At 44.5% G+C, this 72,089-nt stretch overlaps 3 protein-coding genes across 4 annotated transcripts in view; 2 read left to right on the forward strand and 1 right to left on the reverse strand.

The window, feature by feature from the left end:
• Positions 1–4,201, forward strand: part of LOC106611169 (26S proteasome regulatory subunit 4) — a 5,091-nt gene extending 890 nt beyond the window's left edge. Inside the window, exons 4-11 of the mRNA XM_014211088.3 lie at positions 18–142; positions 560–745; positions 1,118–1,246; positions 1,612–1,708; positions 1,944–2,133; positions 2,872–3,023; positions 3,185–3,339; positions 3,800–4,201. Of these exons, the coding sequence (XP_014066563.1) occupies positions 18–142; positions 560–745; positions 1,118–1,246; positions 1,612–1,708; positions 1,944–2,133; positions 2,872–3,023; positions 3,185–3,339; positions 3,800–3,934 (1,169 nt within the window). The 3' untranslated portion in view covers positions 3,935–4,201. The remainder of the gene's footprint in view (positions 1–17; positions 143–559; positions 746–1,117; positions 1,247–1,611; positions 1,709–1,943; positions 2,134–2,871; positions 3,024–3,184; positions 3,340–3,799) is intronic.
• Positions 4,202–10,254: 6,053 nt separating this feature from the next.
• nrde2 (NRDE-2, necessary for RNA interference, domain containing) lies at positions 10,255–28,826 on the reverse strand. 2 transcript variants are annotated; one of them, XM_082955709.1, is made up of 14 exons: positions 28,134–28,826; positions 27,433–27,535; positions 26,921–27,115; positions 25,832–25,975; positions 20,580–21,066; positions 19,986–20,394; positions 16,543–16,676; positions 15,197–15,320; positions 14,850–15,022; positions 14,337–14,726; positions 13,122–14,098; positions 12,815–12,956; positions 10,838–10,909; positions 10,255–10,712 (listed from the first exon to the last, which is right to left on the reverse strand). In XM_082955709.1, exons 1-14 carry the CDS (start codon positions 28,237–28,239, stop codon positions 10,587–10,589), a joined length of 3,582 nt encoding a protein of 1,193 aa, XP_082811835.1. In that variant the 5' UTR covers positions 28,240–28,826; the 3' UTR covers positions 10,255–10,586. The 2 variants fall into 2 exon arrangements, with proteins under 2 accessions (XP_082811835.1, XP_082811834.1); XM_082955708.1 differs by having other exon boundaries at positions 26,921–27,118; positions 28,134–28,824.
• Positions 28,827–31,186: 2,360 nt separating this feature from the next.
• On the forward strand, positions 31,187–48,845 carry calm1a (calmodulin 1a). The gene is made up of 6 exons (XM_014211091.3): positions 31,187–31,401; positions 37,687–37,717; positions 41,640–41,783; positions 46,668–46,774; positions 47,009–47,144; positions 47,672–48,845. Exons 1-6 carry the CDS (start codon positions 31,399–31,401, stop codon positions 47,698–47,700), a joined length of 450 nt encoding a protein of 149 aa, XP_014066566.1. The 5' UTR covers positions 31,187–31,398; the 3' UTR covers positions 47,701–48,845.
• The last annotated feature ends 23,244 nt before the right edge of the window (positions 48,846–72,089 follow it).

A 72,089-nucleotide genomic window follows, 5' to 3' on the forward strand; every position in this document is an offset into this window, starting at 1 on the left:
CTCTCTTTCTCTCTCAGTAACTCCGCACACACACTGCAGGCTGAAACTGCTGAAGCAGGAGAGGATCAAAGACTACTTGCTGATGGAGGAGGAGTTTATCAGGAACCAGGAACAGATGAAACCCCTGGAGGAGAAACAGGAGGTATTCATCACGTGACAGAAAAGAAAATCAATTCAAATGCCTAGATATTTATTGTTTCCCAAAGGACACTTCATGTGCAGGCAGCGTAAGTCCTGTGTGGCACAGTCGGTAGAGCATGGCGCTTGCAACGCCAGGGTTGTGGGTTCGCTTCCCAGTACGGAAAAAGTATGAAAAATATACCCGCTCACTACTGTAAGTCGCTCTGGGTAAGAGCGTCTGCTAAATGACTCAAATGTAAATGTAAGGAAACATAAAAATAAACACAGGACCATAGGCTATATGAACAGTTTGTATCCTATCAGTATAATATAATATATCAGTCGATCTCTTTGCATCACTATAAAACCTTCACACTGCATCTTTTCATCTAAATATTAATTAATTCACCCATCCACTCTGCCTTCTGTTGTCCTGCAGGAGGAGAGGTCTAAGGTAGATGACCTGAGAGGGACTCCCATGTCAGTGGGGAACCTGGAGGAGATCATTGATGACAACCACGCCATCGTTTCCACGTCTGTGGGCTCTGAGCACTATGTCAGCATCCTCTCCTTCGTAGACAAAGATCTGCTGGAGCCGGGCTGCTCCGTCCTTCTCAACCACAAAGTACTGACTGAGTCTGCCCTTAAGTGAATTGAATCCTAAATTCATTGACCGATCGTGTTTCAGTCGAGTGAATTTGCTGTGTTTAGTTGTTGCCTTACTGTCATTAGCATTAATTGAAGAGCTCATCTTTACTGTGCAATGTCATTGAGTGACGTGTGCATGCGTGGTTTGGTTCTAAAATCTCCAAAAGTCCCCACAAGGAAAATTCTCCCTCGTGGGGACATTTCCCACATCCCCATGAGGACAAAGGCTATTTTAGGCATAGGGGTTACGGTTACAATTATGGTTAGGTTCGGGAAAATAGGATTTTTAATGGGAATACATTTTAGGTCCACACAAGGATAAAAGAATGTAACGTGCGTGTGTTCACAGGTCCATGCCGTCATTGGGGTCCTGATGGATGACACCGATCCTCTGGTGACCGTGATGAAGGTGGAGAAGGCTCCACAGGAAACATACGCTGACATTGGTGGACTGGACCAGCAGATCCAGGAAATTAAGGTGACATTTTCAGACATAGAGATCGTAGAGAAGATGAATACACGGCAAACTTTATTGTTAATGCTCTACTTAAGCACATCGTTTTATTGCGTGAGACTCCCAAGATCTTTCCAAACGAACTGTTCTGTATGCACAATGTTCATGTAAATATTTACAGCTGTGTCAGTGGAGGCTGGTGTCACTGAGTGAGAGAGATTTTGCTAGCTGCTCCTGTAGACTTCCAGTCATAGCACTAATGCTAGTTAATTGACAAAATCTCGAACTATCCCTTTAAATCGGAAGACTGGAATGGAACGATATCAAACGCATGGTAACCATTTCTACTGATTGACAACTGTACTTGTGGTTCCCTATGTTTCTCTCAGGAGTCTGTGGAGCTCCCTCTGACCCATCCAGAGTACTATGAAGAGATGGGCATCAAGCCTCCTAAAGGAGTCATTCTGTATGGAGCACCAGGGACAGGTAAGACAACTGAAACAATGATGGACAAAAATAAAGACAGAACAGAATTTGGATGTCTTTATTTTCTCTGGTAAATCTCAAAGGGGTGGTTTCCCATGCACAGATTAAGCTTAATCCTGGACTGAAAAGCATTTCAATGGAGATTTTCCATTGAGCTTGCTTTGTAGTCCAAAACTAATTAGAGAAACCGCCTCTAAAGGTGCCATAGATTGACACTGTTCCTATGGTGTGTTAGGGAAGACCCTACTGGCCAAAGCAGTGGCTAACCAGACGTCGGCGACCTTCCTGCGTGTGGTGGGCTCTGAGCTGATTCAGAAGTACCTAGGGGATGGGCCTAAGCTGGTCCGAGAGCTGTTCAGGGTGGCTGAGGAACACGCACCCTCCATCGTCTTCATCGACGAGATCGACGCTATCGGGACTAAGAGGCAAGGCTAGCTGTTCTTTAGTCAGGCCGTGGTCATGTGCAGAGTGTGTGTAATTTGTTGATGAGGAGTAAATTAGTTATAGTGAAAAAAATACAGTAGGCTCATTTCATGGAAAAAAACATCTATAGACTACTTTGCTACATTATTGCACATAGGGAGAAAGTGCGAACAAGTACACACTAACCCACTTTCCAACCGCCATGCCATCCCTCCCAATACAACAGTTGTCAGTAAGTGTTTTACATTATCTTGAGGTTATGGCTGCGTTTACAGGCAGCCCAATTCTGATTTTTTTTTCACTAAAAGATCTAATGTGATTGGTCAAAAGACCAGTTTAGTGGAAAATATCAGAATTTTGTCTTCCTGTCTAAATGCAACCTATGTCAAAATAAGAAAACAATGCTATTGCACAAACTCAGTGGCCTTATTAGAGTGTCCGCCTTGATATTGGCAGGTTGGGGGTTCAATCCCCGGTCGAGTCATACCAAAGACTCCAATGCCTCTCTGTATGGCACTCAGCATTGTTGGATTGGGGGGTAAGCGTCCTGTCCAGGGGGTGTACTGGTAGGCTGAAATCACGTCGCCTATCTCTACAGAAACAGGAGACAGTACAGTGAACACTGTGATTACAGTACGTTTTGTATACTTCGATGAACTTCCATGTATAGGAGGTCATCTCTACAATAGTATGGTGTGTCTCAGTGGTTGAGGCTGTGCTGAGTGCCGTGTCCTCTGCAGATATGACTCTAACTCAGGAGGGGAGCGAGAGATCCAAAGAACTTTGCTGGAGCTTCTCAACCAGCTGGATGGCTTTGACTCCAGAGGAGATGTTAAGGTCATTATGGCCACCAACAGGATAGAGACCCTGGACCCTGCACTCATCAGACCAGGTACACAATAACATGATCATATGGCTATGAATCATTAACAGAAAATACAATACTGGCTTTGCCCACCTAAATGAAGTAATGATAGGAGAGATCTTATGTGATTGCCCCATGTTGCATCTCCTCTGATTTGATATATCTTTGTGTGCGTCCCCACTCCTCAGGCCGTATTGACCGAAAGATAGAGTTCCCCCTGCCGGATGAGAAGACCAAGCGAAGGATCTTCCAGATCCACACCAGCAGGATGACTGTGGCAGACGATGTGATCCTGGACGACCTGATCCTAGCCAAGGATGACCTCTCCGGAGCTGACATCAAGGTGCAATACTGACATTACAGCAACCAGCTGGGGCATAGTAATTAGACTAACTGTAAAAATGCAGCCTACTGTATATAGCTCTTTCTGGAAATTGTAAGAATATTTTAAGATAATACACAACGCAGATGACTAGGGGTCAATAGGGAATTAATGATCAATGGAAATAGTTGTTTTTCAGTTCCAACATCTGGTTAGAATCTGTGTAGGGGCCTCCTGAGTGGCGCAGTGGTCTAAGGCACTGCATTGGGGGTTATAAATTACATCCTGTCTCTTTGTTCTGTGGAGAATCACTGATGACAGGGAAGAATGAACATCTACCATCTACTTCTCAGCATAACTATGATTTGAATAAACCTATTTTTATTTTACTTTCACCTTCTGGTTTTGCTGTCATCCTGTGGCACCTCAATGCATTTTCACTGTTAGTGTTTGTAACTTTCTCTCTCACTCTCTCTCTCAGGCCATTTGTACAGAGGCAGGGCTGATGGCTCTGAGAGAGCGCAGGATGAAGGTGACTAATGAGGACTTTAAGAAGTCAAAGGAGAACGTGCTGTACAAGAAACAGGAAGGGACACCAGAGGGCTTGTACCTCTAAACATGGACAGAACTCACCTCGGCAACATTCTAGTCTTTCACTTACTGCTTCGAAACTGTTATTAACGCCTAGTAAAACTTTCCATATGTGTTCATTGTATTGTTGGGTCTAGATGTAGCCAGCTGTTTGGTAGTCAATTCTGCAGCTATTAAATAAAAGTTGGATTTCTGAACAAATGAACGAACTGTATTCTGGTCTGTTACCATAACCGTCTTAAGTATTACCTCTTGAAGTACAATAATAACAAATAAACCATTTGGGAAGCTGTTTGTTCTGTATTTCAGATTTTTATTGTAAGTAAAGTATATATATTGATCTTTTTTTAGTTAACCATGGTAAATTCTTGTTTTACTATTTGATTAAAGGAAAAAGTTAGAATTCATGTTAAAAAAAAACAATTAGAATATTTCCATAATGTGCAGCTGACAGCTGTTGTTTCAATCAGGGAGGAAGGAGATAAGTGGATAACAACTTTGCATGTAAATAAACTGAGTGATAACTAATAAACACTTAAAGACAATTAACAAATTGCAGCCAACAAAACTATTAAAGTACAATGCCACAAAGTGTGTCATGGTAGCTTCTTGCTGCTCCAGGTGGTTGTCCTTCCCTTGAACCTGCATTTAAAAAATGAGAGTACCATAGAGGGCATTACATCATAAGAGGTCAGATTTACTGTATCAGTCAGTTTCTTCCCACCAACTGCCTCAATGACTTCAAACTGGAATCTCCTTTTCTCCAGCTGAGCTTTCTTTCATACCACCACCTAGCAATAGTGATGGACCAAGAGATAGGGAAAAGTTATGAGAGGGTAGCAGTGATATTGTACTGAATCTAGTGTAAAAGGAGTTTTGCTTTAATGCATTTAGACACACAGAAACACCAATAATAACGGCCAGAGAGGATGAGGGCAACAAAGCCTGGATTGATGGTCTTCATGTCCATGTGTGGGTGCTCATAGTGAAAGATCAGCACCTTAATGGAGTCCCTCACCACCTCTAGTCTCTGACCATCCATCTCGAGCCCAAATGTTTTGCTTTTCAACTAGATGGGATGGTAACATGGTTACATTTCACAGCGTAGTTAAAGGAAAATATCACCAGCCCTAACCAGACCTATGTACAAAAAAACATTACTTTGAATTATTTCTTAAAAATATGAAGCCCTTGAATAGAACACTACAAAGAGATATTCAATTACTTTACAATCAAACAGAGAACCTTTTTGAAGGGTCTGAAAGCAGATAAAGCTCTTACAATAAAATGTCTCACATCTCTCTCAATTTAGTAGGCCACAGTTGCTATGTTCAACAGCTCTTTGTCTGTCCCGTTGTCAGTCAGGCGGAAGGACACGTCCTGGTACAGCTCCTGCACTTGAGGGGGCCGACCGGCACACATTCATAAAGACATCTCTCACACATACACATGCAATCCCAAACAATAATGTATTAGAAAACGTCCCTGCTTACTCACACATACACTACCGGTCAAAAGATTTAGAACACCTACTCATTCAAGGGTTTTTCTTTATTTGTACTATTTTCTACATTGTAGAATAATAGTGAAGACATCAAAAATATGAAATAACAGATATGGAATCATGTACAGTTGAAGTCGTAAGTTTACATACACTTAGGTTGGAGTCATTAAAACTCATTTTTCAACCACTCCACAAATTTCTTGTTAAACTATAGTTTTGGCAAGTTGGTTAGGACATCTACTTTGTGCATGACACAAGTAACTTTTCCAAGAATTGTTTAGTTTACATACACTAAGTTGACTGTGCCTTTAAACAGCTTGGAAAATTCCAGAAAATGATGTCATGGCTTTAGAAGCTTCTGATAGGCTAATTGACATCATTTGAGTCAATTGGAGGTGTAGCTGTGGATGTATTTCAAGGCCTAGCTTCAAACTACGTGCCTCTTTGCTTGACATCATGGAAAAATCAAAAGAATTCAGCCAAGACCTCAGAAAAAACATTGTAGACCTCCACAAGTCTAGTTCATCCTTGGGAGCAATTTCCAAACGCCTGAAAGTACCAAGTTCATCTGTACAAACAATAGTACGCAAGTATAAACAACATGGGACCACGCAGCCGTCATACTGCTCCGGAAGGAGACGCGTTCTGTCTCCTAGAGATGAACGTACTTTGGTGCGAAAACTGCAAATCAATCCCAGAACAACAGCAAAGGACCTTGTGAAGATGCTGGAGGAAACAGGTACAAATGTATCTATATCCACAGTAAGACGTGTCCTATATCGACATAACCTGAAAAGCCGCTCAGCAAGGAAGAAGCCACTGCTCCAAAACCGTCATAAAAAAGCCAGACTACGGTTTGCAACTGCACATGGGGACAAAGAACATACTTTTTGGAGAAACGTCCTCTGGTCTGATGAAACAAAAATGGAACTGTTTGGCCATAATGACCATTGTTATGTTTGGAGGAAAAAGGGGGAGGCTTGCACGCCGAAGAACACCATGAAGCACGGGGGTGGCAGCATCATGTTGTGGATGTGCTTTGCTGCAGGAGGGACTGGTGCACTTCACAAAATAGATGGCATCCTGAGAGAGGGAAAATGATGTGAATTTATTGAAGAAACATCTCAAGACATCAGTCAGGAAGTTAAAGCTTGGTCGCAAATGGGTCTTCCAAATGGACAATGACCCCCAAGCATACTTCCAAAGTTGTGGCAAAATGGCTTAAGGACAACAAAGTCAAGGTATTGGAGTGGCCATCACAAAGCCCTGACCTCAGTCCTATAGAAAATTTGTGGGCAGAACTGAAAAAGTGTTTGTGAGCAAGGAGGCCTACAAACCTGACTCAGTTACACTAGCTCTGTCAAGACGAATGGGCCAAAATTCATCCAACTTGTTGTGGGAAGCTTGTGGAAGGCTACCCAAAACGTTTGACCCAAGTTAAACAATTTAAGGGCAATGCTACAAAATACTAATTGAGTGTATGTAAACTTCTGACCCACTGGGAATGTGATGAAAGAAATAAAAGCTGAAATAAATCATTCTCTCAACTATTATTCTAAAATGTCACATTCTTAAAATAAAGTGGTGATCCTTCTTGACCTGAGACAGGGAAATTTTACTAGGATTAAATGTCAGGAATTGTGAAAAACTGAGTTTAAATGTATTTGGCTAAGGTGTATGTAAACTTCTGACTTCAACTGTAGTAACAAAAAAAGTGTTAAACAAATCTAAATATTTTATTTTTGAGATTCTTCAAAGTACCCAACCTTTGCCTTGATGACAGCTTTCCAAACTCTTGGCATTCTCTCAACCAGCTTCATGACGTAGTCACGTGGAATGTAGTTCAATTAGGTGTGCCTTAAAAGTTAATTTGTGGAGTTTCTTTCCTTCTTAATGCGTTTGAGCCAATCGGTTGCTTTGTGACAAGGTAGGGGTGGTATACAGAAGACAGCTCTATTTGGTAAAAATCCATATTATGGCAAGAACAGTTCAAATTAGCAAAGAGAAATGACAGTCCATCATTACTTTAAGACATGAAGGTCAGTCAATGAAGAACATTTCAAGAACTTTTAAAGTTTCAAGTGCAGTCGCAAAACCATCAAGCGTTATGATGAAACTGGCTCTCATGAGGACTGCCACAGGAAAGGAAGACCCAGAGTTACCTCTGCTGCAGAGGATAAGTTCATTAGAGTTACCGGCCTCAGAAATTGCAGCCCAAATAAATGCTTCACAGAGTTCAAGTAACAGACACATCTCAACATCAACTGTTCAGAGGAGACTGCATGAATCAGGCCTTCATGGTTGAATTGCTGCAAAGAAACCACTACTAAAGGACACCAATAAGAAGAAGAGACTAGCTTGGGCCTAGAAACATGAGCAATGGACATTAGACCGGTGTAAATCTGTCCTTTGGTCTAATGAGTTCAAACTTGAGATTTGTTGTTCCAACCGCGACGCAGAGTTGGTGAACGGATGATCTCCGCATGTGTGGTTCCCACCGTGAAGCATTGATGAGGAGGTGCGATGGTGCTTTGCTGGTGACACTGTCTGTGATTTATTTCGAATTAAACGCACACTTAAACGGCATGGCTACCATAGCATTCTGCAGCAATACGCCATCCCATCTGTTTGGCGATTAGTGGGACTATCATTTGATTTTCAACAGGACAATGACCCAACACACATCCAGGCTGTGTAAGGGCTATTTGATCAAGAAGGAGAGTGATGCATCAAATGACCTCGCCTCCACAATCACCCGACCTCAACCCAATTGAGATGGTTTGGGATGTGTTTGACCGCAGAGTGAAGGAAAAGCAGCCAACAAGAGCTTACCATATTTGGGAACTCTTTCAAGACTGTTGGAAAAGCATTCCAGGTGAAGCTGGTTGAGAGAATGCCAAGTGTGTGCAAAGCTGTCATCAAGGCAAAGGGTGGCTACTTTGAAGAATCTCAAATATGAAATATGTTTTATACTTTTTTGGTTACTACATGATTCCATGTGTTATTTCATAGTTATGTCTTCACTATTATTCTACAATGTAGAAAATAGTAAAAATTAAATTAAAGCCCTTGAATGAGTAGGTTTTCTAAAACTTTTGACTGGTACTGTAAGTATTCAGACCCATTGCTATGAGATTCGAAAATGAGCTCAGGTGCATCCTGTTTCCATTGATTTTCCTTGAGCTGTTCTACAACTTGATTGGAGTCCACCTGTGGTAAATTCAATTGATTGGACATGATTTGGAAAGGCACACACCTGTCTATATAAGGTCCCACAGTTGACAGTGCATGTCAGAGCCAAAACCAAGCAATGAGGTCGAAGGTATTGTCCGTAGAGTTCCAAGACAAGATTGTGCAGCATTGAAGGTCCCCAACAACACAGTGGCCTCCATCATTCTTAAATGGAAGAAGTTTGGAACCACCAAGACTCTTCCGAGAGCTGGCTTCCCGGCCAAACTCAGCAGTCGGGGAAGAAGAGCCTTGGTCAGGGAGGTGCCCAGAACCCAATGGTCACTCTGACAGAGCACTAGAGTTCCTCTGTGGAGATGGGAGAACCTTCCAGAAGGACAACCATCTCTGCAGCACTCTACCAATCAGGCCTTTATGGTAGAATGGCCAGATGGAAGCCACTCCTCAGTAAAAGGCACATGACAGCCCGCTTGGAGTTTGCCAAAAGGCATCTAAAGGACTCTCAGACCATGAGAAACAAGATTGTCTGGTCTGATGAAACCAAGATTGAACTCTTTGGCCTGAATGCCAAGCGTCAGTTCTGGAGTAACCTGGCACCATCCCTACGGTGTAGCATGGTTGTGGCAGCATCATGCTGTGGGGATGTTTTTCAGCGGCAGGGACTGGGAGACAAGTCAAGATGGAGGCAAAGATGAACGGAACAAAGCACAGAGCTCCTTGATGAAAACCTGCTCAGGACCTCAGACTGAGGTGAAGGTTCACCTTCCAACAGGACAACAACCCTAAGCACACAGCCAATGCAGGAGTGGCTTCGGGACAAGTCTCTGAATGCCCTTGAGTGGCCCAGCCAGAGCCTGTACTTGAACCCGATCGAACATCTCTGTAGAGACCTGAAAATAGCTGTGCAGCAACACTCCCCATCCGACCAGACAGAGTTTGAGAGGATCTGCAGAGAAGAATGGGAGAAACTCCCCAAATACAGGTGTGCCAAGCTTGTAGCGTCATACCTAAGAAGACTCGAGGCTGTAATCGCAGCCAAAGGTGCTTCAACAAAGTACTGAGTAAAGGGTCTGAATACTTATGTAAATGTGATTTCCGTTTTTCATTTTAAATGCAAAAATTTATCAAATCCAGTTTTTGATTTGTCATTATGGGATATTGTGTGTAAATTGATGAAAAAAACAACAATTTAATCCATTTTAGAATAAGATTGTAACCGAACAAAATGTGGAAAAATTCAAGGGGTCTTAATACTTTCCGAAGGGGTTGTATATTTCACTAATGAAATATTACATCATCATAGCCTGAGTAGTATGTAGTAGATAGTTTACTGGATTGGCCTCTGACAGAGGAACATCATCATAGGTTAAAGGTCATCAGAAGCATCACTCACCCAAGACAGCCAGAGTAGATGCTCTACTACTCTGAAGGACAAGCATTAAAAAGACTATACAAAGCTTCTCTACCCTCGTGTGTGTTTCCTCTCTTCTTCCTGGCGCTGAAGTGTACACTCAGGTGTGCTCCTTTCCACACTGTTAATTAAGCTGTGATGATGTCGTTATCCACGCAGGAAATGCACACAAGCATCCCTCAGGGTTCACATTGGCTGAAAGCTCAGAGCTCATTCTTAAATAAAGGTTGATAGGCCAGCATTAGGAAACAAAGCGTTTATTTCAGTTCTCTTTTTTAATCCGTTTCAAAACAAATCTTTGACATAAAAATAGGATATTATATCCATCAAAATATGGATTAAGAATCCATAAAAAGCTGGAAATATAAAAATATGGATATGCAATACATCAAAATATTGAATTAACACTAATTAGTGTAACATCATTTATTCACACGTCTGTTTGAAAAGTAAAATGCTCTTCTTCATGAGGACACTTGGTTGTTCTATTGGTCAGTGCACAACTTTGGGTATCCACAGTGGAGTGTATGAGGAAGCCAGGCCCCAGTGCACTGTGGGAAGGGTTTTAGAGCATCAGTCCTCCAGCAGTATGTCCACCTCCTCCATGGGAACCCTCAGTCTGAGCTCCTTCTCTGTCATCAGGTCCAGGAACTCCTGCACGTGCTCAGGGAAGAGTTGCACCGCGTCCATGTATAAACCCTTTGGATGGACACGCGTGAGCACACACACACACGTCAGAAACCATGTCATATATTTTGACCAAAACACACCAAAGAGCTAACTAATTATCACCGTTTCATAATTTCATCGGTCACTGTGCTCACCTTGGCCCATGGGACGTCCTGTAGAGCCTTGTAGAAGATCCCTCTTCCCTTCTCCACCTTCCCCTCTGACACCTACAGCACACAACAAAACACCAGACGTCAGCGACAACACACAACAAAACACCAGACGTCAGCGACAACACGCAACAAAACACCAGACGTCAGCTACAACACACAACAAAACACCAGACGTCAGCTACAACATGCAACAAAACACCAGACGTCAGCTACAACACACAACAAACCACCAGACGTCAGCTACAACACACAACAACACACCAGACGTCAGCTACAACACACAACAACACACCAGACGTCAGCTACAACACACAACAAAACACCAGACGTTAGCTACAGCACACAACAAAACACCAGACGTCAGCTACAACACACAACAAAACACCAGACGTCAGCTACAACACGCAACAAAACACCAGACGTCAGCTACAACACACAACAAAACACCAGACGTCAGCTACAACACACAACAAAACACCAGACGTCAGCTACAACACGCAACAAAACACCAGACGTCAGCTACAACACGCAACAAAACACCAGACGTCAGCTACAACACACAACAAAACACCAGACGTCAGCTACAGCACACAACAAACCACCAGACGTCAGCTACAACACACAACAAACCACCAGACGTCAGCTACAACACACAACAAACCACCAGACGTCAGCTACAACACACAACAAACCACCAGACGTCAGCTACAACACACAACAAACCACCAGACGTCAGCTACAACACACAACAAAACACCAGACGTCAGCTACAACACACAACAAAACACCAGACGTCAGCTACAACACACAACAACACACCAGACGTCAGCGACAACACACAACAAAACACCAGACGTCAGCTACAGCACACAACAAAACACCAGACGTCAGCTACAACACACAACAACACACCAGACGTCAGCTACAACACACAACAACACACCAGACGTCAGCTACAACACACAACAAAACACCAGACGTTAGCTACAGCACACAACAAAACACCAGACGTCAGCTACAACACACAACAAAACACCAGACGTCAGCTACAACACGCAACAAACCACCAGACGTCAGCTACAACACACAACAACACACCAGACGTCAGCTACAACACACAACAACACACCAGACGTCAGCTACAACACACAACAAAACACCAGACGTTAGCTACAGCACACAACAAAACACCAGACGTCAGCTACAACACACAACAAAACACCAGACGTCAGCTACAACACGCAACAAAACACCAGACGTCAGCTACAACACACAACAAAACACCAGACGTCAGCTACAACACACAACAAAACACCAGACGTCAGCTACAACACGCAACAAAACACCAGACGTCAGCTACAACACGCAACAAAACACCAGACGTCAGCTACAACACACAACAAAACACCAGACGTCAGCTACAGCACACAACAAACCACCAGACGTCAGCTACAACACACAACAAACCACCAGACGTCAGCTACAACACACAACAAACCACCAGACGTCAGCTACAACACACAACAAACCACCAGACGTCAGCTACAACACACAACAAACCACCAGACGTCAGCTACAACACACAACAAAACACCAGACGTCAGCTACAACACACAACAAAACACCAGACGTCAGCTACAACACACAACAACACACCAGACGTCAGCGACAACACACAACAAAACACCAGACGTCAGCTACAGCACACAACAAAACACCAGACGTCAGCTACAACACAACAAAACACCAGACGCCAGCGACAACACACAACAAAACACCAGACGCCAGCGACAACACACAACAAAACACCAGACGCCAGCTTCAGCTATACTTCCAAGTCTCCTTCATCCCTCGGCTGTTGGAACAAACCTGAGGTTCTGATAACTGCAATGATTTAAAGGGTGTTTTAAAGAGGCGTCTTAACAGGAAGTTCATGTTTTAAAGAGGCGTCTTTTTTACCAGGAAGTTCATGTACATCCTCCACAGCAACGGACAGTGGACCCCGTGCTCTGTTGCTATGGCATTCTCAAATAGCGAGCGGATACGGTTGCTCAGGCCGTTCTCTGGCAGGGTGGAGAGGGTGTCGCCATAGCAATCAGACCTGCCAAGAAGAAAACAATAACAACTCATGGAAAAACATCCACGAAATGAATCTAAATGTGAGCTACTACAGTAGTTCTATTCCTTTTTTGTGTTTGTGTGTCCTGTTATTGACATTATTAGATTAAGTGATACTGATTAGAGCCTTCATCTTTAGTGTTCTCACCTCTGAACAGAGTCCACTAGCTGCTTCCTTTGCTGCTCTGCGCTGATGGCGAACAGGCGTGGCACGACACTGGTACTAGCCTTGGTCACGCTGTGGAAGAAGCGGCGAGCCCTGCCGGCGCTGTGGTAGCGGTTCTCCACCTGCACATACAACTGCCACAGAGAAGTGCTGGAGGCAAAGTGGGCCAGGGCCGAGGTCAGCGCCAGTCTGATATGGCTAAGCGGGTACACGTTGGTGCTGGTGTGGTAGCGCAGCAGCGCCACCTGCTGGACAGCCAGGGCCTCACACTCTGAGACAGAGCTCAGTGTCTGTATGTCACACATAACTTCACTGCTAGCTGACTCCTGGGCTGACATACTGGAGTGTTGCTCCAGCCTCTTCCTGGCTAGGTTGTAGACTGCATCAGCAGCATCGACCCCCACAGTCAGGTACTGGAATAGGGCGTAACACCCCACCAGACCTTTGACCCGCCTGGACTTCTTGGATTGCCCCTGCCCCGCGGCCCCCTCGTCCAGCCCAGGCAGGGAGCTCACCACAGCCTGCTCATAGGCCTTCCTGGCCTTCAGCACAGCCACTGGAGCCAACTGTCCCAAGAAGGGGGCATACGAACTACCCTCTGCTAGCTTGGTGAGGATATAGACCGCTGGTGAAGACATAGCGGTCGTAACAGTCGTCCCTGCTCCGCCCTTATCCCTTCGCCAGGCCTCCTCCACCTCCAGCTGGGCGTAGAGCAGGCAGAGGTCACACAGGGCAGGGTCTGCCAGCCCTCCTGCCACGCCCAGTCCCAGGGCCGTGTCGAACACCTTGTGGGCCTCGTCCAAATTCCCTAGCAGCCACTCCAGGTGGGCGTACTCCCTCCACAGGCTGAGGCGGCCCCGGTTCTCTGGCTCTTTCAGCAGGCGCTTGGCCAGGCGCTTGCTCCTCTTCCCCTGGGATTTCACACGCTTCTTGTTCCTGCCGCGCACGCACCTCAGCACCTTAATGTTACATACAGAGTGGAAGGACAGGAGAGACATGAGCATTAGTGGGAGAATCTCAATGGAGAATGAAATGGGAAGGACACAAAGTTCAGCATTAAAATGGAATGAAAATATGTACATTTCATCCTGACTACAATTAACTTAAAATTCCTTCACGATTACCAAAGTAATTGAACTTGGCTGAGCATATGCTTGCCTGGCTCTAAAGCTTATAGCTGGGGTAACCTGGATTTACCTTGAGCTTCTCATACTGTATCCAGTGTAGTGAGAGGACAGCTCTCTCCTGAGCAGAGAACAGAGGCAGAACCATCTGGAACACGTTGTCTACAAACTCCTCCCCCTGCTTACACAGCCCCGCCCCCCTCCTGGTACCCTGCAGGGAGGTCATGTGACCCACGGGGCTGACCCCAGGAACAGGGAGGTCATAGGAGGTCAGTGGTGAGTCAGGGTGGTGAACATCCCCCAGTAGAGCCTGATCATCCAGCAGCAGGCTACAGGAGGGGGCGCTGTAACAGGAAGTGTCAGCAGGCAGACCCAGGAAGTGCAGGAAGGACAGAAGAAGACATAGCTGGAGGTCTGGGCGGACCAGCCGGATCATAGACGGCCCAATGTCATCAAACAGCACCTACATAGAACACACACATGCAGGCAAGTGGTAAGACATAAATAGCAACAGTAAGAACCCATTTTTTAATGGTAGATATGTCCCAGTTTTGGCACCACTATCACCAGTAATCACAGCCAATACCTGTCGGTCCGGGTCCTCACAGTCCTCCACCGATTGGCCCTTGGTTTTGTCCGGCCTCCACGGCAGCCAATGGATGGCCTCGCGTGATGTCTCCACATCCAACCAGATCCTCCACTTGGGCCAGGTTTTATCCTTCACCTCCAATTCCTCCTGATCTTCTTCATCTCCATCATCTGTCACACAGAGGTTCCAAAGGTTAACATTACAACACTATGACTTACGTCGCCAAAACGTCCTAATATTATGCTGCTACTAGTGCAATTAAAGTGTTATAACACAGAAATAAGAGCAACCATGTAAAGTGTTAGTACAGGTTTTAGTACAGGCAAGGCTATAAAGTTGCTAACCTTGTTCACTGGGTTGGAGCCAGCCCCCTCTCTCCTGCTGGGTCATCCAGGCTCTCCATCCACTGGCCCCTCTCTCCCCGACACGGGGCTCCCCACTGTCCCAGAATGGCTCAAAGAACTCCACCTGGAGGACCACAAAGGGCAAAGGCCAAAGGGATGATTTAATACAACACAGATATGTATATCAATCCCTCAATACTACAGTAATTAATACTGTACAATCACACAGAGGGTGGAGGAGAGGGAATGTTGGGTATTTCAACAATGTAATAATTCGTAAACATATCATGTTTCATGGGTTGATGGTCAGTTGTCTCCATCTGCGCTGAGGTCAGCAGTTCTCCTGACAGGAAGAACAACAGACTGAACTGCAGGACAGCCTGCAGGACAATAACTAGATGGAATTAATTAGCCCCTCCACGGTAGTGCATGTCTCTCTCTGCCGTCAACACAGTGCTGCAGCGATCAGCAGACCAGACCTCCATGAAGAACAGCAGAAACTCAGAGTGTGGAATAAAAGGTAGTCCTGTTTAATACTGCATTTGTTTCTGGAGGACACATTGCTTGAGACAAAAGACAGACAGGCTCTGAACATGGAGCTTTGGGCATGAGTACTTCCAAATTCGGTAGAGACATCCTATATGGTGTCTTAACAATATCTTAACAATACAAAGCTCAATTGACCTAGACTATTTTCCAATAGCCACACCACTTGAAATGCATAGCCAATACATATTGCTTCATTTTAGTGCTACGCTAGTATAGGCCTTGGAACAGAGACGTAGTGTTAAGGGATGATCTCTCATCAACAAATACAACCCTGATCAATTAAAACAGTTCATGAAAGCTAATGCTGTGTTTACCCTGCGGACACACACATAGCAACATGCCCTTGCTTCATTTGAGGTATTATACATTCAGAATTATGTCTCCATTATGTAATGTTGCTGGTGCTGGGGGGACAGTGAGCTGTGAGCCACTACAGCAGTTCTGACAGAAGAGCAAACAGGCAATTTCTCTCGAATTAGAATGCCCCACTGCTGGAAAAAGGTCTCTATTAAAACCTGGTCATGCATTTTAAAACGACCCCCTTAGCATAGCAAAGTTTCCATGTAGTGTGTAAAGTGACAAAGCCCAGACCAGTCTGAAGGGCACTCTCTGGAAAGGGCCCCAGCACTGCTTTAACGCCAGTGACAAAAAACAAACAGCATTGGTGCATTGGCTTTGGATAAACAGCCAATTCATCATCAGTCTATTCTGGAGGGAGCTACCAGCTGTATATGAGTACATGTGTTGGAACATGTGTGTTCTTTGCAGAGGAACTTGGGGAATGACTGTGTGTGTACCTGTTGTCTGGTGGGTAGGTCCTTGACAGTGTCTGGCTTGAAGAAGGTGAAGTCCAGTAGGCCCTGGAACAGACACACAGCTTTCTCTGAGTGGCCAGCCTGCCTGAGGAAATGACACTGCTGGACGAAGATGGCTGCAGAGAGGAGACAGCATACAATACCACATCAGGAATTATAATTCTTCACACAGAGCACCCAGTTCACTTCCACCTATTAGAACCAGCATGTGTGCATTTGTTTAGTATGAGCTCTTAAAGATGAATCCATTGAAAAATCCTCAGACTTTCAGAGAAAAAAAAATAGTATGATCAGGAAAAAAGTGAGAGATGTTTATTTATTTTTAAAGTAATAACAGATGGATAATCTTCCCTGAATGAAAAACTCAGCAGGCGAATTAAAGCTGCACATCCCTAAGGTCACATGATATGTCAGCTTCTCAAAAGCTTTTTATTGCCCCTCACAGTAGTCTTTATTATTCGGAATAATTATCAAGTTATAATTAATGCAACCGTCTCCTGCAGATGTTCCCTTTAAGTTGGGGTTACATTGTAACCTGGTCCCAGATCTGTTTGTGCTGTCAATGGTCATAGGAGTTGGCAAGACAGCACAAACAGATCTGGGACCAGGCTACCTGCCTTGTACTGCCAGTACAGAGACCGTCTGCATTTTCTAAAAGGAACCAAACAGTCAAAAAGACCAACAGTCTCCCTCAGAGGTCAGGTGGAGATATATGCCCAACACTGCTATGTAAGCAGAGGCTATGGTTGAATTTTAGTACATACAGCATACATCTCCCACACGGTTTGATCCGTCCACAGTGCAGCTTCAGATATGCTAGAAATATGTACTATTCAACCACAAGAGGGAGTCTGGGACCATCATCTTATAACAGTAAAATCACACAAAAATTGAAGAGCTTCTGTATCTATTAGGTAGAGTTGAGAATACCAAAGATGCCATGAGTGATGACATACATTGGTTGAACCTGAAACAGCTAGCCTATTTTCTATGAGTTGCAGTAGGTGATCTATAAACCTAAATAGTTCCAGTATGTTCAATAAAATTCTAGGTGATTTCAATAAGCGAAGCATCACTGGATACCATCAAATTTTTCTACCCTTACATAACAGTTAGCTGTGGTCAACAGATAAGACTGTTTGAGTGGGCTAAAGCATGGGAAACCCTGGGCTAAAGAATGTGAGGCACTCACTTCTGTTTCTGATTGTTTAAACCTTATCAATACCTTACCATTCTTTTTCATTAAATTAAGGCTGTACTTGAAATGCTCCTGGAGTGCGTCCCATCCTTATCATTGTTCAGTAGGCTAAAGCCCTGACAAGACAGTTCCATGTCCAGCCCAGCAGCAGTCCAGCCCAGACTGACCACTGGTCAGCTAGTCTAACTAGATGATAGTTTCATTAGGCTAATTGAGGGGCAGATGCCAGAGGGCCAGGAGAATAGACCAGGACTGTAGTACTCATATCATAACTCAGCAGCATGGACACTGGAGTGGACATCCATGATCCTCTCTCCCTTTCTCACCCTCCTTTTCCCTCTCCCCTAGTCCATCTGTTCCTCATCTCCTGTCAGTGGTCAGAAGCATTACGCAGCACAACCCTGTTTGGGGGTCTGTTCAGGAGAATGAAAGATGTTATAGAACATTGCAGATAGATATGTACTGTGTAAAACAGATATAATTGTCAGTCATTGGGAAAAAGGAATCTTGTCAGTTCTATTTAGGACATTTCTAGCTGCAAAATTCTACATTTGCCTACTGAACGAGGCCCTGTGCCACACCCACAAACATCTGGCAATGACATCATGATACACATAACCAGTTAGCTAGCCAGCTAATTAAATTTAGTCTGTCACGACAGATTATAACCACATCAAATCCATACCAAAGACTTCTGAAAGGAGTTTAAAGGAGATACAGTGCCGTGAAAAAGTATTGTCCCCTTTCTGATTCACTATACTGAATGCTATCTTCAACCAAAACCTAATATTAGATAAAGGGAACCGAGTTTACAAATAACGCCAAAAAAAAGGTATACTTATTTTATTTATTTAATTAACAATATTATGCAACACTCAATTCCCCTGTGTGAAAAGGTAATTGCCACCTTACACTCAATAACTGGTTGTGCCATCTTTAACTCCAATGACTGCAACCAAATGCTTTCTGTAGTTGTTGATCAGTCTCTCGCATGGCTGTGGAGGAATTTTGGCCCATTCTTGCATGCAGAACTGCTTTAACTCAGCAACATTTGTGAGTTTTCAAGCATGAACTACTCGTTTCAAATCCTGACACATCTCAATTTGGATTAGTTCGGGACTTTGACTAGGCCATTCCAAAACTTCAAATGTGTTGCTTTTTAACCATTTTCATGTAGACTTAATTTTGTGTTTTGGATCATTGTCTTGCTGCATCACCCAGCTGCGCTTCAGCTCACAGACGGATTGCCTGACATTCTTCTGTAGAATTCTCTGATACAGAGCAGAATTCATGGTTCCTTCTATTAAGGCAAGTCGATCAGGTCCTGAGGCAGCAAAGCATCCCCAAACCATCACACTACCACCACCATGCTTGACCGTTGGTATGAGGTTCTTACTGTGGAATGCAGTGTTTGGTTTTCGTCAGACTTAATGGGACCCATCTCATCCAAAAAGTTGACTCAAGTTTGACAAAAAACACCTGGAAGCACCTGAATAATCATCAAGAATCTTGGAAGAATGTTCTATGGACAGATGATTCAATAGTGTAACTTTTTGGGTGTATGGGGGCAATTACTTTTTCACACAGGGAATTGGGTGTTGCATAACTTTGTTAATTGAATACATAAAATAAGTAGCACTTTTTTTGTTATTTGCAAACTCAGGTTCCCTTTATCTAATATTAGGTTTTGGTTAAAGATCTGATAATTCAGTTTGAAAAATATGCAAAAATAGGGAAAATCAGAAATGGGGCAAATACTTTTTCACAACACTGTACATAAACACACACACTCCGGCAGAGACAACAGCACCTTTCACTTCCAATAGAATGACAACTAATCCACTCTTCTCTTCAACTTTCATGGTCACAGACACAGTCCAAACATGCACAATGAACCACATACAGTTCAATACAGCAGCAGGACAGGACACAATGACAAGGGGAAACCTGAACCATAATACTCGCCTCTACAAATATTTACATTGGCTAATGCTTCTCAAGTTTCAGCCCCTCTGCAGTACAGCCTTGTGCCAGTGAATAAAAGACGAGAAAGCAAAAAGCAATGACTTTCCATCACAACCAAACAGAACAAGTTTGTGAGTTAGTGCACATTTCAGTAATCCTCTGTCTATAATGTAGAAGCTATCGCGAGGGAAATGTCCTTTATAAGTTATTCATACAAACATTATTATATATAAAGTATATATTATGTGGCTTGGACCATTACCCAGCATGTGTTCATCAGTGCCCGGTAGCACCTGGTGAGAAACCATGCTCCCATCCTGCACCGCCGCCAGCGTGCTCAGACACTTCCCGTATACCGTGTTGACCTTTGACACGGAGAAGGTACTGAAGTGGCTCTGCATGAACAGCAGGTACTTCCTCCACAGTGGGGCACTGTTGGGGTGCAGGAACACCAGCTTTTTCCACTCCTTCAGCAGGGCTGCCGGCTCCCACAGCTCCCTACAGAGCCGCAGTCGCTCCAGCTTCAGTTCCACGCAGCTCGGGTTATTTTCCACTGCTCGATCCAAAATGGCTACCTTCTTCTCCAGCGTGGCCCGCACTGACCTCTTCCGCCGCTCGGTCTCGTTCTCAGAGATGTCACCAAACACTCCAGGCGCCCCAGCTACCTCGTCCTGTAATATAGTTCTGGAAGTTATTATGTGATTTGTTGTATCAAGAAACAGGCCAGGGACTGGAATTTTTCCTGACACGTTGAAATGTCCCGGAAAAACTCTTGGCCCTAGTAAAATTTCATGTGATTTGAAGGGACTGATTGGTGTGGTGTGTAATTATGGGGTTTTGACATTGAGTAGTGTACCTGGAAGAGGACAAACTGAAACCAGGTGTGTGTGTCTGTGGGGGTTTCCCTCAGCCTCCTGTTGAAGTTCTCCACCCGTTCAGCCAGCATGACGGCAGCATTGTCCCTGGGAGTAGAAGGTTGTTCCTCTGTCTTACCATGCTCCGCCTTCCCCTTCCCCTGGAGCCACAGGGAGGTGGAGGAGTCATACACCCCCAGGGGGTTGACCCAGGAGCCCTGACCTTTGGCAGAGCCACCCCCCTCTGCCTCACCTTCCAGACAGGAGGGCACAGGGATGAAGGGTAAGGTGGTGGTGGTGCCCTCTGGTGGAGGTCTGGGCAGCGTGGGTTTGCCATCAGACATCAGCAGCTGGCGGACGGTGGGGGAGAAGTAGCGGTTGGGTCTCTGTCTCCTGTCCACTCTCTTCTTCTCTGGGCCAGACTCAGCCCAGCTCACGGCCTGAGACCGCAGGTCCAAACCCAGAGAGGAAGAGCCTTTCCTTTTGTACCTTTAAAGACATTAAAATCATTACAGTCATATGTAGAATCCCTGTAAAGAGAAACAGCAATGTATTGAGAGCGTTTTGAACTGGTGTGCAGCTCAGTAAGGGAGGGCAGGGTGAGAAAGAGAGAAAAAAGGAGAAATAAACAGAATTGTCTGCGTCACCTGACCTCCTCCAAAAAGGAAGTCCCTCTGCAGCAATACACCAAGCACCAGTCCAATCATGGCTATATTGATCACATATCACTTAACTTGCTGTGGTGTGTGTGTGTACTGACTACACATTAAACCCGATATCATCTGGAACTCAAGTTGTTGCCCTTGTGCAGTTAATAAAAAGATCAGTGGGTCTTACTACACCGCTTCTGTGGACATGCATACGTACAGTGAGGGAAAAAACTATTTGATCCCCTGCTGATTTTGTACGTTTGCCCACTGACAAAGAAATGATCAGTCTATAATTTTAATGGTAGGTTTATTTGAACAGTGAGAGACAGAATAAGAACAACAAAAAATCCAGAAAAACGCATGTCAAAAATGTTATAAATTGATTTGCATTTTAATGAGGGAAATAAGTATTTGACCCCTCTGCTAAACATGACTTAGTACTTGGTGGCAAAACCCTTGTTGGCAATCACAGAGGTCAGATGCTTCTTGTAGTTGGCCACCAGGTTTGCACACATCTCAGGAGGGATTTTGTCCCACTCCTCTTTGCAGATCTTCTCCAAGTCATTAAGGTTTCGAGGCTGACGTTTGGCAACTCGAACCTTCAGCTCCCTCCACAGATTTTCTATGGGATTAAGGACTGGAGACTGGCTAGGCCACTCCAGGACGTTAATGTGCTTCTTCTTGAGCCACTCCTTTGTTGCCTTGGCTGTGTGTTTTGGGTCATTGTCATGCTGGAATACCCATCCACGACCCATTTTGAATGCCCTGGCTGAGGGAAGGAGGTTCTCACCCAAGATTTGACGGTACATGGCCCCGTCCATCGTCCCTTTGATGCGGTGAAGTTGTCCTGTCCTCTTAGCAGAAAAACACCCCCAAAGCATAATGTTTCCACCTCCATGTTTGATGGTGGGGATGGTGTTCCTCCACCTCCAAACACGGCGAGTTGAGTTGATGCCAAAGAGCTCCATTTTGGTCTCATCTGACCACAACACTTTCACCCAGTTGTCCTCTGAATCATTCAGATGTTCATTGGCAAACTTCAGACGGGCATGTATATGTGCTTTCTTGAGCAGGGGGACCTTGCGGGCGCTGCAGGATTTCAGTCCTTCACGGCGTAGTGTGTTACCAATTGTTTTCTTGGTGACTATGGTCACAGCTGCCTTGAGATCATTGACAAGATCCTCCCGTGTAGTTCTGGGCTGATTCCTCACCGTTCTCATGATCATTGCAACTCCACAAGGTGAGATCTTGCATGGAGCCCCCCAGGCCGAGGGAGATTGACAGTTCGTTTGTGTTTCTTCCATTTGCGAATAATCGCACCAACTGTTGTCACCTTCTCACCAAGCTGCTTGGCGATGGTCTTGTAGCCCATTCCAGCCTTGTGTAGGTCTACAATCTTGCCCCTGACATCCTTGGAGAGCTCTTTGGTCTTGGCCATGGTGGAGAGTTTGGAATCTGTTTGATTGATTGCTTCTGTGGACAGGTGTCTTTTATACAGGTAACAAACTGAGATTCGGCCCACTCCCTTTAAGAGTGTGCTCCTAATCTCAGCTCGTTACCTGTATAAAAGACACTTGGGAGCCAGAAATCTTTCTGATTGAGAGGGGGTCAAATACTTATTTCCCTCATTAAAATGCAAATCAATTTATAACATTTTTGACGTGCGTTTTTCTGGATTTTTGTTTTGTTATTCTGTCTCTCACTGTTCAAATAAACCTACCATTAAAATTATAGACTGATCATTTCTTTGTCAGTGGGCAAACATACAAAATCAGCAGGGGATCAAATACTTTTTTTCCCCTCACTGTATATAGACACAAACTTTGAAATATGCTAATGAAGACAACTATAGTCAGAAGCAAACTGAGTTAAAAGAAGTCACTACATGACCAAAAGTATGTGGACACCTCCTCGTTGAACATTTCATTCCAAACTCATGGGTGTTAATATGGAGTTGGTCCCCATATGCTGCTATAACAGCCTCCACTCTTCTGGGAAGGCTTTCCACTTGATGTTGGAACATTGCTGCAGGGACTTGCTTCCTATCAGCCACAAGAGCAATAGGGAGGTCGGGCACTGATATTGGGCGATTAGGCCTGGCTCGATGTCGGCATTCCAATTTATCCCAAAGGTGTAAGATTGGCTTGAGGTCAGGGTTCTATGCAGGCCAGTCAAGTTCTTCCACACCGATCTCGACAAACCTTCTCTGTATGATCCTCGCTTTGTGCACAGGGCATTGTCATGCTGAAACAGGAAAGGGCATTTCCCCAACTATTGCCACAAAATTGAAAGCACAGAATTGTCAAGAATGTCATGTATGCTGAAGAGTCAAAATTTCCTTTCACTTGGAACTAAGGGGCCTAGTCCGCACTATGAAAAACAGACCCAAACCATTATTGACTATGCAGTCGGCAGGTAGCGTTCTCCTGGCATCCGCCAAACCCAGATTCGTCCGCCAGACTGGCACATGGTGAAGCGTGATTCATCACTCCAGAGAACGCGCTTCCACTGCTCCGAGTCCAATGGCTGCAAGCTTTACACCACTCCAGCCAACGCTTGGCATTGCGCATGGTGATCTTAGGCTTGTGTGCGGCTGCTCGGCCATGGAAACCCATTTCATGAAGCTTCCGACAAACAGTTATTGTGCTGCCGTTGCTTCCAGAGGCAGTTTGGAACTCGGAAGTGAGTGTTGCAACCGAGGACAGACGATTTTTAAATGCTACGTGCTTAAGCACTCGCCAGTGCCGTTCTGTGAGCTTGTGGTGTGGCCTACTACTTCGCAGCTGAGCCGTGTTTGCTCCTAGACTTTTCCACTTCACAATAACAGCACTTACGGGTGACGGGGACAGCTCTAGCAGAGCAGAAATTTGACTGACTTGTTGGAAAAGGTGGCATCCTATGACAGTGCCACGTTGAAATTCACTGAGCTCTTCGGTGAGGCCATTTTACTGCCAATAATGTTTGTTTATGGAGATTGCATGGCTGTGTGCTTGATTTATACACCTGTCAGCAACTGGTGTGGCTGAAATAGCCAAATCCACTAATATGAAGGGGTGTCCATATAGTGTACAGTGCATTCGGAAAGTATTCAGACCCCATCCCTTTTTCCACATTTTGTTTTGTTACAGTCTTATTCTAAAATTGACAGTGCATGTCAGAGCAAAAACCAAGCCATGAGGTCGAAGGAATTGTCCGTAGAGCTCCAAGACAGGATTGTGTTGAGGCACAGATCTGGGGAAGGGTACCAAAAAAAATGTCTGCAGCATTGAAGGTTCCCAAGAACACAGTGGACTCCATCATTCTTAAATGGAAGAACTTTGGAACCACCAAGACTCTTCCGAGAGCTGGCCGCCCGGCCAAACTGAGCAATCGGGGGAGAAGGGCCTTGAACCCAATGATCACTCTGATGGTGCTCCAGAGTTCTTCTGTAGAGATGGGAGAACCTTCCAGAAGGACAACCATCTCTGCAGCACTCCACCAATCAGGCCTTTATGGTACAGTGGCCAGACAGAAACCACTCCTCAGTAAAAGGCACATGACAGCCTGCTTGGAGTTTTGCTAAAGGCACCTAAAGGACTCTCAGACCATGAAAAACAAGATTCTCTGGTCTGATGAAACTAAGATTCAACTCTTTGGCCTGAATGCCAAGTGTCACATCTGGAGGAAACTTGGCACCATCCCTATGGTGAAGCATGGTGACGGCAGCATCATCATGCTGTGGGGATGTTTTTCAGCGGCAGGGACTGGAAGACTAGTCAGGATCAAGGGAAAGATGAACGGAGCAAAGTACAGAGAGTCTTGATGAAAACCTGCTCCAGAGTGATCAGGACCTCAGACTGCGGCGAAGGTTCACCTTCCAACAGGACAACGACCCTACGCACACAAACAAGACAATGCAGGAGTGGCATCGGGACAAGTCTTTAAATGTCCTTGAGTGGCCCAGCCAGAGCCAACTGAAAAAAGCTGTGCAGCGATGCTCCCTATCCAACCTGACAGAGCTTGAGAAGATCTGCAGAGAAGAATGGGAGAAACTCCACAAATACAAGTGTGCCAAGCTTGTACCGTCATACCCAAGAAGACTCGAATCTGTAATCACTGCCAAAGGAGCTTCAACAAAGTACAAAGTAAAGGGTCTGAATACTTATGGAAATGTGATATTTCCGGGGGGGTTTTATAATAAATTTGCACAAAATAATTTATGGGGATTTTATCACCCCCCCAACCCTCTGGCCACCCAAGCCCCCGTGTGATGATGTGTACTGTAATGGAGCTGACTGACTCCCTCTCTGACTGACCTTGCGTTGGGAGTAGAACCAGCCTGGGGGGTAAACTAAACACTGCTGGCCAACAGATACCATTTCAACACTATCGTGCCAACCTGAACCGTACGGTTATTTTCGCATTGTCCTTTTTCCTGGTGGATGCGCAGCCAGGCCAGGGCAGTATAGCTCAGCGGTGTGGACAGGGTAAGAGTGGGTTGATGATGGCTGACGGACAGCTACACCAGAGCTGAGATGGCAGTAGTAGTGGTGGTGCAGAGGTGAGGGGTGTTAAAGTGGGGAGGCAGAGGGTGGTACAGCGGAGGGGGAAGGAAGGTTACCTACCTAGCGATATCTCCTCTGTAAAGTGATTTGTACTCCCAGTTGGCACGGTCTGCTCTCCTGTCCACGCAGAAGGGCCGATCGGTGGGGGTCTGGAGGTCATCCAACCACACAAAAGACCCCTCCACCTGAAACTGCACCTCCTCACTACAAACAGAGATAGTCAGGATCAATGCAGAGTATAGGCCACACCTTTAAAGAGGGGTAGGTGACATAGCGAGTCAGCGTTTTCATGATTGGAACAAAAGACAATATAGGGTTAGCGGTGCTACCTCACACAAACATGATGCCATAATGGAAATTGATAAGAAAGCTTTTCATAAAACAGACATAATCATTAAACATTGACAGTACGGTAACAGATTAGTCGTTAAATATTGCCAGTACAGTGCAGATAAAAAATAATGGCAACTATAGTATAATTTCACTGTAGCTTGAAGGATAAGTTATACAAATCTCCTGTGGAGGAGCCAGTGCTTGAATTGAGAGAAAGGTGCGTGTGTGTGTGTTGACGTGTTTAACTATTCTTGTGGGGACCAGAAGTCTCCACAAGAATAGTAAGCCGAACAAAAATTTGACCAACTGGGGACATTTTGTTAGTCCCCACAAGGTCAAATGCTATGCTAGGGGGTTTAGGGTGAAGGTTAGAATTAGTGTTAGAATTATGTTAAGGGTTAGTTTTAGGGTTAAAGTTAGGGTAAGAGTACGGGTGGGGGGTAATTTCATTGGCAGCTCAGAGACTAGCCAGGCTTGCTGTCGCAGTTGAATTCAGAGTCTGAGTCAAGAGCTACTCCAACTGGCAGTCAGCCAAGACCCCCAGAGTATACCTCCCCTAACACACTGAGCCACGGACAATGAATCTCCCTCCTACCTGGCAACACTTAAACAGAACAACTACTACAATAATACCAGCCATGGGCAAGTATTAAAAAAGCATCTTACGGTTGGAGTGCTGGTCTAGGATCAACCCCCCCCCCCCCCGTCCAAATACTCTTATTCATTATGATATAAATTGCAAAACTGATCATATATATTCCTACTAGAGCATGTATCCTGGGTCTCACTGGGCACAAAATGAGTGAGGTCATATACCTGGGAGGTCTGCTCTCAGCCTTTTTTAGGAGGTCACTGGGGTAGATAGTATCTGAATCTGAGCCACTGCTTGCTGGAGAGGGTTCTCCACTCTTCTTCTTGTGCTTCTTCTTTTTCTTCTTCTTCTTCTTCTCCTTCTTTTTCTTCTTGTTGGATTGGACGTCATTCTTATCCTCCCTCTCTGGTATAACGAGTCTGCTGAAAAATGTTAGTAGTATACATTTAAGTACAAATATCACAAGCTGTTGATTTTGGGGTGAAACTACCACCACGTCAATGCTGAGATCACATCATCTCACAAAAGTATAAGATATTTGGAGGAAAATTTCTTATAATTGTGTAATAACAACAAGATCGTGTAGTAAAATTCAAAGCTACTCAATAAAACCTCCAGTGCTTCTCAAAGGGGCAGAACCATATCCTGTCTCCTGTACAATGGAGCATGTAATACTATTGAGTCACAGTGAAAGAGAAATAATTGAATAACGATTAAACACGTATGATAATAACACCTTGTTTCTGCCGATTGTGTTTCGTTGGCTTTCTCAGTGGCTCGTTGGTGAAGAGAGAGAGCGTCGTCAGTGCGGAAACTTTGATTACTCAGCCATTCTAGTTCTGAGGAGAGAGAAGAGGAATGTCAAATCAATCGCAATCAGTTCTCTAGGGCTTTTAAGCACAGGAATTAATCAGGTTTGGCGACAGCTGTTTTCAGAAGGAAGCCCACTGATACAGTAAATGCACTAAAGATAAAATAGTTATATCGCATTGTGTTGTCATATCGGATTGTACCAATGGGTTTAGAGTTTAATTTTATAAGGACATTATATAGTACACCTTTTTGGTTAGATTAAGGTTATGGTGAGGGCCCGATGGGTCAATGCACTGCTGACCTACAGTAAGTGAGTGTAGGTAAATTGTTTATCATGCTTATTCAACCGGCCACACCACTGACTAACTAACGTTCATATTTATCAAATTATAGCTATGGATGCATATTTTGGGGATGTTATGTTACGAGCAAAGACACTTAGCTAGCTATAGTATAATTGGGTTGTGACCAATGAAGCTAACAAGCTAGTAAAACTAGGACACTGACACTTTCAAGCAGGAACGTTGCACTTACGTTTAATTTCACTAGATCTCTCTTTGAAAAGTCGTCACAGAATGGTGGCTAACTGGTTGACACATACAAATAAACATTTGTGGGTCTTACCTTTATGTGCATTCTCAGCTTTTGTATTTGATAATCCTGCAAAAGCTGGAAATAGAGCCATGTTGATAGCCTCTGCGTGTAAACAGTCGCATGAATATGACGTCATCTCGAACGCGCCTGTGGTTTGTTGGAGAGGTAGAATTTTAGGAATCGCATAATTTTAGGCTGCTAAAATCCTGTTCTCTTGAATGCAAATTGTATGGTTTAGTTTGGCTTTTTTATCTTTGAGCATGAGCACACAAACTCACTTCCATAGACTGCGAGATTATTGCCTAAAAGTAAATATTGGTTTGAATGCAGTAGTTTAATTCACAAAATAGACTCAATCAGCACAGGATTTCTAATATTTTAATTATATATTCCCTCATTGATACGCCTGTCATTTTCAATTCCGCGACTAAAAGTAAACAGTTCCGTGTATGCTTGCGGTGACTAATCGCCGATCACCACCATTTCCTCCCAAAAAACTCTAATCGAGCCCCTGCCAGATGAGGATGTATGATTTTGAGGAACTAGACAGACTGAAAGAAACGTCTTGTCGACAGCAATAATTATAGTATTATAAAACGCTCTGTGATACAAAGTAGACTGTCCGGCCACACCGTTTTCCTAAACTACTCGGGTAATATTAGGCGCCATTGCTTGACGCATTGCAGATCCAACGTAGCCAATCCTGGGCTCCCGTACAATGAGCAGAATATTGCAGGTCCACTGTATCCAATGAGAAGCGCCGTCTCAAAAATAACTGCAATTTCTCCAGCGTCAACAGACACTGGCCAGTGTGTTTGAGTATTCTTCCGCAGAGATAAAACAGTGCGTTGCATAAAGTAGAGCGCCACGTTCCAGCTCGAGCGCATCAGAAGCCTGTAAATTCATAGGCACAGGATGCAGTGAGTAGTCACTGGACAGACCGGAATGTGTCGAATTATACCACAGCTGCACTGTTGGCCACATGACCAAAGCCAATGTCACAATTTATTTTGTGCCTATGTATGTCAATCATTTACAGATTTTTGTATTTACTGTTTCGTTTGTAAATATGACACCTTATTAGGTTTTAGGTTTTTTTATAATCACAAAACAGCATGCAGAATTTGGATAATCAACCTAGCAATTATTTTCATACCATGATCAATTTACAAATGCATGAACTGAATATATGCTTTTCACTTTATTTGAGAATAATAAACTATAGGCTATAGATATTGAATAGTGATCCCATGAAGGCATGCTCCTTGTAATTTCATTATTAGAAGAAATTATACATTTTGGATATCATGACAAATGCTGAAAACAAGTTGATTCTGAGTTTGCAAAAACATTGGAAATAAATATGACATTTTCATAAGTTTTATAGCCAAACAGGCCAACTATAAAACTGCATTATTGATCATTTTGTCAATGACTGATATTGGGTAATGAATATTAATTCGATATGATAAATCGGCTAGCCTAAATAAATCTCTTATTGTCTGATTATCACCATCGGCCTATTTTTTTAAAAGTAATAATGTAATGCACATTTCATAGCTTCAATTATCATGAAGTGATGATGGAATGGCAGCTATTCTACCAACAACATCTTATGTGCACTTTTTCTTTTTAATACTCTGTCTGGTGTTGCTTATCTCCAATGCAACAATAACTCAAGGAATGGCTGGTCAAATGCAAATGTATGAATATATGAGTAGGAGTACTTGTACCAGTAAGTGTCAGATACTGTCTGTATGAAATAATAAATAAACACATTTGGTGAGAAGCTTATATTTGTCCTATTTCACATATGTAGGCTACAAGTGTGTATTATATGCATATGTGAATTGGAAATGTTTTTTTTGTTGTATATCCCAACTCCCCTGAGACACTCTTGGAGAGTATATCAACAGCTACCCTGGAGCAATTAGGGTTAAGTGCCTTGGCAGATTGTTCACATTGTCGGCTCTGGGATTCAAACTAGTGACCCTTTGGTTACTGGCCCAATGCTCTTACCGCTAGGCTTCCTGCCACCACAGGCAAATTGTCACTGGTCTGTGTTGTTCTATGTGTGTGGCTTTAGGTTTTTGTGCCACTGCACTGTACACTGTCCTTCTCTCAGCACATATCAAATCTGCAGGCTAAAGTAAAATCTAGACTTGGTTTCCTCTATCGTAATCACTCCTCTTTCCCCCCTGCTGCCGAACTAACCCTGATTCAGATTGCCATTTTACCCATGCTAGATTACGGAGAAGTAATTTATAGATCGGCAGGTAAGGGTGCTCTCGAGCGGCTAGATGTTCTTTACCATTCGGCCATCAGATTTGCCACCAATGCTCCTAATAGGACACATCACGACACTCTATACTCTTCTGTAAACTGGTCATCTCTGTATACCCATCGCAAAACCCACTGATTGATGCGCATTAATAAAACCCACATAAGCCTCACTCCCCCCTATCTGAGATATCTACTGCAGCCCTCATCCTCCACATACAACACCCGTTCTGCCAGTCACATTCTGTTAAAGGTCCCCAAAGCACACACATCCCTGGGTCGCTCGTCTTTTCAGTTCACTGCAGCTAGCGACTGGAACGAGATGCAACAAACACTCAAACTGGACAGTTCTATCTCAATCTCTTCATTCAAAGACTCAATCATGGACACTCTTACTGACAGTTGTGGCTGCTTTGTGTGATGTATTGTTGTTTCTACCTTTGTTCCCTTTGTGCTGTTGTCTGTGCCCAAAAATGTTTGTACCCTGTTTTGTGTTGCTGCCATGTTGCTGTCATATTGTGTTGCTTTCATGCTGTGTTGTCATGTGTTGCTGCCATGCTATGTGGTTGTCTTAGGTCTCTCTTTTTGTAGTTGTGTCGTTTCTTTTGTCGTGATGTGTGTTTTGTCCTATATTTTTATTTAATAGATTTTTTATTTTTAATCCCACCCCCCTTCCCCACAGGAAGCCTTCTGGTAGGCCGTCATTGTTAATACGAATGTGTTCTTAACTGACTTGCGTAGTTAAATAAAGGTTTAAAAAAAAAATACAAATAAATAACATCTCTGTCAGGCAAGTTTTCTGAGAAGGAAGGGAGGGAGGGATACATGCTGCCTGTCCTGCAGTGGGAAAATGCGGAAGTGAGTGAGGAGGGTTTTCAGCGGCGGAGGAATACACCAAGCTATATAGACAGAGATCGCGAGAGATACACACCTTCAACCCATCAGTAGAGGTCCCGGGAACTGGTCAATCTCGTAGTCTAGTTTTAGAAAACTAACACATTCAGCGCCGACGGACATGGTGAGTATTATATCATGTGCGGCGTTGGAAATATTATTTTTAGTGAAATATAATTTAAGCAAGCTATGGTAAGGTTTCCTCGTTGCATGAATGCATGCTTTTCCTGCAGAGGAAGATTCGCGTGAACCGTTGAGTGACGGTCGGAGTGATCGTGCGTCGACGCTAGCTTGTCAGATTTTTGGGTGTTACATTATTGATTATAGGATCCTTCCTACAATTCATATGCATTGCTGATTGTGTTTTTGATGGACCGATATTTAAGACGAATGGTGATAACTCAAAGTATATTTTTGTCTGATGATCGAGGCAATTACTTCATCATGTCAGCGAGCCAGACCTGACTCCATGCGTCCGTGAAACAGTAACATTTTACGGTTTTAATGTTTAACAAAACCCGTGTACTGAGCCGGTAATGGAAAGTGTTAAGATTCTGTAACATAATACATGTATAATATAGAATGCGGGCTATACAATTTTGATCAAAATAAAGCTGAAAAACCATTGAGATTTATATATTTTCCACATGCACAAGCGGACCTCTCAATGCAGCGAACTGCATCTGTTGATGCGGTTCGATGGAGCAGTGCATACGATCTACCGCTGTACCTACAGTACACCCGCCCCCATAAAATCACTGTAATTCAGAATTATATACAATGTTCTAGGAATTTGACAAGATGTTGCATTTGTATTAGGCCACTATGAACCAGCAGTTCACCAGATCGTGTATCATTTTTACTATGATCAGTCTTTTTCAGGTTCTGTTACTGTGGTATGATGTAGAATGCATCGTTTCATTTATCTTTCTGCCTCGGGAGACATTAGGGAGAAACCAAATCTATGGAATTAAAGTCTACATCTTTGCAATATTAACGGAGTTTGGTTCATGCTGTCTGTCACTTTTTTTTTTTTTCTATGGTAATTACAAATAATTGATAGACCTGTTATAGGATTTCTAAACACATGGCTTCAATTTGATCGAAAATGTAATCTCTGTGACATTCTTGTATACTATTTGTCAGGTCGAAAGGGATATGGTTCTCTTGGAATAAGGGCAGCTGCCCTATCTCTGACATGACTGTGGCATGTTTGATTTATGCCACTTTTTATACACAGATATGGAACAATGTAGATCATATCATGTTGTTTTTCAGTTAGTAATTACCATTGTCACAGGAGGTTCAACCTCCAAGATACTTTTTCTATCGACTGTCTCCATGGGAGGGATTGGGTTGTATAGCAGCGGGAGAACAGCGTTAAAACATGAATCTCAAAGTAAATTATGTTATTGTGCTCAATGCACACATTGTTTCTCCAGAAGCATGGAAGTAATGTCTCCGCCAATGTGGGGATTACAAAACTATGGATTGTACTCTCTGAATCAGTGTGTCCACTGTTTCGGCCCTCGCTCGAATGTTTGAAGGAATCTTTTTAGATGTGTGTTGCTGTGCTGTGAAGGCGTGCACTAAAAGGTTGTGTCGACTCCACTCCCCTGCTCTCGTCTGTAGTAATGCCTCAGCAGGTGGGTGGGTCCTCTGCTCTCTGCTGTAGTTGTGGGGACATTGACCCTGCCCCGCTCTAAATCAAATCACATTTTCAAATGTATTGGTCACGCCACAGGATCCTGCTGTGTGCCCTAACAAGGAAATGAACGTGCTAGAAGACAGCCCCAGTGTATTGAGCTGATCTGCTCTATCGTAGTTAGTGTGGTGACTCCATGTAGAAAAGGCCATTGCACTGTCTGACTGGACTCTTGTTATTCTCGCTTTACTGGCACGGAATGGCCACAACCTTTATGCTATTATAAATGCAGGGTGCCTGACAGCCTTGGCGCGGGGGGGGGGGGTTGCTTTTCTATCTAGGCCTACCATTCTGTAACTAGGTTACAAATTCAACAATAAGCAGCATAACCAATTGATGTCGATGTGCTGAATATTGCTGCAAGAGATTTATGAGCAAGGTTGGGTGGAGGCTATATGAGTCTATAGACGATGACTAGGCACAATATCACTGCACATGATGTTACATGCTCATATGTAGGGGTAGTGTCTGATTAACTCCATCCCTCTGCTGTAGCCCTATGTTGGAGTCTGGTGCAACGCATCACTTCTCATTTCTGAGATGTTGTACATTGTCCCTGTTCTAATAAACTTAACTAAAAGTGGAGCTCCAGTCATGTGGGCAGACACAGATGCACCCAAATGGGACATAGCAGTGACAGGAAGCCCTCACTCCCAATCCTCTGTGTCACTACACTACCACCATATGGCCCTCAGGGACCACTTGTCAATTTGATGTGAAAGTGGCAATGCCACGCTGTAGCAGCTATGGTGTTTTTGGGTCTCTGGGCCAGGATAGGATAGCTGCAGCTATGGCAGCAAGCGGTGCTCTCTCATACTGAGGTTGTGCATTTCTTGCAAATCCAGGCCAGATTTCTGGCAGCCATGTGTGTTGCGTGTGTGTTGGTCTCGTTCCCTGCCAGAGAGAGGGAGGCCTGGCGGGCGCGTGCCGCTGGGGTTACAGTGGGCTGGCCCTGAGGATCCAGTAGGGTGAGGAGCAGGAGGAGGACCTCCCTTCTGGGCACACTGCTAGAGAATGCTGCTGCTGCCACTGCTCAAGGAACCCAACAGAGGGGGGAGAGAGAGCCATGGACAAGGAAAAAAGTACAGGACTGGGAAAGAGAGCTGTAGGTAACACCTGAGAAACAAACATGCAAGCAAAGACAAACTGATAATGCCAAAAGTAAAGATGGGTGAAGGCCTACAGGTTCAGGGAGAGAGAGAGGCTTAGGCTAAGGGCCTAAGGATGGTTCATAGAAAAACAAAGCCATTGTATAGCCTAGCCCTAAATGAAAGCCAATGTATCACAGTGAGGTACAGTGTTTCCACTAGGATGTTCTTCAACAGTAAAGGGGGGATGCGGTGGATGGGTTCATCTTGTGGGGCAGGCAGCCTAAGCATCTAGCCTCTCTGACCCTGGATGCTCTGGCTCTGTCCAACTAGCCTGGCAGGGGACCCTAAGCATCGTGTGACCAGGCCCTAATCACGGAAATTATCCTTCAGACCCCCTCGTTGGTTTTTGTAACTGTACCACTGCGCAGACGGATTGCGGTCGGCGGGGTGGCAAAAAGCAAAACGCGATACATTAACCCCAGAGCTTCTGTTGCAACGTCCCATGTGGAAGTTAGGATTCCCAAAGATATCCAATACAGGCAGCAGCCCCAATGTTAGGTTGCCGCTACAGTACAGGGGGAGGTAGCCAGTCAGTCACATCACTGCCACAGTGCTTCAGGTCAGGTAAACCCTGCTTCTTTATCAGTCTAGTCCTCTCTGTCTGGTGCTTTGTTCAGCCAGCTGAGCCCCCACTCCCATAGACTTGACACAGCTCCCCACAGCTAGCAGCCAGAGACCTGACCAGCACAGCTCCAGTCATCCAGACAGGCAGGCTGAGGAGCCTGAGGACAACCATGTTGCCCAAGAAGGCACCCTGCTATCAGAACGATGACCTGGTGTCTCTGTCCATGGTATATGAGCTTCTGGACCAGCAGCAGTTCTTCTATAAAGAGTTGAGTGAGCAGCAGGAGAGGAACTACAAGTCCTTCCTCCAGATGCTGGTGGACTCTACCAATAGTCGCATCGATAGCGTGGTCAAAGACGTACAGGACATGAAGAATGGCTTGCAGATCACCAAGACCGAGCTGGGGGGCGTCAGGCGCCAGGGCAACGTGAACACCAAGCGTGCGGAGTGCCTGGCCGAGGGGCTGGTGATGGTGCGAGAGGCCATGGATGTCGTCCCCTCCAAGGCCGGGGGGTCCAATGGGAAGCCCAAGAAGGGTAATCTACTTCTGGACGGCAAGCCAGAAACGAGGATAGCAGATACCTGGCAGGACCAGCCTAAGGCAAAGAGGCTGGTGGCCGACCTGACCGACCTGCATTTGGACGAGTTTCAGGTCCCAACGCTCTGCTATGCCTTCTCTATGAGTGATGGGGAAGCTGAAATTGGTTGAATACTGTATGAGTGATCTGATGGGGTAGCTGCTGTGGTGTGCTCCGGTTACTGTATGAGTGGTCGGATGGGGTAGCTGCTGTGGTGTGCTCCGGTTACTGTATGAGTGATCTGACGGGGTAGCTGCTGTGGTGTGCTCCGGTTACTGTATGAGTGATCTGATGGGGTAGCTGCTGTGGTGTGCTCCGGTTACTGTATGAGTGATCTGATGGGGTAGCTGCTGTGGTGTGCTCCGGTTACTGTATGAGTGATCTGATGGGGTAGCTGCTGTGGTGTGCTCCGGTTACTGTATGAGTGGTCTGATGGGGTAGCTGCTGTGGTGTGCTCCGGTTACTGTATGAGTGATCTGATGGGGTAGCTGCTGTGGTGTGCTCCGGTTACTGTATGAGTGGTCTGATGGGGTAGCTGCTGTGGTGTGCTCCGGTTACTGTATGAGTGATCTGATGGGGTAGCTGCTGTGGTGTGCTCCGGTTACTGTATGAGTGGTCTGATGGGGTAGCTGCTGTGGTGTGCTCCGGTTACTGTATGAGTGATCTGATGGGGTAGCTGCTGTGGTGTGCTCCGGTTACTGTATGAGTGGTCTGATGGGGTAGCTGCTGTGGTGTGCTCCGGTTACTGTATGAGTGATCTGATGGGGTAGCTGCTGTGGTGTGCTCCGGTTACTGTATGAGTGGTCTGATGGGGTAGCTGCTGTGATGTGCTCCGGTTACTGTATGAGTGGTCTGATGGGGTAGCTGCTGTGATGTGCTCCGGTTACTGTATGAGTGGTCTGATGGGGTAGCTGCTGTGGTGTGCTCCGGTTACTGTATGAGTGGTCTGATGGGGTAGCTGCTGTGGTGTGCTCCGGTTACTGTATGAGTGGTCTGATGGGGTAGCTGCTGTGATGTGCTCCGGTTACTGTATGAGTGGTCTGATGGGGTAGCTGCTGTGGTGTGCTCCGGTTACTGTATGAGTGGTGGTGGGAACGAAGATAGTAGGACAGGCTCTAATTTTGGACAGTTCTCTTTTGTAGACGTGTAGAGTGAGTGCAGATTTTGTGGGGAACATGGCTGGTTGGGTGTGAAGTGTTCTCTAAATGTGACTACCAGTGTCTTTACTGTCCTCATGCATTTTGTGTGTGTGTGTGTGTTTACTGTAGGCATATATTAAATTAAAGTGGGAAATGTGTCCGATGTACCTCCGTAGAGGGAGGTGAGGTTTCATCCCGACGTGATCATTGTATTCATATCTCGTCAGCAGATTAGTTGTGTTGCTGAAATGTAAGTATGAGATCCACTGTGTGGTGACTCGTAGAGAACAACCGATAATATCGGCACAGACGATTTCCCCATTATAGCGCGAGCGCACTGTTCTCTCGTGAAACTCCTGCAAGTAGGCCTATCTGGAGGCGAAACAAACGCACACCTGTTTAGGCGACGTGCTGGCTAGCGGAGTAGAACACTTGAAAAAGAAAAGGAGAGACGCACACTTGGAGCTCAGAAGCACTAATTTAATAACCAACGTTTCGACCGACACTGTCTTTATCAGGGTATAATGTTCAGGAGGCCTAACATGGGCCCAAATGAAAGGGAAACAGATTGTTTGTCATGTGTAGCCCCAAAGACCACTGGAATCAGCCAAAACACGCTCAATAACTCAATGCATGCATACACTCCTATTGAATACGAAGTCACCTGACCATCTTGATTTACCCAGTTTATCAAGAGATTGACCATTTTTAAATAGATTACGTTATGTAGTTGTTAAAAATAAAGTCAAATGCATTGTATGGTTGTATAATTGATTTGTTATTGCATAAATGGTTCTCTGGAAAAAGTTATCGTAAAAATTGTATTATATTTATTATCGGCATAAAGTATTGTCCATGAACCTCCTTGACCCGCAAAAATTGCCATATGTCGTTTTCTAGGGATGAGCAGAGTGGCAGAGGAACCAATCAACATGCATGTTAAACTGGTGTGCAATGATTGGCCTGGCCTCTCCTCTGTGCCATTGTTGTGCACTGTAACTTAACAGCACAGACAGACATGGTTACTGTATCAGGTCTCCATCGGGTTACTGTATTCTCTGCTCTGCCTTAGCTGGATCGTTACCTTGGCTACATAATATCTGATCTGTTGCTCAGTGATCACTGGCTAATATCTGCTGCTCGGGTGTGGGCTGGGATGGAAAAAGGAAGAAATTGGGCAGTTTTCTTTAGTGCTGCTTGTGTTCAGAGTTGTTAGCCAAAATACAATGGCATTGATCTTTTTTCCCCCCTCTCCCTCTTTCTGTCCTCAGGCCGACCAACTAACAGAGGAACAGATTGCCGGTAAGCAGTTCAGCACACACATTTGAGCAGTGTATGAATATTTAATGTGAGTGAGGCATGTCTGCTAGCTCCTGACCACTGATGAAAACATGACATTAGCATCATCACTAACGGCTACACAAAGTGGTAGACCAACGCGTGCACACAGAGGGACATTCCTGTGCTGTTGCCTCTTCAAAAAGTTGAAGGAATATACAAATCACTTATGCATTTTGTTCATGTCTTATGGTAATTATTTTGTAGTAAGTTCAATACATTTAGTCAATTACATACCAAGTTGAATACATTGTTGAATTGCGTTTTAATGTCTGGATTTCGTGATTCCAGCCTTGTTCACCGCAACGCAGATTTTATACGGCCCTAATAATGGGCAGATTCCTCACCAATGGCAGACAGACCTAGCAGACATACCTGTTGTTGACCAGACCTTTATCCGCTCACCTTTACAATTAACAAATGTAATCCTTTCAAGTCATTCCATAGCCCAGGAGGTCAAGCTTAGGTGTGATTGTTACTGGTTGAAACCTTAACTTGATTAAGTAGCCTACGCTCTTAGAAAAAATGGTTCCTTATAGAACCAAAAAGGGTTCTGTTGCTTTCATCTATGGAACCCCTAAAAGTGTATATACATAGAACCCTTTTATAGGGTTCTTTGATCGGAACCCGACGGGTTCTTCTTGACTGAACCAAAATTGGAATACAGAACCCTGTATGGTGACATGTATGAATTATGGCTACTACTTAAATAGTAATAATTTTAGCTAAGAATATAATAAACAATTAAATAATGGACAAAAGACCAGCATAACTTTGAGATTTTGTCATTTATATGCAAACATACTTTGGAAATATGCACTGGTAGCCAGGGAGGCATCTCTTTGTTTGAACGATTGCCCACCTCAGTCTTGGTACCAACTCCAGCTGACTCCTTTATGGAACAGCACAATATGTATTGGTTGTTGCCTGGCGGGTTCCTGGGAAGAAGAAAAAAGTAGCAAAAACATGAATTAATCTACCAAAATTGACAAAATGCTATGCAGACATAATTTTTCTGATGTAGATTAGAAGAACAATTTATATGCAGTTGTCAGCAGCAGCAAAAGAGCAAAACATGGTGTGTTAAGTCATGTCATGATTAACTAGGCTATTGAATCACCAAGACTTATTATAAATAATTTAGATGCATACCTCTTCTCAGTCAGCCCACAGCCTATCACCTGCATTCAACAAGGGTCAGCAGCAGTCTTCAAATGGCTTCATGAAATATAGTCCCGTCATTTGACTCCATACTGAAATAAAGTAACATTTAGCTAATTGCGTATGTCAGGCTAGGTCTGTAGCTCTATTTGGCATATTCCATAATGTTTATTTGTAAGTGTTAGCTAGCTAGCTAGCTAGCTTGTAAAGTGGCTAATAAAAGTAGCCTAGCTTTTTCCTGTCTGGCTAGATGGCTAGCTTACGTACGGTGCTCAAATTCAAATAACTTTAGTTATCTAGCTATAGCTTATCATGTGACTTTAGCTTCATATATTTGAATGAAATCAAACTTTTCTTACCTTTTTTTAATAAATGTAAAAATAATGTGCTTATTTGTAAGCTACACTACATGACCGAAAGTATGTGGGCACCTGCTCATCAAAAATCTCATTCCAATATCGTAGGCATTGATATGGAGTTGGTCGTCCCCCCCCCCCCCCCTTGCTGCTATGACAGCCTCCACTCTTCTAGGAAGGCTTTCCAGTAGATGTTGGGGACTTGCTTCCATTCATCCACAAGGCCTGGCTCGCAGTCGGCGTTCCAATTCATCCCAAAGGTGTTTGATGGGGTTGAGGTCAAGGCCCTGTGCAGGCCAGTCAAGTTCTTTCACACTGAGCTTGACAAACCATCTCTGTATGGACCTCGCTTTGTGCATGGGGGCATTGTCATGCTGAAATGGGAAAGGGCCTTCCCCATACTATTGCCACAAAGTTGAAAGCACAGAATCGTCTAGAATGTGGACACTCCTTCAAATTACTGGGTTTGGCTATTTCAGCCACACCCGTTGCTGACAGGTGTAGACAATTGATTTCACAGCCATGCAATGTCCATAGAAAAAACATTGGCATTAGAATGGCCTTACTGAAGAGATCAGTTTGTCAAATTTGCAGAAATGTCTAAAATCTTGATTTTTGCTTTGTCATTATGGGGTTTTGTGTGTAGATCGACGTAACAAAACTATTTAATCCATTTTAGAATAAGTCTGTAACCTAACAAAAAGTGAAGGGGTCTGAATACTTTCCGAATGCACTGTACAACCCCAAAGAACACTTTTTTTCAAAGAGTATAGGTAAGATAAAAGTCAAAATGTATTAGTCACATGCGCCAAATACAACAGGTATGCTTACTTACAAGCCCTTAACCAACAATGCAGTTTTAAGAAAAATAAGTGTAAAGTAACAAATTATTAACCTTTCTGGGAAGGGGGTTCCGCTAACGGAACACCTGGCCTACAGCCAGTGAAATTGCAGGGCGCCAAATTCAAACAACAAATCTCATAATTAAAATTCCTCAAACATACAAGTATTATACACAATTTTAAAGAGAAACTTCTCGTTAATCCAACCAGTGTCCGATTTCAAAAAGCCTTTACGGTAAAAGCACACCATGCAATTGTTAGGTCAGCGCCTAGTCACAAAAAAACCATACAGCCATTTTCCAAAGAAGGAGAGGTGTCACAAAAGTCAGAAATGGCATTAAAATTAATCACTAACCTTTGATCTTCATCTGGTGGCACTCCCAGGACTCCATGTTAGACAATGAATGTTTGTTTTGTTCGATAGTTAATCTTTGTCCAAAAACGTAATTTGAAGTTGGCGTGTTCAGAAATGCGTTGTCTCAAACAACATCCGGTGACAATGCAGACAGCCACATCAAATTACAGAAATGCTCATCATAAACATTGATATAAGATACAAGTGTTATATATACAATTAAAGATACACTTCTTGTTAATCCAGCCGCTGTGTCCGATTTCAAAAAGGCTTTACGGTGAAAGCACACCATGCGATTATGTTAGGTCAGCGCCTAGCCACAGAAAACCATACAGCCATTTTCCAACCAAGGAGAGGTGTCACAAGTCAGAAATGGCATTACAATTAATCACTTACCTTTTGATTTTCATCTGATGGCACTCCCAGGTCTACATGTTAGACAAATGTTCAATAAAGTTCATCTTTATGTCCAAATACCTCCTTTTTGTTTGAGCGATTAGTCCAGTAATCCAAATGCACAAAGTCTTGACGAAAAGTCAAAGTTCCATTTGAGTTTGTAGAAACATGTCAAACAATGTTTCTAATCAATCCTTAGGGTGTTTTTATCATAAATATTAAATAATGTTTCAACCGGACAATACTGTTTTCATTAGAAAGGGAACGGAGCTCGCGCTCACAGCCACGCGCATGACTAAATTAAAGGCTTTCACCTGGACCATCTGCTTAGAGTGCTCTTTTTGCTTGCGTTTTTCTGGATTTTTTTGTTCTTATTCTGTCTCTCACTGTTCAAATAAACCTACTATTAAAATTATAGATTGATAATTTCTTTGTCAGTGGGCAAATGTACAAAATCAGCAGTGGCTCAAAGACTTTTTCCCCTCACTGTAGGTGTTCCTTTTGTCCAGGTGGGAAAGGGCAGTGTGGAGTGCAATCGAGATTGCATCATCTGTGGATCTGTTGGGGTGGTATACAAATTGGAGTGGGTCTAGGGTTTCTGGGATAATGATGTTAATGTGAGCAATGACCAGCCTTTCAAAGCACTTCATGGCTACAGACATGAGTGCTACTACGGGTCGGTGACTAATTGTCTCAAGTTTTTACTGTAGCTCAGATGTGATATTTTTCCTTGTATTTATTTTGGATGCACAAATAGGCTATCTTCTTTTCTGCAGAGTTCAAGGAGGCATTCTCCTTGTTCGATAAGGACGGCGACGGCACCATCACAACCAAAGAGCTGGGCACTGTGATGAGGTCGCTGGGACAGAACCCCACAGAGGCTGAGTTGCAGGACATGATCAACGAGGTCGATGCTGATGGTGAGTTCTGCCTGCTGGGGTCCAACAGTGTAGGGTGAAGTTGCCCCAGATGCTGATCTTGGTTCAATTTATCATTTTCACCTGTAATGGTTAGGATTGGGGGAGGGGAAGCTGATCCGAACTCTGTACCTATGGGAAACTTCACCCTGGAGCGTGTCCAACTAGGGTTGTTAAGTTCCCAGGTTTTCCAGAAATCCTAGGTGGTGGAATCCTCCAACTGGGATTTCTGTAAAAGCTGGGAATGTAAGTAAGGAGTGGCAGAAGTACTACTCCATTTCCTTGGGCTGTGTGTGTGTGTCGGTTCAGTCACTATACTATATTACATAAATCTTTCAAAATTCACAAAGTTACGTTAGCTGATAAATTCTCATTGATCAAATGTTATAAGCTCTCTTAACTTCTTACGGCTGAAATCCCGTTAACGGGATCGATATGACAACAGCCAGTGAAAGTGCAGAGCGCCAAATTCAAACAACAGAAATCTCATAATTAAAATTCCTAAACCATACAAGTATTTTACACCATTTTAAAGATAAACTTCTCGTTAATCCAACCACAGTCTCCGATTTCGAAAATGCTTTACAGCGAAAGCACACCAAACGATTGTTAGGTCAGCACCTAGTCACAGGAAAAACACAGCCATTTTCATCCAAAGAGAGGAGTCACAAAAAGCAGAAATTGAGAAAATGAATCACTGACCTTTGATCTTCATCAGATGGCACTCATAGGACTTCACGTTACACAATACATGTATGTTTTGTTCGATAAAGTTCATATTTATATCCAAAAATCTCAGTTTACATTGGCGCGTTATGTTCAGTAATGTTTTGCCTCCAAAACCTCCGGTGATTTTGCAGAGCCACATCAATTTACAGGAATACTCATCATAAATGTTGACGAAAATACAAGTGTTATGCATGGAACTTTAGATACACTTCTCCTTAATGCAACCGCTGTGTCAGATTTCAAAAAAGCTTTACCGAAAAAGCACACCATGCAATAATCTGAGTACGGCGCTCAGACACAAAAACAAGCCAAAAATATATCCGCCATGTTGGAGTCAACAGAAATCAGAAATAGCATTATAAATATTCACTTACCTTTGATCTTCATCAGAATGCACTCCCAGGAATCCCAGTTCCACAATAAATGCTTGTTTTGTTCGATAAAGTCCATCCTTTATGTCCAAATACCTCCTTTTTGTTCGCGCCTTCGGTTCACAAATCCAAATTCATGACGCGCAGGCCAGACGAAAACTGAAAAAAATCCATTACAGTTCGTAGAAACATGTCAAACAATGTATAGAATCAATCTTTAGGATGTTTTTATCATATATCTTCAATAAGATTTCAACCGGAGAATTCCTTTGTCTTTAGAAATGCAATGGAACTCAGCTACCTCTCACGGGTGCGCGTATGGCTGAAGCTCATGCCCATCTGGCAGACACCTGATACAATCAGCTCTTATTCCCCTCCACTTTACAGTAGAAGCCTCAAACAAGGTTCTAAAGACTGTTGACATTAGTGGAAGCCTTAGGAAGTGCAATATGACCCCACAGACACTGTATATTGGATAGGCCAAGACTTGAAAAACGACAAACCTCAGATTTCCCACTTCCTGGTTGGATTTTTTTTCTCAGGTTTTTGCCTGCCATATGAGTTCTGTTATACTCACAGACATCATTCAAACAGTTTTAGAAACTTCAGAGTGTTTTCTATCCAAATCTACTAATAATATGCATATCTTTGCTTCTGGGCTTGAGTAGCAGGCAGTTTAATCTGGGCACCTTCTTCATCCAAGCTACTCAATACTGCCACCCAGCCATAAGAAGTTAAGCCTGTGATTAACACAGACCATATTTTTGCAGTTTATCCAAAAACCCTACAAAAGCTAAACTTTCCCATAGGTTTTATCCAACGAACCATGGTGGAGTTGGTGCCTACAAAAAGACGCTATTGCTCTCTATACTAGAGGTTGACCAATTAATCCGAATAGCCGATTAATTAGGGGCAATTTCAAGTTTTCATAACAATCGGTAATTGGCTTTTTTGGACACTGATTATGGCCGATAACATTGCACTCCACGAGGAAACTGCGTGGCAGGCTGACTACCTGTTATGCGAGTGCAGCAAGGAGCCACGGTAAGGTGCTAGCTAGCATTAAACTTATCTTATAAAAAAAACAATCAATCTTAACAATCACTAGTTAACTACACATGGTTGATATTACTAGTTTATCTAGCTTGTTGCATATAATCGATGCAGTGCCTGTTCATTTATCATTGAATCACAGCCTACTTCGCCAAACAGGTGATTTAACAAGCGCATTCGTGAAAAAAGCACTGTCGTTGCACCAATGTGTACCTAACCATAAACATCAACGCTGTTCTTAAAATCAATACACAAGTATATATTTTTAAACCTGCATATTTAGTTAATATTGCCTGCTAACATGAATTTCTTTTAACTAGGGAAATTGTCACTTCTCTTACGTTCTGTGCAACAGAGTCAGGGTATATGCAGCAGTTTGGGCCGCCTGGCTCGTTGCGAACTGTGTGAAGACCATTTCTTCCTATCAAAGACAGCCAACTTCGCCAAACGGGGGATGATTTAACAAAAGCGCATTTGCGAAAAAAGCACAATCGTTGCACGAATGTACCGAACCATAAACATCAATGCCTTTCTTAAAATCAATACACAGAAGTATATATTTTTAAACCTGCATATTTAGTTAAAAGAAATTCATGTTAGCAGGCAATATTAACTAGGGAAATTGTGTCACTTCTCTTGCGTTCATTGCACGCAGAGTCAGGGTATATGCAACAGTTGGGCCGCTTGGCTCGTTGCGAACTAATTTGCCAGAATTGTACATAATTATGACATAACATTGAAGGTTGTGCAATGTAACAGCAATATTTATACTTATGGATGCCACCCGTTAGATAAAATACGGATCGGTTCCGTATTTCACTGAAGGAATAAATGTTTTGTTTCCGAAATGATCGTTTCCGGATTTGACTATATTAATGCCTAAGGCTCGTATTTCTGTGTGCTTATTATAATAAAGTCTCTGATTTGATAGAGCAGTCTGACTGAGCGGTGGTAGGCAGCAGCAGGCTCGTAAGCATTCATTCAGACAGCACTTTCCTGCGTTTGCCAGCAGCTCTTCTGTTTATGACTTCAAGCCTATCAACTCCTGAGATTAGGCTGGCAATACTAAAGTACTTATTAGAACATCCAATAGGCAAAGGTATATGAAATACAAATGGTATAGAGAAATAGTCCTATAATAACTACAACCTAAAACTTCTTACCTGGGAATATTAAAGACTCATGTTAAAAGGAACCTCCAGCTTTCATATGTTCTCATGTTCTGAGCAAGGAACTTAAACGTTAGCTTTTTTACATGGCACATATTGCACTTTTACTTTCTTCTCCAACACTTTGTTTTTGCATTATTTAAACCAAATTGAACATGTTTATTTATTTGAGACTAAATTGATTTTATTGAAGTATTAAGTTAAAATAAGTGTTCATTCAGTATTGTTGTAATTGTCATTATTACAATATATATTTAATCGTTATCGGCTTTTTTTGGTCCTCAATAATCGGTATTGGCGTTGAAAAATCATAATCGGTTGACCTCTATACTACTCTCCCTTCATAACCCGATGGTGATGAGTAGTGATAGGCTGTGGATAAACGCATCAAGAACTCTAACTTGTGTTAGTGCTTGGACTGGAAGTGTTCTCATTGAACACCATGTCTCCTCTGACTGTCTGTCACTATCTAGATCAGGCAGACCGAGCGACTGGCTGCAACAAAGCCAGTTAAATAACCGCATTAGGTAATAATGGCCTAGTGAAATCCATGTCATAATCCACTCTGAGCTCTGCTCTGCTGGGCTGTACATTCTCTGAGGCCCCACGGCCCAGGGAAATGGTTCACATCAGCTGTGGTAGACCCTGCCTACACACACAACAGTAGCAGTCCATTTATTCACACACTGGGGAAGGTGGAACAGCCAGTCTGTGCATTATACGGCCCTGTATAAGTAATGGAATAGTCAGACACCCACACACTGGGGACATGCAGAGTGGAGAACAGAACAGATGTGCATTGATTCACTGGGGAACTGTATGTCAGCCATGTACCACCAGGGGAGGGGACAGCTGTGTGCTCAAGAGAACAGTCTTACCCAGGAATCACACACATGATCACACACTTAAACATCTGAGGGCTGCAGGGATTTTTCAGCCATTTTAAATACATGGGCCTAAGAGGGGGGGGGGGGTAGTTTTTTTATGTAAACGGCTAAAACCAGTTTTTAAATCATTTTTTTTTTAGTATGTAGAAAAGATAATGGACTTATAGTTTTTATAATATAACCTTTGAGAAGTAACAATCACTTAAATAAAATCTAGAGTCAGTGAGAATTTGAAAAATTCCAAAAACAATTAATTTAGAAGTATTGATTTTTATGTTTGAGCAAAATAACATGGGTTGCCATGGCAAAATGCATAGAATTGCAGGAAATTTGTTTAACCATGCCTAAATTTCTCTACACTACCATGATGGGGGGGGGCCTCAAATGTTCTCGAAAATGTTGCCGCGCTGACTGCGCCCATTGGCAAGCCCCTTTTTAATTTATCCAGAAAAACCCCTCGACTGTACCTAGAGACCCTCCTATTACACTGTTGTAGTGGTCTACAGTACACAGCCCACTCTAGACAACGCATGGCCCATTGCAACTGGGGATTTAATCCCAGATAAGTAACTATCAATTCTGCCTATCCACTTCTACTGGTCTCCCCCTTTCCAACGGTCTACAAAAAGCAAGCTAAACCCTCTCTCTCTCTCTCCACTTCCTCTCTCCATCTCCCAGGCAATGGAACCATTGACTTCCCAGAGTTCCTTACAATGATGGCCAGAAAAATGAAGGACACAGACAGCGAGGAGGAGATTCGCGAGGCGTTCCGGGTGTTCGACAAGGTAAGGATTGTGTTTTTTTTTAAGTTTTTTTTTTAATATATATATATATATATATCTCCACCTCATGTATACATTGCCACTATTTGTTTGTCAAGCACTATATGGTCAGTGTTATCCTGTATGGTTGCTCTTACTGCATACATAAATTACATTAGTATGTTAAAGTCCCTTTGTGAAAGGCAGGTGTGTTTACTGTGAGGTCACACCTCACACCTCACATGGTCTCCCCTGCAGGATGGGAACGGTTACATTAGTGCAGCAGAGCTCCGTCATGTCATGACAAACCTGGGAGAGAAGTTAACAGACGAGGAGGTCGATGAGATGATCAGAGAAGCCGACATCGACGGAGACGGACAGGTCAACTATGAAGGTAAGAAGAGAGCAATGCAACTTTCTCTCTCCCTATCTTGTTCTGCTGTGAGGGAGTGTACAGTAGTTCTCAGCAGTGTCCCTATGGGGGGGCCTTGATTCAGGACAGCTCACCCACTCAGTCGTCTTCACCATGCTACTGTACAGTAGAGTCAGTCTTTTGTTTCTACTGCTCCCCGCATCCCTTCTCTACAGCTCCAATCCACCTCTTCTCTCATCACTTTGTACTGCCCGATCCCCCTCTTCACTCTACCACTCATCTCCCTCTTCTCTCATCCCTTTCTACAATCCTGAGCCCCCTGTTCTTTCTTATATAATTGGTCCATCTCTCTGTAGTGGGATATTGGGCTTACTGAACAGTCTCCATGACGATGACAGATACCAGTTTAATTTGTTTTATGATCTGTATGTTTTATTTAATTATGTCTGGATCTGTGAAGTGTAATTGCTGGCTTGATCAGTGGTTGGTTGGTTTCTGTTCGTTCTCCTCATGTCTATTTTGTTTTTGCTTTGCTCTTTTGTCCACAGAATTTGTACAAATGATGACAGCAAAATGAAGCTCTCCTACCCTTCTCCTGGCCTCCTTAGAAGACAAAAAAAAATCAGTCACATGTTTTACTTACCTCTTGCAAAAATCATACTGTTTCTGTATAGAAAACATAACTGAATGTTGAAAAATGACAAATCTGTCCACATAAAATAAGTTAAAAAAATTAAGCAAAAACAAATGATCTGCATGTACTGATTAGTGGTCCTGTCCCCAAAGATGAGTTTAGACATCAGTAATAAGATAAATGATACCTGTAAACAAAATGTCAACAACTAAAGAAAGCACTTGGTGAACTGCCTATTGGTTCCAGTTGCTAGTGGTAATGTTTGGGCTGGCCATCTTATATTTCTTTCTGTTTCTGTTCTTCATGCATGCAGCTTGAGACTGGTGCCGCAGTCTGGCCAATGGGCTCACTCTGATTCCACAGCAGTGCCGTGGGTACCGTTGGTGGGTTTTGGTGCAGGCTATATTGAAAGACGAGCTCACAAGAGATGGGGATGGGGAGTCATACTAAACCACCGGAGGTTGGTGCACCTTAATTGGGGAGGATGGGCTTGTGATAATGGCTGGACCAGGATGGGTGGAATGGTATCAAATGGATCAAACAAGTGGTTTCTATGTCTTTGATGCCATTCCATTCACTCCATTCCAGACATTATTATGAGCCGTCCTCGCCTCAGCAGCCTCCACTGTACTAAACTCACATAGAGATGGAATTAATGGGACCTTTGCAGTTTGCTTAATTCATTACAAAAATTAATATTTTTAAGATGATGAACATTTACAAAATAAATACATTTAGAACTATGTTTGGCATGTTGGGAATATTTGGTGTTCTGTTTCCTTGTTGTGCGTGAAACTTTGGGTAGGATTCAAGGGTGGGAGGCGGGCTGGAGATCTTTTTACCTGCTAGGGGAAGTGTTTGTTTTTTGGCAAGGGAATGCGGATGTACCGTCAATGTTTCTACCTTCTGTTTCTCGACTCTGACCATGGTTGCGTGTGGGTTTTGAGTGACCTATAGCGCATCATAGGGTCTTCAACACCAGAGTCTTCTCTAGACTGTTCATCTTGAATTCAGTTTACCTTCATTCCAAGTTGTACATGCTAGTCTTTGATTATAATTTTTTTTTCAATAAAATACCATGAACTTAACCTTGTAACTCTCCCACCCTTTCCTTTGTGTCCGTTGTGCATGCAGATCTGTCGGTTGCGACACTGAGTGAATTTGTATTACATTAGATTAGGACAGGTTTGATAACCCAAATGTCTCTCCTTGAAGATTCTGTCCTTTAACTTATTAACCTCTAAAAGTCTTAAGCTTTGTATGGAATTGTTTTAAGATTGTCATACCAGGGATCATTTAGCTATTCGATTTTGAATTTTAGGACCCCTTTTGGTGTAAAGCTAAAATATTGAATTTGGCCATTACTACTATAGCCCATAGAAACGCATTGAGTAACAGATTCTTAAATGTCAAAAATGTTTCAAGGTTTTGAAGTGTCTGGCCTATATCTAGGAGATCTAAGAAACCTCAGGAAATGTTTTTTGTTTGACACCTATTTAACCCTTATTTTTGTTGGGACAAACCTACTTCCATTTGTTTTGTATGGGTTACCTTCAGATGAGTCCCAATGACACTTGTGGTGGTCGTAGAGCAAAACTGGCTGGGGTGATAGTTTGTAGCCCAAACAATTTGGATGCTACAGACAGAAGTTGGTACATCAGTGTTACTGACTTCAGACGAGTTCAGTGAGACCGCTCGGCCGCCTTCCACCGCAGATGCGGAAGGCCGACGTGGGCAGATGCGGTGGATTGAGATGCAACAAAAAAACAGATCTAGCTTAAACTGAAGATGTGGTTTTTTTTGTTACTTCGATTCAATAGACTCTTAGGGATTTATTTTTATTTAACTAGGCAAGTCGGTTAAGAACAAATTCTTATTTTATGATGACGGCCAAACCCTCCCCTAACCCGGACGACGCTGGGCGACTTGTGCGCCGCCCTATGGGACTCCCGATCACGGCCAGGTGTGATACAGCCCGAGATCGAACAAGGGTCTGTAGTGACGCCTCTAGCATTGAGATGCAGTGCCTTAGACCACTGCACCACTCAGGATTAATGCACACCCTCACCCTACCTCTTCTTCACTGACATTTAATTACCCCATTCGGATAATTGCCAGGCCTATGATTTGATGACTCATCTCATTTTAGATAAAAAGATACAGCCCACGTTTCATCGTGTTATACCAGAAGGAGATCACTATCCAGGCAGTTAACAGTGGCTGAATGGATTGGTGTGATTCCCCCTCCATCCTATACCAGATGGTGACACGTTAGCTTGAAACTAATGGCTGTCCTCAAAGTCTAGCAACGATCCTAAGCGGAGCATGCTGCCCTTCCCACCCAACCCAACGATCCTAAGCGGAGCATGCTGCCCTTCCCACCCAACCCAACGATCCTAAGCGGAGCATGCTTCCCTTCCCACCCAACCCAACGATCCTAAGCGGAGCATGCTTCCCTTCCCACCCAACCCAACGATCCTAAGCGGAGCATGCTTCCCTTCCCAGCCAACCCAACGATCCTAAGCGGAGCATGCTTCCCTTCCCACCCAACGATCCTGAGCGGAGCATGCTTCCCTTCCCAGCCAACCCAACGATCCTAAGCGGAGCATGCTTCCCTTCCCAGCCAACCCAACGATCCTAAGTGGAGCATGCTTCCCTTCCCACCCAACGATCCTGAGCGGAGCATGCTTCCCTTCCCACCCAACGATCCTGAGCGGAGCATGCTTCCCTTCCCGGCCAACCCAACGATCCAGGGGCGGAGCATGCTTCCCTTCCCGGCCAACCCAACGATCCAGGGGCGGAGCATGCTTCCCTTCCCGGCCAACCTAACGTTCCAGGGGCGGAGCATGCTTCCCTTCCCGGCCAACCCAACGATCCTGAGCGGAGCATGCTTCCCTTCCCGGCCAAGCCAACGATCCTGAGCGGAGCATGCTTCCCTTCCCGGCCAACCCAACGATCCTGAGCGGCGCATGCTTCCCTTCCCGGCCAACCCTCTCTACCGCCCACTGCTGCCTACACTCTAGGAACCACTTACAGCAGAGAGAGAGACTGGGATCACCATAGCAACACGTCTTTTTTGGGAACCGTGTTACTCAATATTGTTATGTGTTTTGTTTCATGAGGACTTCTCTCCCAAGCTGAGCGGTTGGTCGTCGAACGTCTGCTTTCACAGAGAGCGAGTGAGCGACTGTGGGTTGCCAAGCAACCGCAGGCGCATGCTGGGATGACGGGAGGGAAAGAGAGCGGGAGAATATCTGCTGTTCTGCAGGTCTCACAAAGCCACAGCATCCATTGATTTCTCACCCCACCCCTCGAAGTGATGTAGGGAGGTGTGTCTCAGCTTCTAGTGTTGTGGAGTCAGACCGACTTGACTTCCTCCTTTTCAGAAGTGATGCTTATGCAATGGGACTTGTTTTAATATGCTAAACCCCAGTCATCATTCCTCAACATGCAGCTGAGAGCTGAAAAGGCTTCAAAAGCTTCAAGATGGTTTCACACGGTTGGCCAATTAGGGAAGCTGTAGACAACCATGGATGAGCATTTCTCTGCCGTGCGTGTGTTCACTGGAGCTGTGCTGTAGAGTGGTGGGGAACAGAGCGCAGTGACAGGCGCGTGGGAAGAAGAGAGAGGCTCAGCGTAGCGTGGTGTGCCAGCAGCCCACGCCTCCTGGCCTCTGGCAGACAAGCTGCACATTGCCCGCTGTGTGTGTATGTATCAACTGATAATTTCAGCTTCCCTGTTTAAGGCACACTAGCACTCACAAACCAAACCCAGGGAAAGAATTCAGAACTGACAAGCAGATATGCTTCCGTAGTTTTTTTGTGCAAGGTTTTGACCCAAAGGTAACCCTAACACTACCATTTCCTTCACTGGGGGCTAGGAGGGGACCCGTCCCATTTCCTTCACTGGGGGCTAGGAGGGAACCCGTCCCATTTCCTTCACTGGTGGCTAGGAGGGGACCTGTCCCTTTCCTTCACTGGGGGCTAGGAGGGGACCTGTCCCCTTTCCTTCACTGGGGGCTAGGAGGGGACCTTTCCCCTTTCCTTCACTGGGGGCTAGGAGGGGACCTGTCCCATTTCCTTCACTGGGGGCTAGGAGGGGACCTGTCCCATTTCCTTCACTGGGGGCTAGGAGGGGACCTGTCTCATTTCATTTACTGAGGGCTAGGCAGGGAACTGCCCCATTTCACGGGACCTGTAGGCCTCCCACTTCTATCCTCCAACTCAATCCCACCCCCACATCTCATCCCCTATCTCCAGCCAGTCTATGGTGCTTGGGTGACAGCATTCTCAGAACACAGCAGAACCTGGAGCTGAGACTGATTGACTGTGATTGCACCAATCAGATGCGCCCGAGTTGGCTTTCAGCGCTGGGAGAGACTTCAGGGACTACTGCCTCCCTCATCTGCTTCCCTCTCTCTCTTTGCCTCCCTCCCGCTGTCCTTCTGCTTCTCTCCATCCTTTCACCCCCCCCCCCCCCCCCCTCCCTCCCTCCATCTGCATCTGCCCAGCATTAACCCAGCCAAGGAGATGAAACCGTCATCCACAATGACAGAGGTGCTTTGTTTAAAAAAAAAATTAAAAAACGCAACAAATAGGCACCAAACCCAGTGAACGATGCAGTCAGAGAAATGAAAGGCTTGAGAGGGTTTAGTTCTTGTTTTGGCCTGGTAAAGGTAGGGAAGCTTATTGTTGACCGGACCTCCCATAGACCTGGGCAGTGACTTAAATGGCACCCTAATCTCTATAAAGTGCAGTAATGTTTACCAGAGCCCTGTTGAAAAGTAACGCACTATAAAGGGAATAAGGTGCCATTTGGGATGCAGATCCTGGGTGTGTCACCTCGGTGGTTATGGGTGAATGACTCTGTCACTGTCTCCCTCCCTAACACCACAATGCTGAAATATGGCACTTGATACCATTGGCTCCTGAATGAACTCTGTGTGTGTGCGTACGTGACAGTGTGCTTCGAGGGCCTATTTAATTCATAAATGATTGAAGGTTGCGATCCCTTAACACCCCTCTCATATTCGAGCCAATGGAGCACACTGGACAATTAAAGCTCTCTCTGTTCTCTCTCTCTATTCTATCTCCTCTCTCCTGGATGTGAGGCGAGGCGCAGGCAGCAGCCCATGCTAAATCATTATGTAAAGATCTCTGTGTGTTGGTGTCCAGCGGAGCGGAAGAGCATGGTGCATGGTGGAGGAAGGGTTGAATAACCATCTCTCTACTGCTTGTCACCTTGCCAATTCTCCTAATGACGATATACACAGTATATAGACTAGGCCTATACTCTATACTGTATATGCAGTGTGTATGAGTGTGCTTGTGGTAGGAGGGTTTATTTTCAAATCAAATAAAATGTGTTCGTCACATGCTTCTAAAACAACAGGTGTGGACTAATAGTGAAATGCTTACTTATGGGCCCTTCCCAACAATGCAGAGCGAAAGAAAATAGAGAAATAATAGAAAAGTAAAACACTTAATAAAAGTAATAATAAATACACAATGAGTAACATGAACTATTGCAATATGCAAAGGATACCAGTAGCGAGTCGATGTGTAGGGGTAAAAGGTAATTGAGGTAGACATGTATAATAAAGTGACAGATAGTAAAGAGTAGCGGCATATGTGATGAATAAAAAAAAATGCCAATGCAGGGGTCAATGCAGATAGTCCGGGTAGCTATTTGGTTAACTATTTTGCTATTTAGCAGTCGTATGGCTTGGGAGTAGAAGCTGTTCAGGGTCCTGTTGGTTCCAGACTCGTTGCATCTGTACTTCTTGCCATGTGGTAGCAGAGAGAACAGTCTATGACTTGGGTGGCTGGAGTCTGACAATTTTTAGGGCTTTCGTCTGACGCCGCCTGGTATAGAGGTCCTGGATGGCAGGGAGCTCAGCCCCAGTGATGTACGGATGCCAACTAGTTGCCATACCAAGTTTTGATGCAGCCAGTCAAGATGCTCTCAATGGTGCAGCTGTAGAACTTTTTGAGGATCTGAGGGCCCATGCCAAATCTTTTCAGCCTCCTGAGAGGGAAGAGGCATTGTCATGCCCTCTTTACGACTGTGTTGGTGTGTTTGGACCATGATAGATCCTTAGTGATGTGGACACTGAAGAACTTGAAGCTCTCGACCCGATCCACTACAGCCCCGTTGATGTGAATGGGGATGTGCTCTGCCCTCCGTTTCCTGTAGTCCACGATCAGCTCCTTTGTCTTGCTGACTTTGAGCAAGAGGTTGTTGTCCGGGCACCACACTGCCAGAGCTCTGACTTCCTTCCTGTTGGCAGCCTCCTGGTTGTCAGTGATCAGGCCAACCTCCATCGTGTCGTCGGGAAACTTAATGATGGTGTTGGAGTCGTGCTTGGCCACGCAGTCGTGGGTGAACAGGGAGCAAAAGAGGGGACTAAGCACACACTCCAGAGGGCCCCGGTGTTAAGGGTCAGTGTGGCAGATGTGTTGTTGCCTACCCACACCATCTGGGGGCCTCCCGTCAGGAAGTCCAGGATCCAGTTGCAGAGAAATGAACAGCATTCTCACATAGGTGTTCCTTTTGTTCAAGTGCAAAAGGGCAGTGTGGAGAGCAATAGAGATTGCATCATCTGTGGATCTGTTCGGTCAGTATGCGAATTGGAGTGGGTCTGGGATGATGGTGTTGATGTGAGCCATGACCAGCCTTTCAAAGCATTTCATGGCTACAGATGTGAGTGCTACGGGGCGATAGTCATTTAGACATGTTTCCATGGTGTTCTTGGGCACAGAGACTTTGCTGGTCTGCTTGAAACATGTAGATATTACAGACTGGGTCAGGGAGAGGTTGAAAATATCAGTGAAGACACTTGCCAGCTGGTTAGCGCATGCTTTGAGTACACGTCCTGGTAATCCGTCTGGCGCTGCGGACTTGTGAATGTTAACCTGTTTAAAGGTCTTACTCACATCGGCTACGGAGAGCGTGATCACACAGTCATCCAGAACAGCTGGTGCTCTTACGCATTGTTCAGTGTTGCCTCGAAACGAGCATAGAAGGCATTTAGCTCGTCTGGTAGGCTCGAGTCATTGGGCAGCTCGCGGCTGGGTTTCCCTTTGTAATCCATTATAGTTTGCAAGCCCTGCCACATCCGACGAGTGTCACAGCCCGTGTAGTGGGATTCGATCTTAGTCATGTATTGATGCTTTGCCTGTTTGATGGTTCGTCGGAGGGTATAGCAGGATTTTTTTATAAGCGTCTGGGTTAGTGTCCTCCTCGAAGCGGCAGCTCTAGCCTTTGTGTCTCTGTTTGTGGAGTAAAAGTGATCTAGAGTTTTGCCGCTAGTTGCACAGGTGACATGCTGGTAGAAATTAGGTAAAAAGGATTTCAGTTTTCCTGCATTTAAGTCACCGGCCACTAGGAGCGCTGCCACTGGATGAGCATTTTCCTGTTTGCTTATGGCCCTGTACAGCTCGTTGAGTGCGGTCTTAGTGCCAGCATCGGTTTGTGGTGGTAAATAGACAGCTACGAAAAATATAGATGAAAAGTATTGGTAAATAGTATGGTCAACAGCTTATCATGAGGTATTCTAACTCAGGCGAGCAGAACCTGGAGACTTCCTTAATATTCGAGTCTGCGCACCAGCTGTTGTTATCAAAGAGACACACACCACCCCCCAGGAGCTTGCCCGAAGCTGCCTGTTTTGTCCTGCAGACACATAGAAAAACAAGCTACAATATTATCCATGTCCTTGTTCAGACAAGTTTCTGAGAAACATAGTACATAACAGTTCTTCAGGTCCCGTTGATAAGATCTCGAATGGAGCTTGTCCAGTTTGTTCTCCAGTGATTGTTCATTCGCCAATAGAACAGAGGGTAGAGGCAGTTTATTTACTCGCCACTGTAGTTGAATTAGGGTACACGCACCTCGGCCTCTATAGTGCTATCTCTTTCTCTTCCAAGAGTCAGGGATAGGACCTGGTCTGGGGTGAGCGGATTGTCCTGCGCTGTTCTGGGGTGTCCTGCGCGCCGACTCATTGAACTAGAAATCTTCATCCAAATCAAGCTTAGTGATCGCTGTTATGATGCCCAGAAGCTCCTTTCGGTCATAGGAAATGTCGTCGGAAACATAATGTACAAAAAAAAGTTAAAATCAGAGCAAAAAAACGGACAAATTGCAGAATTGGTCAGGAGCCGTAAAGCTATACATTCCAGCGATATTCCTATTTTTTTTCTTCTTTTTTTTCTCCAAATGCAACAGTGAGATCCTCAAGCTCAATACAAAACACATTGAATATTCAAATATGATATCAATGAGTTCTTTCTGAAAAGGTAATATGAGATAAGATGTTGCGCTGGATTGCATGTTCAATGAGTGGAAGAGAAAGAGAATACTTACTACCCTAATGATCAGTTAACCAATAAAAACACATGAGTGCCATTCATGTCCAGTAACTCTACTCTTATGACAATAATACCTTTTCAGCATTTATTCATAATTGTACATTACTGCCTTAATATCCATAGTGACATTGTTTCCAGTGACACCTGGCACGTGCACAGATAGGCTATACCTGTGTGGCGCACATGCCCCTTTTCCTTTGCCCTTCCAGTCTCCAAAGTGCAATTTTTGCTGGTAGTATCACCCCCCATTGGTCGTGATTGTTCTGAACCCGCTGCCTGCAAGTCATCGTTGAATTCTCATTTATGATTCAGGGCCAGAAAGTTGTGCGTCTTGATGGTTGACCAATGACCAGTCATCAGCGTTGGCGCGCAAAGGCGGGCGTGCATATCCAGATTAGTGACCAGAAATAACTTGTTTCATCTCCTTCAGTTTCGCCTGGTAAAAACAGAGTAGGGCTACGTTTATCATCCATATACAGATTAGCATTCTACTACTGACTCATCTTAGCTAGAACAATAGGCAACCTGGTGATTTGATTGGTCATTGTCATCATTTCAGATAGGCCTAGATTGGGTGCCTACTGGATATATTTCCAAAAATATAAGCAGCTGTAACATCGCACTGACTTCAATATTATGGGATGAAGATGTAACATATTCTGGAGAATTTATTATGATATTTGTATGAGAGAACAGGGCTACCCCGCTGGCAACGAGCATCTATGAAGGCACGCTGCCCTCACAAATGATGGTGAGGTGCAGACCAAACATCCTTCCCTCCGATCCTGCAACCTCTGCTACAAGTAGGCCATATGATTGAGCTTCCTCTGGACTCCAGAGAAGTGACATGATATATGGCTAGTTGATATTGGCTGTTAACGAATGACTTTCAGCTCCAAATCCAGGTGTAAAACGCAGTTTATTTCTGTAGCCTATCTTGCGTTTTGTAAATGCATTACCGTTTATGACTGCGTGCATGTTCGCGTTTGCACACGTGCATGTGAGTGCGCGGGGGTCTCAAGTTTTGTACCACTCCTTTTTAGGGGTCCAGGGTCAAAAAGTTTGCAAACCACTGGGATACACAGTGGCAACACATGGACTTGGGTTGGATGTAGTAATGGTAGGCTACAATATTCAATTTTCACTAGAATTGTGTTGGTCATTCTTAATAAATGCAGCATTTATTCCAGTTTAAAAGTTTAGCAAAATACTTTACTCATCAGATTGGGCTGCTTTCCCCCCCTTTTATAATAATTTCTCAAGGTGTCTGTGACTCTATAACCTATAGGAGTTAGGCAGAGTTTAGATTGCTAAGGAACATCCTAACCGACTCTTCCATGATGGGACAAACCCTCCCTGCTGGATTATTCATAGAAACAAGGATAAATCTTGCGTGGCAGAGAGCCAGCCTCTTGGTTCCCACTATATGGCCAAGCTGGGAAGTGTAAAACGATGGTTGTTGTGTGGTGCACAAACACACAGCGACAGCCAAGTAATTAGAACCAACAGAGACAGAGTATTTAGAGGTACTATATAATTCAGCTGGCCAGTAACCTGTCCATTTCTTGGAGTTACGTGTAAAGAGAGTCAGTCAGTCCAGGAAAGGCTGCTGCTTAGATTCCAGTGGAAGGAGGCAGGGCCTGTTGGATGAGTGACAGCCCACCTCCCTTCTAGGGTTAAATTAAGCCTGGTGGAGAGACATCAATATTTTACATGTAGGGTAGAGGTGCAGTGGGGGCAGTAAGGGAAGAGGAGTGTGTGTGTGAGCAGCAGTCCACAGTCAACAAGATTTCACGGTTTGACTTTATTATTCAACGTTTGTCTGGGGGTGGGGGGATGAATGTCAAATTTCAACGGTTAAGTTTAGGCATTCATTCCGAGTGGTTAAGGTAAGGGTAATGGTTCGGGATAGGGTTAAAACCACCCAAAATATAAACAAGTGCCTAGCACAGGGATTGAACACACAACCCTCGGAGCTGGAGCTCGTGGTTTACGCCCATCCACAACACCCTAGCTAGCCGACAGGGCCTACTTGACAGGTAATAGCGCTCAACATTGCCCCTTGAATGCATTTCCCAACATCCTGGGGACCTGGATGAACGTTGAATAGCGTCTTGGATCTCGAGTGACCTGGCTGCCACACAGGGTTGGGTAGGTTACTTTCAAAATGTAATCAGTTTCAGTTACTAGCAACCTGTCCACATTTTTTATCAGTAACGTAAGTTTTGGATTACCAAAACTCGGTAACGTAATCTGATTACTTTCTGTTACTTTTGGATTACTTTCCCCTTAACATGCATTAGAAGACAAAAAGGATCCATCAAACGCATTTGGTGTGTCATCATAGTGCTCTCTGACTTGTGGTCAGAATCGTTCAGGTGGAACAAACCTAAATTTGAGCCTTTTATCAATGCTGAATTTCATGTAATTGAGAAGACAGAAAGGTGCCATAATGTATTTTTTTCGGAAACGTCCAATAAATAATCATTTAGTTTTTCAAAAGTTTCTGTAATCCCGGTTACGTAACTGATTACTGTTCGTTTTTTTTTGTAATCAGATTACAGTCAGGGATTATTTTGTATCACAGCTGCAGGAGATGTTGTAAGAGCTACAACACACAGCCACACTCACACCAAAGACACAAAATGCCAGCTGTCGGACAAATATTTAACACCGCAAAACACAGCAAGATTTTACTGTACATACTGCAACAAAACACCTGCAGGCTGTTTTATACAGGACCTTTACTGCACACATGAAGTGGCTAAAACAACTGCAAGGTATTTTATAGACACAGCACAATTACTGAGCAACTTCAGTTCATATGTTGACCACAAAATAAGTGCAAGCTATCAACACGTGGTAGAACAAAACCTCTGAGCTTTACATGCAGAAACCCATTCCTTAGGGCCATACACCAGGCCTAACTGTATCATCCATTATTTACACCATGAAAACTAGGACAAACAGGGTACACTCAGTCTTCCTTTTCAAGTTCATCAACTGCATCTCTGATTAACAAATTGCATGTAGTTAGCCTGAGCTGAGCTGCTAGGGGCAAAATGGGTAAAGTCATTCTCATTTTCTATCTCGTAAACTCTCTAGTTCATCAGTCTCCCTCATACTGAATTATGTATTTGATAAACAAATGAGCTACTCTGTGCCGACTTGAGAGGGGGCATGAGTTTGCTGGGGTTGCAGAGTACGTTACATTAGTGATCCTCAGTGGAGAGCAGCAGATTCATTATTTCATTTCTAACAATAAGGATTGAAGAGGCTCATGGGAAATTAAAGGGATCCTGCTCCAGAGACAGAGGAAACAGAGGTTACAGGGTCCTCCTATTTCCCTATTCTCATAACTGTCCACTACTGTAGCTGTCTGGTTGTTTCTGACACCGCCCAACTCTTTGACCTCTGACCCCTGAGCACGGGTTCCCTCTCTTGTCAGCCAACGTACGCAGACACGCACGCACGCACGCACATCACTGCCACACTGCATGAGAATGATGATGGTGGGTGGGAGGGAAGGAAGGAAGGAGGTTGACTAACTGCATGTAGACAAACACGCATTTAGACTAACTGATCATAGATCAGGGAGAGAGAGATGGCAGATTTCAGGAATACCAGCTGACAGCTTTATTTAACGCCACCTGCTCCGCCTGCCACGCCCCTGCACATGCACATAACCCTGTCCCTCCTCAACACGCCCCCCCCCCCCAACACACCCCTTTACCCTGCCCTCCCACCCCCCCATGACCACACCAAAATTGGTCAACCTGATGAGGGAAACTAGGGTTAGGTTGCAGCTTCTGGAAGACATGATACATCGCGTATGTCATGTAAGTTGTACCTAACTCGGGTAGGGACATTCTAATGCCATTCTAGGGTTAGGGTTAGCTTCATGTCCACATCCGGCTCAACCCTAACCCTAGAATGGTATTACAATGTCCCTACACTAGCTAGGTACAACTTACATGACGGATCATGTCTTCCGGAAGCTGTAGTACATGGAATGAGCAGCCCAGCCATGTAGGCAGCCAAGGAACGTCAGAATACTATTGAGCAGTGGAGCATCAGAGTTTCAGTCTATCTACTCAGCTTTCTTCCTTGTTCTCTCTACTCTAGTTTGTCTTTTTTCTGCTCTCTTTCCTTTCTCTCTTAGTCTGCTTTGATAGGATTCCCTAGCTGCCCTCCCTCCGTGCCCTCTCCTCCTCCCTCTTCTCCCTCCCTCCCTTCCTTCCCTCTCTTCCTCCTTCTCCTCCCTCCCTCTCCTCCCTCCCTGCCCTCTCCTCCTCCCTCCCTCCCTCCCTGCCCTCTCCTCCTCCTCCCTCCCTACTCCTCCATCTGCTCATCCCCTCCCCTGTCCCTCGGCATCCATCCGGGTTAGGCACAAGGGCTTGCGTCGCTCCATATCAACAATCCCACATATGCCTGGAGAGTGGTCCCACACCCAGCAGATGTGGGATCAGATGGGGCTCAGATGGGTCCATCCAAAAACCACACAGATAGCCATAGACTACAGGACAAGAAAGAACCCCATGGCCCCCGTCATAATCACTGGCCAACCAATAACCCTGACAGATTCTTTCAAATTCCTCTGTACTTACAACTCATTGAAATGGGTCATCAACTCCAACCACATCATCAAGAAGGCCCAGCAGAGACTGTACTTTTTAAGGCAACTGAAAAGTACAGGGTTAAACAACAGCTGCTGGTTCATTTTTACACAGCCATCATACAGATCGTTCTCACATCATCCATTACAGTTTGGTATGGGAACACGGACCGTCACACTAAGAAGAGACTAGAGAGGGTTGTGTCGAAAGCCTCAAAGGTCACTGGCTGGGACCTTCCCTCTGTGAGCTCTCTGTATCCCCCCCCCCCCATCCCCCATAACTGCTCCAGGGATCCCACACTTTATGGACTCTATGGATTGTTGATATTTAGGTGGCGATGCTATTCTTGCGGCTTCGCATGAATGAGTGACTAAACTCTGTACACGTTAAATTCATGTGGGTGAATATTTGTTGTATGAGGTGAGGCTGGGGTATATATGTATATTAGTCACGTCAGAGCTACCATGCTGTACCATAAACACACACCACCAACACTGGTTGCATGGCAATAAAGTATCTTGTATCTTGTAACATACATGAGTGTCAGTGTCCTTAACTCACTGCTACAATAATAAAACTTGTCTGTTGACATCTGACCGCAATATACAAGTGTACAAGCACAGGCATACCAATTGATGGACCATATGAACATGTAATGAAAATGTAATGAACAATTCATTGCCTTTCTGACACAAATTTGCTTGCACTGCAGAAAGAACAGAGACTGAAGCTACAGGAAAAAGCAGGGAAGTCACAGGAAAAGGCTGTGAAGCTACAAGAAAAGCTCAAAGACCAAACATCCAGTACATCTCAATGTCTGTCATCAGTCTCCAGAGGTGGAAGGGCAAGTAAGGATGCGACTATATAAGCGGATTCAGGGTTGGTTGGTGTGAAAAGCTCATGGCCCCCAGACATGTCCTCAGGGGGAAACATGAAACCTGGGCTTGGTGTTCAGACTCCCCCCTCAGGCTCCCTCTCCCAGGCCGGGTCAGGGCAGTGTGTGTAGCCCAGATGGCTGTGGCCCCAGCTTGATCCTGCCTCCCTGATGAGGCAGGTGGACCAGCCAGCGGGGCCGGCACGTCAATGGACGTCATGTCAGCACTGTCACACACAGCGTGCTAATACCCCGATGACAGAGGCCGCCGGGGCCAGGTCCAGGGGCCATGAACTCTGGGGGATCTATGGTCTCTCTCACACACACACACACACACACACACACACACCACCACACACACACACACACACCACACACACACACACACACACACACACACACGTTCCCAAACTAAGTGGTAGGCAGGGGATCGCCCTTAAAAAAAAGGAATTCAGTTCAGCTTTAAACTTACTCTTGAAAGTTGTAATAGTAGAACGCACATTAGGTAGTGCATTATCAGTTCCTCTTGTCATGTTTGTCATTGAATACCTTAGAGAGCTGTTTATAACGTCTAAGAACTGTCCAGATCAACTAGCTCATGTCAGCTAATGTTTTTTAGCACATATATTTTCTTGTAATGTTTGAGTCACTCAAATATCACATGAATACACATTAGACATGGCAGAATGTATAGAATTGCAAGACAATTAGCTTTAAAACTGCAACATTTTCTCTGCACCCCATGACAAAATGTGTAGAATTGCAGGAAATAAGCTTTAAACATGCAAAATGTTATTTCCGCCAACAAGAGGGCTGTGAACCATTTGTCATAAACAGTGCTTGTGCCCATAGAAATAGACGTGGATATTCCCTGAAGCTGGAAGGGGGGTCTGGGTGAAAAAGTTGGGGAACCCCTGCACTAACATACGCACAGGTACACACGCATGTACACACACGCATATGCGTACACGCAAGCCCACAAAAGCACAAACAGTATGGCTGCAGTGTTTACCTTCCGCTGCTCATAAGATGCAGTAATCTAAACAAGGGACAACACACATCAGCAAATAGCACACACAAACACTGCTCTGTGGTCAACAGGGCACGATATCTATTATCACCTAAAACAAGAGGCTGCCGACTCAGGTGGACATTTTCCAAACCTGATAACTGTAATTTACTGGTAATTAAGTTGGCCTAATAATTAACCTGGTTTTCATTTAACTTTCATTCTGAGAAAAGTATAGTTGTCCATCTGGGAGTGATGTTGCTAGGCAACCACTTTGTCAAATATCTCAGAAAGCAGCACTTAAGGGAGGTGAGAGCAGAGAGAGAGAGAGGTGGGAAAGAAAATGGGAGAGAGTGAGAGAGAAAGAAAAGAGAGAGAAGGATAGAGAACGAAAGAATGTATATATATATATATATATAGAGAGAGAGAGAGAAGAATAGAGAGAGAGAGAATAGAGAGAGAGAGAATAGAGAGAGAGAGAATAGAGGTCTCTCATGGATACTCCTGGTTTTGCAGCTAGCTGCTCTGAGAAGCCCAGATAGAAAAGGTCTATTAATACTTGGCTCAGCTCTATTCTTAGTTCACCTCTGGCTTCACACGGAGATTATAATAGAGCCTGGCTTTTATTCTCCCAAAACCCACAAACTGTCCATCTGTTGTTAGCTAGCTCCTCTCTCCACCATTTCACAGGCCACAAGTCATAAAACACATTTTCTCTGTAGAAGTCTATACTTTGATTGCTAAGTGTGTACTTTTATATTTTATATTGGTTTTATCCATATCACTAACTAGGATAGGGACATTGTAATACCAATCTTGATGGCAGTAGTGAAACGTTGAGGCATCAGTACAATACTGCTACACTACAGTGGTCCCAAGCAGAGATTATGCACATCGTACACATCGACATGCGCACACTCACGCATGTGCCCATAATCCTGCACGCGCACTTTCAACACAGTTATGGGATCTGAGCAGTAGGCTATCAGTGATACACAGTACTAGCACTGCTATGGCTGAGCTCTCTCTCACACACACACACACACACACCATCTGCTCCTCATGAAGATAAACTGTACAAGGCCATTTCCCTGTTGAACCATTTTGTGAAGACGGTTAATATTACAAGGCCAAAACGATGCCCCTTTGGTTGTCACTCAATTACAGTACATACTGTAGGGAGCTTTATAACCAAAGAAAAGACAAGGGAGAACAAGAAGAGAGAGGGAGAAGAGAGAGGGAGAAGAGAGAACAAGAAGAGAGAGGGAGAAGAGAGAACAAGAAGAGAGAGGGAGAAGAGAGAACAAGAAGAGAGAGGGAGAAGACAGAACAAGAAGAGAGAGGGAGAAGAGAGAGGGAGAAGACAGAACAAGAAGAGAGAGGGAGAAGAGAGAACAAGAAGAGAGAGGGAGAAGAGAGAGGGAGAAGACAGAACAAGAAGAGAGAGGGAGAAGAGAGAGGGAGAAAAGAAAGGGAGAAGAGAGAACAAGAAGAGAGAGGGAGAAAAGAAAGGGAGAAGAGAGAACAAGAAGAGAGAGGGAGAAGAGAGAGGGAGAAGAGAGAACAAGAAGAGAAAGGGAGAAGAGAGAACAAGAAGAGAGAGGGAGAAAGGAGAGGGAGAAGAGAGGGGGGGCAGCCTCTATGGGAATATTTTAGCAGCTTTAAGATTGATTCCATAATTGTGTCAGGACATTGATCATGTTTAATTTAGTGAAGCCTGCAGGCAACGCTCTCTGATGGTAAACAAACACACAGACAGCAAATCAATTACTTTGACGACTTTCACAAGGACATCACCTGTTTCGACAGACAGGATCTCAATGTCTTTATTACAGCTTGACACAGAACATCACCATAAAACAGATAAAAGCCCTTGATGTAAGACAGCCTACTGTCAGTGTCAAGGGCAGGTTTAGCTTTTGTGTGATCAAATCTAGTTTATTTTCAGCTGCCAGGATGTGTTGTTGCTGTGATCTAATCATTAGTGTGTTTTTGAGGGGGTAGTAGAAACAGAAACAGACTGCCATGGAGTGATCACGAGACAGCTGCCAAGTCCCCCGAGCTGCCCACTCTGTATCTCAGGGTGCCCCTGGCACCTCCAACACAGCACCAACCCCTGCCAAAACATGCAAGACCCCTCCAGTCCCTCTCTCCATGCAGACTTGGCCCTCTGAAATCACCAACAAGCAAACAGAGGAGGACCAATGTGGAGGAGGGGTGGTGGTGAGTTGCTCCATACAAACAGATGGGAATTCCCAAGATGGTACACATACAGAGCACACCATCTCAAGGCCCTGGTGCACACAAACACCCATAAATCACTATGATGTGTAGCTCTGACATTCCACAAACATCACATAATGAGAAGGTATTCAGAGACATATATAGAGATATACAGTACATTATGACTGTGGATATACTATGGCCCTGTGTGTGACATATTTCATTGTGATAAACGTCTTTCATGACAGATTTCTCCATTCAGGGTAATTGGAACAGACTTCTCTCCTTCTATGTATCTGTAATGAACGTATTCCAGCGGGTTTGTATGTAGAGCAGCCTGTCACTGTGCACTGTTAACCCAGTTCACTACAGTATAGCCATGGAGCAATGTGATTGGACTAGGGTTTTGTTTCGCGTGCCGCTGCCACAGTGTGGGACGCTGTGATTGGCTGGCAAACTCATGAGACTGAGCAGTGGTGCACCAGTAAACATTCCAGGACTACAAGAAATCACTGTGATTGGTTGAGACGTAATGCAGCAGAGCGTGGAAGGGCTGTGATTGGTGGGTAGGCAGTTCAGATAGAGGTAGTTGGCAGGTGCCCAGGTCAGGGACAGACGATGGAGGGAGTGATGTGTGTGTGTGTGTGTGTGTGTGTGTGTGTGTGTGTGTGTGTGTGTGTGTGTGTGTGTGTGTGTGTGTGGTGTGTGTGTGTGTGTGTGTGTGTGTGTGTGTGTGTGTGTGCGTGTGTGTGTGTGTGTGTGTGTGCGTGTGCGTGCTTGCGTGCATATGTTGTGCATGCGTGAGTGTGTGTAATTGGCTGTGTGGCTGGACGAGACCGCCATTACGCATTAGCGCTGGTCCAGCAGATTGGCAGGCAGGGAGGTAGGCAGGGAGGAAGGCGGACAGTGGCTGCTGACAGAAACAGATGAGCTAAGCAGAAGTGATGTGGACTGGACTGCAGGGTGGGAAGAGTAGGGATGTGTGTGTGTTGCGGGGGTGGGGTTCAGGGGGGAGGAGGAGTGTAAGGTTGACGTGTCACTCACCATCCCTAGCAGCCGTGACCTGTGGGGGTAGGAAGAGGTGAGCATTAGAGGTGGCACTGCAGCAGAGCCTCTCATTCTGTCAGTCTCTCTCTCTTTCCTAACCTCTCCTGCCTCCCTGTCACTCTCTCTCTCCTTCCCTGTGTGTTTCTAGGTTGTTACTTCAGCATAAACCCAAGGTCACTAGCCACTGGGCACACCACGTCACTACTCTTAGTTCCTCCTTTCCTTCCTTAGAGAGAAACAAACAGATGAAAAAACAGTCGTGTCCAGCTCAACCCCAATTGCTTGTGTGAGTCTTCCTCATACCAGCCAGACTACAGCTGATGAGGGAACTATGAGAGACAGAGAGACAAAGAGAGAGAGACAGCTAGCCAGCTCTGAACTGAACAGAATTCCAACCCTGGTATGTGGAAGAGGGAGGGAGAGGAGGAAAAGGTTGAGGACATTAGGAGGAGGAGGGGTGGAGTGGAGGGAGGACTGAGCATTGCTGTGACAGACAGGGACATGGGTGTTTCTTCTCACCTAGCGAGACCAGCCAGTGAGGAGAGGACAGACTCAGTGGTGCTAAACTGGGATGAATGGTACGAAATGTCCAGTCTGTATGGTTTAGGCTCCTGCTGTCTTGAGCCAGACAACTGATTCTATTTCAGAGTGTGAGTTGAGCTGTGAGGTGACTGGTTTTGAAGTCACAGGCTAGCTTGCCTGCCCCAGTCTGCTAGCTTGCCAGCCCCGGTCTGCTAACTGATAGCTTGTTTAGCCCCGGCCTACTAACTGTTAGCTTGTTAGCATCGGCCTGCTAACTGTCTGAATCGCCGTGTCCCCAGTCAGCCCAACCACTCACTGGACCCGTTTAGCCTTTAGCCGTACCCATATCCTACTTCTCCTCTGTTCCTCTGGTGATGTGGAGGTTAATCCAGGTCCTGCAGTGCCTAGCTCCACTCCCACTCCCCAGGTGCTCTCATTTGTTGACTTCTGTAACCGTAAAAGCCTTGGCTTCATGCATGTTAACATTAGAAGCCAACTCCCTAAGTTTGTTTTACTCACTGCTTTAGCACACTCTGCCAACCCGGATGTCTTAGCCGTGTCTGAATTCTGGCTTAGGAAAACCACCAAAAACTCTGAAATCTCCATCGCTAACTATAACATTTTCCGCCAAGATAGAACTGCCAAAGGGGGCGGTGTTGCAATCTACTGCAGAGATAGCCTGCAGAGTTCTGTATTACTATCCAAGTCTGTACCCAAACAATTCGAGCTTCTACTTCTAAAAATTCACCTTTCCAGAAACAAGTCTCTCACTGTTGCCGCTTGCTATAGACCTCCCTCTGCCCCAACTGTGCCCTCGATACCGTATGTGAATTGATTGCCCCCCATCTATCTTCTGAGCTCGTGCTACTAGGTGACCTAAACTGGGACATGCTTAACACCCTGGCCATCCTACAATCTTGATGCCCTCAATCTCACACAAATTATCAATGAACCTACCAGGTACAACCCCAAATCCGTAAACACCGGCAACCTCATAGATGTCATCCTAACTAACTTGCCCTCCAAATACACCTCTGCTGTTTTCAATCAAGATCTCAGCGATCACTGCCTCATTGCCTGCATCCGTAATGGGTCTGCGACCAAACGACCACCCCTCATCACTGTCAAACACTCCCTTAAACACTTCTGCGAGCAGGCCTTTCTTATCGACCTGGCAGGGGTATCCTGGAATGACATTGACCTCATCCCGTCAGTAGATGATGCCTGGCTATTCTTTAAAAGTGCCTTCCTCACCATCTTAAATAAGCATGCCCCACTCCAAAAATGTAGGACTAGGAATAGATATAGTCCTTGGTTCACTCCAGAGCTGTCTACCCTTGACAAGCACAAAAACATCCTGTGGCGTTCTGCATTAGCATCGAATAGCCCCCGTGATATGCAACTTTTCAGGGAAGTTAGGAACAAATATACACAGGCAGTTAGAAATGCTAAGGCAATTTTTTTCAAACAGAAATTTGCATCCTGTAGTACTTATTCAAAAAAGTTCTGGGACACTGTAAAGTCCATGGAGAATAAGAGCACCTCCTCCCAGCTGCCCACTGCTCTGAGGCTAGGAAACACTGTTACCACTGATAAATCCACTATAATTGAGAATTTCAATAAGCATTTCTCTACGGCTGGCCATGCTTTCCACCTGGCTACCCCTACCTCGGCCAACAGTCCGGCACCCTCCACAGCAACCCGCCAAAGCCCCCACCATTTCTCCTTCACCCAAATCCAGATAGCTGATGTTCTGAAAGAGCTGCAAAATCTTGACCCATATAAATCAGCCGGGCTAGACAATCTGGACCCTCTCTTTCTAAAATTATCTGCCGAAATTGTTGCAACCCCTATTACTAGCCTGTTCAACCTCTCTTTCGTATCGTCTGAGATTCCCAAAGATTGGAAAGCTGCCGCGGTCATCCCCCTCTTCAAAGGGGGTGACACTCTAAACCACTACAGACCTATATCTATCCTACCCTGTCTTTCTAAGGTCTTCGAAAGCCAAGTTAACAAACAGATTACCGACTATTTCGAATCCCACCGTACCTTCTCCGCTATGCAATCTGGTTTCAGAGCTGGTCATGGGTGCACCTCAGCCACGCTCAAGGTCCTAAACGACATCATAACCGCCATCGATAAGAGACATTACTGTGCAGCCGTATTCATCGACCTGGCCAAGGCTTTCGACTCTGTCAATCACCACATTCTTATTGGCAGACTCGACAGCCTTGGTGTCTCAAATGATTGCCTCGCCTGGTTTACTAACTTCTTCTCTGATAGAGTTCAGTGTGTCAAATCGGAGGGCCTGTTGTCCGGACCTCTGGCAGTCTCTATGGGTGTGCCACAGGGTTCAATTCTCGGGCCGACTCTCTTCTCTGTATACATCAATGATGTTGCTCTTGCTGCTGGTGATTCTCTGATCTACGTCTATGCAGACGACACCATTCTGTATACTTCTGGCCCCTCTTTGGACACTTTGTTAACTAACCTCCAGACGAGCTTCAATGCCATACAACTCTCCTTCCGTTGCCTCCAACTGCTCTTAAATGCAAGTAAAACTAAATGCATGCTATTCAATCAATCACTGCCCGCATCACTACTCTGGACGGCTCTGACTTAGAATACGTGGACAACTACAAATAACTGGGTGTCTGGTTAGACTGTAAACTCTCCTTCCAGACTCACATTAAGCATCTCAAATCCAAAATGAAATCTAGAATCGGCTTCCTATATTGCAACAAAGCATCCTTCACTCATGCTGCCAAACATACCCTCGTAAAACTGACCATCCTACCAATCCTCGACTTCGGTGATGTCATCTATAAAATAGCCTCCAACACTCTACTCAACAAACTGGATGCAGTCTATCACATTGCCATCCGTTTTGTCACCAAAGCCCCATATTCTACCTACCATTGCGACCTGTACGCTCTCGTTGGTTGGCCCTCGCTTCATACTCGTCGCCAAACCCACTGGCTATCTACAAGTCTCTGCTAGGTAAAGCCCCGCCTTATCTCAGCTCACTGGTCACCATAGCAGCACCCACTCGTAGCACGCGCTCCAGCAGATATATCTCACTGGTCACCCCCAAAGCCAATTCTTCCTTTGGTCGTCTTTCCTTCCAGTTCTCTGCTGCCAATGACTGGAACGAACTGCAAAAATCTCTGAAGCTGGAGACTCATATCTCCCTCACTAGCTATAAGCACCAGCTGTCAGAGCACCTCACAGATCACTGCACCTGTACATAGCCCATCTATCTACCTACCTCATCCCCATACTGTATTTATTTATTTATCTTGCTCCTTTGCACCCCAGTATCTCTACTTGCACATTCATCTTCTGCACATCTACCATTCCAGTGTTTAATTGCTATATTGTATTGTACTTCGCCACCATGGCCTATTTATTGCCTTAACTTACCTCATTTGCACTCACTGTATATAGACTTTTTGTTTTCTTTTGTTCTACTTTATTATTGACTGTATGTTTGTTTATTCCATGTGTAACTCTGTGTTGTTGTATGTGTCGAACTGCTTTGCTTTATCTTGGCCAGGTCGCAGTTGCAAATGAGAACTTGTTCTCAACTAGCCTACCTGGTTAAATAAAGGTGAAATAAAATAAATAAATACAATTCAGGGCAGACAGAAGTGTTGTACTTCTCCGTGTGTGTGTGTTTCACCGTCTCAGATTTCAGCAAACAGCCCGGCGGTGGGGTCTCCCAGGGGCCTTGGCGCTGTAATAATGCTGCTGTCCTCACCGTCACCACAGCTCTCGCTCTCTTTCAATGTTTTTAATAACCTGCTCAATCACTTCTATAAATGTTCAATTACAGAACACAGCCCCGTCATTCCCCTGGAGATTTACCACATGGCTCGCACCGTGCAGCACGCTTCATCCTGAGCAGAGTCAAGCATGGCGGGGAACTCTAATTTTGTTCAAGGCAGGGCTGTTGTGCATTAAATTATGCCCTTCCCTCCCTCTCCTCCTTTCTCCTGTCAGCCCTTCTCTTTTTATAACCCTCCCTAGTTAATTTATGTTCCTCCTCTGTTGTTGTTTTCAGGAGGTGTTTCCCCCTCTTCTCCCTCACTCCTTTTAATGTTTGAGTTTTGAACTCCTGGAATGCCTTCATCAATGTTTGTTGTTCTTTTTAAGAACTTAGAACAAGGTGCACATACACACACAGACACACACACACACCAGCAACAAGGCAGGGAGACCCGGAACTCATCCAATATTCATGAATGGCGATGAAGCTTCTCTTCTTGAGATGAAAAAGTAGAAGAGAAAAGATAAGGGGAAATTAAAGGAGAGGGAAGACAAGAAACTCACCCTGCAGTCATCATCTAACATTATCCCCATTCTGGACTGACTGACTTTTCCAGACAGCTCTCATCTTTCTAGTAGAGAACAGATTACAGAAAGGCTGCCACTATATCCCCCTAGTCTTCTTATTCCAGCAACACAGCACAACACTGAAGCCCTGGAAATGTCTTGCATCACTAGATGTTACTGTATCAATTTAAACTAGTGGTGTAGCGCTCTCTGATGTATTTCAAATGGCAAGGCATCTGAAACATACCTGTGTGTCTGACACATACCTAATCACATTACAGTGTATTTATTCCAATCACTTTTTATTGACATCATTATACAGTTTGTCCAGTTGTTTCATACAGGTTTGTGTGCTATAGGCCCAGACAGACGGGCTCTGTCTCCATGCTGCTGTTGGTTGGACCAAACCAGAGGCTTGGGGCATACTGGCCATTCACAACGGGACATGCCATGCAGGCTCCTATTGCAGTTGCTAGGTAGATCCTGCAATCAGAGAGGTTCTACACCAGACTAAAACCATGGATATATTACCCTATATCTGAACTGAAACAGTCACATCCTCTCCACTTTTATTTCAAGTACAACCTACTCAAAGAAAATGTATATTGCATCACAGTAACGTCATTCACTATAAAATATCACTTAAACATCTAAAATAATAAACATCTCATAATTATCAGTCAGAAATAACAACAATAATAATAATTTGCACTTGTAATCAAAGATAATGTGAAAAACAAAAAAAACCGATATTAATCTTCTTTGACTTGGACAGAAAGAAAACAGAAATAGACAAAACATTAAGTGTTTCAGAATCACCGTTTTTGGCATTCACGTTATTGAGCTTGTGACCTAACTAACTGATCTAAGGTTACAGTGACTGAAATAATAACTACATCTGATGATGTTTAGCAAGGAGGAGCTCATTTCAAACATACAGCAGCATCACCCATTTTTACACTGTTGCATTTTGGGATGCAGAGTAAAAGAAAGAGAACACAACCTCACGACAAGCGTGTGTGTAACTCCTCCCACACTCAGAGTGTGGGATATCATGTAAACTATAGTTTCACCATAAAATATACATCTTTCAAGTGATAGTGTCATTCTTTAACCGGCTTTCATCATGAGCAAATAACCACTAGCCTTCAAAGCACGCAAATGTACAAACTCACATACAAACAAGCACATATACAGTTGAAGTCGGAAGTTTACATACATTTAGGTTGGAGTTATTAAAACTCGTTTTTCAACCACTCCACAAATTTCTTGCTAACAAACAATAGTTTTGGCAAGTCAGTTAGGACATCTACTTTGTGCATGACACAAGTCATTTT

Source organism: Salmo salar, chromosome 09 (assembly GCF_965601325.2).
Source record: "Salmo salar chromosome 09, fSalSal1, whole genome shotgun sequence".
NCBI classification, from domain to species: domain Eukaryota; kingdom Metazoa; phylum Chordata; class Actinopteri; order Salmoniformes; family Salmonidae; genus Salmo; species Salmo salar.

Coding starts and splice junctions, on each gene's coding strand:
- nrde2 (XM_082955708.1), bottom strand. CDS start 28,239: ATGACGTCATATTCATGCGACTGTTTACACGCAGAGGCTATCAACATG. Junction 20,395..20,579: donor TTCAGTTTGTCCTCTTCCAG/GTACACTACTCA, acceptor ACTATATTACAG/GACGAGGTAGCTGGGGCGCC. Junction 14,099..14,336: donor TACAGTATGAGAAGCTCAAG/GTAAATCCAGGT, acceptor TGTAACATTAAG/GTGCTGAGGTGCGTGCGCGG.
- calm1a (XM_014211091.3), top strand. Junction 37,718..41,639: donor AACAGAGGAACAGATTGCCG/GTAAGCAGTTCA, acceptor TCTTTTCTGCAG/AGTTCAAGGAGGCATTCTCC. Junction 47,145..47,671: donor CGGACAGGTCAACTATGAAG/GTAAGAAGAGAG, acceptor TTTTGTCCACAG/AATTTGTACAAATGATGACA.